Below are 72,089 nucleotides of genomic sequence, written 5' to 3'. Positions count from 1 at the left end.
CAGCTACGGCCTCCTAAAGTCCCCTCGTGTCTTGGTAGTCGCGGCAGCATCCAAAAGTCAGTGCCTCGGGGCTCAGCATGGCCGGCCATGGTGATGGCGGGTGCAGTGGGCTCAGCGGTGCTACGGTTGGCTCAACCAAGGTCCATGGATGGCTTCTAGCATCTTCCTTTGTTCGTTGGTGCTCCAGGGTACTCAAGTGAGGACGGTACAGGGTCAAGGCGGGGCCTTTTGGCTTGTCGACGCTGGCCATGGCGGCGGCTGATAGGGCGCACATGATGGCAAGGTGGCTTGGGTAAACGAAACCCAAATTGGCTCCCTTTCTTCACAATTGAGGTCATAGAGCAGCTAACGAGGGCGGCGATGGTGACCAAAAGCCATGGTGGGGTCAGCACTGCGACAGGGTGCTTGGCCGAACGCCGGTGGGGCTCCGACGATAGAAATCTACGGGCAAAGGCTAGCTAGTGGGCGAACCAGTTAGATGGAGGGGTCTGTCGGGTCACGGCGGACGCGCTCGGCCGATGCTCGTCTTGCAAGGCGGCCAACTTCGACGGGAATGGCCTCAGCACAACAGCGACAAGGCGTGTGGCCAGGCAGTTCTAGGGGGCTTCTAAGGCCAAGGTGGGTGCATTATGTGTTCCGTGGTGAGGCAAAGCCCATCACGGAGTCAGGGTTACCTCTCCCAGCTTAGTGCGAGCAGTGCTGCGCATTGCCATGGCCAAGCTCTGGCCATGGCGGGCGTGCACGGGCGTGGTGTAGAGCACCGGCGTCGCCAAGCCGTGGTGGCTTAGCAAGGCCATGCAGTGGCTTGCGTAGGTGTGCGTGTGCATGGTGTTGCGTGATGGCTAGAAGGCTTGGCCTTTGGTCCTCCCAAGAGGGGAGACCACGACGGGTGGCATGGGGATGGCGGGCAACGGTGAGCAGAGGGGTCGGCTGTCACAGAACCGACCAATTTATAAGAGCACAAGTACAATGGCAGCCTGCAAGCGGTCGCACTGTCATACTTGAGCCCATATAAACCCAGTAGTCTGTCGAGTACCACGACGGGTTTTGATAAACGATCCACATAAAACCAAGATCGTACATGATTCAACATACATGTCATATATTACATAAAGTTCACAGATATAGTTCCTTCATCAGAGTACGAAATAAAGTTATTACAAACCAAGTTTGATAGATAGTAGCGGAAGCAAATTAAAGATCGAAATTAGTAGTTGCCAACTTAGTTCAAATATAGTGCCAACACATGATCACCATCCACAAAAGCATATAGAAGGATTATTAAAGATGCCTGCCCAAGGCTCACTCCTCATCCACGGTGGGATAGAAACAATTCTTGCAATAGCTGTGATAGACGGTACCATCTGCAACAATGAGAATAAAACCCTGAGTATGAGAAGGTACTTAGTTAGACTTACCCGTCATAAACCAGAAATAAATTGACTCTAAAGATTATGCAAGGCTTTATAAGTGGAGGTAGCTTGACAACATTTTTGCATAAAAAGCGATTAACTCAGTTACACAATTTTAGTTCTATCATCAAGTTAATTATAGCTATTCATCTTTAGATTAGCAACTATCCTGTGCCAAACATGTGGTATATCATTTTAAGAGCATACAATAGTAACCATAGCGGGTGTAGTAATTCCATGTTTATCCGAACCATCACATTCCATAATACAATTACTACGATGTTGGGGCTAGCCAAGTTTCTCACTATCCGGGAGAGATGGTGATTCGAATCGATTTCATCCAGCTGGGAATTTATTCCTAACACAAACCTAGGCAGACCAGATTAACGGTCACCTTAGGTCACCTTTGGTATAACTCTAGTCCACATTTCGTGGGTTCACCCAGTGCCGCACAATCAGGGACAACCAGCTGTTAGGACGATCAGGCCCGGCCTGCCCTTGGGCTCAGTCTGGCTCCCCACACATCCTTACTACCATCCAGAGTGCGCACTCTTATAGAGTAGGGCCTAGCCTGAGTTGAGCTACTCAGCTTCACGGTTGGAACAAGTTAGTTCCATGCATCAAGTGTTTCCAGTCAACTCTTATAACCTAATGCATCAATCATACAGGACACAAGTAGTATTTTGTAAAACACTGGGAGACATAGAATGCTCCAGGGCTTGCCTTTGAGAAAAGAGGTGGGGCAGTGATCTGGGCACTCAGGGAGCTCTTCTGGAGTCTGCTCCTTTGCTTCAGGAGCTATGGCTTGAGGAGTCTCCTGTTGATTCCCTTCCTCTTCTTCGTTGAATTCCAGCAACGTTATCTCCTCGGTTGATCCTATATGCATGATCATGGAATAAGATATCGCAAATGCATATATGCTGACACATATAGTATGATAAAACATGATGAATGCATCCTCACGAGTATTTTCCACAGCATGGTATTAAAGTAATAGCAAGTGCATCATATTCTACCGAGTAGGTGCATATCTCTTCTCTATTACTTAAGCAAACACTTCTGCAATTTATTTACCGTACTACAAACAGCAGCTACTTGTTTTAACCATAACTGGAGTTATGTACATCGAAATAATATGATTGTGGACATTATGGAAATATTATGAAATTGTCTGCAACTTTATTTTAATACTCTCAAGTTGATTCAAAGTTATCTAGGTCAAACAAACCAGTCAATCAAATCTGTTCAGAAAGTAAACATTTCAGACAGCAAACTTGTAATAGCAAAAACTCATAAACCCTAAGGCCTATGACTATGAAAATTTAGCACAAGGTAGATTAGTAAGTTATCTACAACTTTGTTATTAACAAGGTTTACAGAAAAGGCCATTATCAACAAGAAATCATCCATTCAACCGAAACTATACATGCAACCATTTATTTGAATTATAAAGCAATAATTAATTAGTTGCATACAACAAGATTATATATTTTTTCTAGCAACAGATTATATATTTTTTCTAGCTTCCTATTAGTGCTATACCACTGTACAAAAATTTGCAAAGCAATATGTTACATATTTTTATCCCTATAATTTTCTTCAGAAAACACCATTTATTAATAGATAAATAGAAAGATCATATTTCAATCAAGTTTACTGCAAGCTTAATATTTTTCCTAGCTAGAGCTTGTCAACACAAGACCAACAAAATTGGAATCACAATTTTATTCCTTTTCTAGCTCAAGATATATAATTTACAAGATTGTAAACATTCAAAAAGTATTTATCTAAATACATTTTTATCACCATGAAAAATACCAAAACTGTACATATCATATTTTTATAAAATACTACACTTCCTAAGGAACACAACAAAATTTACTTCACCAAAAATCGACATCTACAACTCAACTTATGATTTTTCAAAGTTAGCACAAAAATCTATGAAAGAATTAACAAAAACCCTAACTAGCAGTCGCTGACAGAGGGGACCCACGGGTCAGTCGTCCCCACACGCCAGAGAAACAGAGACAGGGGAGAGGTTCGGTCGACGATTTCTCACCGATGGCAGGCTCACCGGCGGTAGTGTCTACACCAACATGATCTACTCATCCGCCCGTACCCGGTGATGCTTGCATGGCCAAAAGAAGCACGGAAACTCCTCACCGACGACCATGGCAGACGGCGGCGATTGCACGGTGGTACGCCGATCAACTCCAGCCAAGGCTTGGCAAATCGATGGCTTCTTATGCTTTGGGGAGGTCCAACGGAGCTTCTGGAGGTATCTAGGACTCGATGGAAGCTACGGGTGAGCTCAGCCACATGCACCGCTGCACGGCGGCACACAGAGCTCAACGGCGAGGTCACCATTCCGACTAAATGGCGGTGACCCAAGGGTCTCCATCATGCCAACAACTAGACCTAGGGTTGCTCTGTTCGGTGCACTCGAAAGGAGGACAAGAGGGTGGAAAAGCTGCGCTGCGGCAAACTCGCATGCCACGACGGGCATGGCGACTACGGCGGCGCCGGTGGCGTGTTCCAACGGAACCGAACGGTAGCATGGGATCAGCGCGGTACTTGAGTACTATGGCTTAGAGGTGGTTCTAGGATAGGGAAGAGAGAAGCATGAGGTGCAGTGAGGAAACGTGGCCACGGCGGCGGCCATGGTAGAACTCTGGCGGGGACGCACGCACGGTGGCGCAACAAGAAATGCGGCTTACCAAGGGCATGACTGTGAGCACGGCTAGATGGGAATGGTAGACCAGAGTGAGGCGAAGCTGTGACTATAGCGGATTTGAGAATGGGGTGGTGGTGAGCAAGCGTGAGCTCAGCGGAGCGACTGTGACGGCGATGGCGAGCGTGGTGAGCAGCTAAGAGCGAGGAGGCGAGAGAGAGAATGACCGGCGCTGTGGTGGGCTTATACGCATCGCTGGAGTCTTGCTGGCGGTCGTTGCTAGATGAGCGGTCCCTGTGCCGGTGTAAGGTTGCCAAATGGTGTGCGCAGACAGAGCTCTGTCGGCCACGACGGTGTGAGCTCGGCGACCATCAGAGCCAGCAGCAGCGCCTCACAGCCCGATTTGATGACGTTCAAACTCCTAAGCCACAGCACATTAGTGAAAACTATCTTAACAAAAATTGTAGCCCTATGTACCATCTCCAATTTCTCTTAAAGGATCAAGGCCTAATTCTCAACAGATAAGTAGTAAAATCATCACAAAGTCGGGTACGTCAGCACTATCGGTGCAAAAAGACTTAGCAAAATTTTTCAAGTGTGAAAACAGTGAAATGTGATTCTTGTGAGCTAAATTTAAGCATGTTAGGAGCTGAACTAGCCTATGACCTAAAAATAAAAGTTGTTGCTCTCATCAAATACTACAACTTTGCTTTAGTGCACTCATCCATGCAAAGCCTCTATGACATAGTTCAAACTAGGTCAAACATACCACTTTCAAATGATGACTTACACTTAAACTACGACTTAGAGACCAAACTAGCCCTAGTCATGAATACCAAAGTTGTTCCTAGTGACATTCTAAACATGTTTAGAGTATTCCTAAGGTCACACAAGCATTGCATACATTGGTTACATAAAATACTTCCTAGGTCAACAAGCATATCATCACTTAGGAGCTTAATTTTGTAAAGTGATCTACATGAACAATGTTCCATTAGTCATCGTAAGTGTAGCTAGGGTGTTTTAGTGACTAACATCAACCACTTACACTTATTCACACATGATCACATGCATGCACATAAGGAAACATAAAATAACAAAGCATGTTTCATATGTTTCAATTATACGTTTCATATGTAAAAGCTTGTATATGAATGCTCAATGAGTATGCTCATGCAATGCAAGTCAATTTGTGGAAGCTTAACACCTAGGGTGTTACAGCCCCTCCCCCTTATACAAATCTCGTCCTACGATTTGCAAGACCTACCATTCTTTGAAAAAGATAGGATAAACGTCACGTAAGTAATCATTCCGTTCCCACGTGGCATCTTGTTCACTGTGGTTATTCCACACCACCTTATAGAACTTAATGACCTTACTTTGTGTTACTCTTTCCTTCTCTTCTAACACTCGAATTGGTTTCTCTTCATAGGTCAAATCCGATTGGAGCTCAATGTTGGTGGGTGCAATGGCTTCCTCAGGTATACGAAGACATCTCTTCAACTGAGAAACATGGAAAACATCGAATATTGCACTCATCTTTGGAGGAAGTTGTAACTTATAAGCGACATTCCCTTTCCATTCAGTAATCTTGTATGGCCCTACATATCTAGGCACAAGCTTTCTTTTCACCTGAAATCTTTGTACTCCTTTCATGGGTGACACTTTTAAGTATACATAGTCTCCCACTTCAAAAGTTAGTGGTTTTCTTCTTTTATTAGCATAACTCTTTTATCTTGACTGGGTTGCTTTCATATGCTGCTGGATAATGCGCACTTGCTCTTCAGCTTCAGTGACAAAGTCAATGCCAAAGTATCTTCTTTCATCGGGCTCAATCCAATTCAATGGAGTTCTACATTTCCTACCGTACAAAACTTCAAAAGGAGCCATCTTGATGCTTGCTTGATAACTGTTGTTGTAGGAGAACTCAACCAAAGGTAGCCATTTCTCCCATGAACCCTTGGAAGATATAACACAAGCTCTCAGCAAATCTTCTAAGATCTGGTTCACTCGCTCAATCTGTCCGAAAGTTTGTGGATGGTATGCTGAACTTCTGATTAGCTTAGTCCCCAAAGCCTGGTGCAAGTGTTCCCATAAATGAGCTATAAACTATGATCCTCAATCTGAGATTATAGTCCTGGGTATTCTATGTAGTCTCACAATCTGAGAAACATACAGCTCAACATACTTCCCTATGTGATACCTGGTGTTAACCGGGATAAAATGAGCTAACTTGGTGAGACGATCTATAATGACCCATATTGAATCGTGACCTTGCTGTGTCATTTGAAGGCCTGTGATAAAGTCCATACTTATTTCTTCCCATTTCTAGCCTAGAATAGGCAATGGCTGAAGTAATCCAGCAGATTTCAAATGAACGGCCATTACTCTACTGCAGTTATCACACCTAGCGACATAGGCGGCTATCTCTTTCTTCATCTTAGTCCACCAAAAATGGGTTTTCAAATCTTGATACATCTTGCTACTACCCGGGTGGATAGACAATTTGGACGAATGAGCTTCATCTAAAATTTGATTTCTAAGCTCGCAGTCTTTTGGTACCACAAGTCGGTCCCCAAACCATAGCACACCTCTTTCATCTAATCTGAAATGCTTGGTTTCTTGCTCTTGCATCTTTCTCTTGATGTGAAATATACCTACATCTGTCTTCTGTAGTTCTATGATTTTGCTCTCAAGTGAACAACTGATAGTGATATTGTGCAGCACAATAGGATATAACAAATTAAACCCATCTTCCAACAATGCTTCTAAAGTGTTGCCATGAGATTTCCGACTAAGTGCATCTGCTACAACATTGGCTTTCCCTAGATGGTAGTGCACTTCTAAATTGTAGTCCTTAATCAGCTCTAACCATCTTTGCTGTCTCATGTTCAACTTAGGATGAGTGAAGATGTACTTGAGACTTTTGTGGTCAGTGTATATGACATACGTTGCCCAACAAATAATGTCTCCATATCTTTAATGCATGAACTACTACTGCAAGCTCTAAATCATGCATAGGGTAATTGACTTCATGTTTTCTCAACTACCGAGAAGCATAGGCAATAACTCTTCCTTCTTGCATGAGCACACACCCCAAACCTATACCCAATGCAACACAAAACACCTCGAAAGGCTTTTCAATGTCGAGTTGTGCTAAAACAGGAGCTGTAGTTAATAGAGTCCTTAGGGTGTGAAAAGCCACTTCACACTCTGGTGTCCATCTAAACTTTTTATCTTTCTGAAGAAGTCTAGTCATGGGCTTAGCTATCTTAGAGAAATCCGGAATGAAACGACGATAATAACCTGCTAACCCTAGAAAACTCCGAACTTCATGAACCGAAGTTGGGGCCTTCCAATCCATGACCTCTTGTACTTTAGATGGGTCTATAGAAATTCCATCCCTTGATAAGATGTGACCCAAGAATGGTACTTTACTCAACCAAAATTCACATTTGCTAAATTTTGCATATAACTTATGTTCCCTCAATCTGGACAGAATAATTCTCAGATGCTCTGCATGATCTGCCTCATTCTCCAAATAAATCAAGACATCATCAATAAACACAACCATGAACTTGTCGAGCTCGGGCATGAATACCGAATTCATCAAGTACATAAAGTAGATAGGAGCATTCGTTAGTCCGAAAGACATGACCAAATACTTGTATAAGCCGTACCTAGTGGAGAAAGCAGTTTTAGGTATGTCCTCTGGCCTGATCTTTATATGATGATAGCCTGACCTCAAGTTAATCTTGGAGAATACCTTTTCTTTTGCCAACTGATCGAACAAGATGTCGATACAGGGCAAAGGATACTTGTTTTTTATGGTTAGGGCATTAAGTGGCCTATAATCCACACACATCCTCAAGGACTTGTCCTTCTTCATTACAAACAATGCTAGACATCCCCATGGAGATGAACTAGGTTGAATGAGACCTTTGTCCAATAGTTCTTGTAACTAAATTTTAAGTTCAGCTAACTCATTTGGTGGCATCCTATAGGGTCTTCTTGACATAGGTGTCGTGCCTGGCACTAACTCAATCTTAAATTCCACATCCCTATTAGGTGGTAAACCTGGTAACTCATCTAGGAATACATCAGGAAACTCACAAACCACTGGAATATCACAAAGGGTAGTGGCTTGGATAGCACAAGACAAGTTCTAGAGTTCCAAATTTTAGGAAAGTGGTACTAGAAAAGCATTACCTCCCTTTGGTTCTCTCAACATAATTGTACGAGTACTAGTATCAATGAGAACACCATGATCTCTCATCCAATTCATGCCTAAGATCACATTTATAGATAACTCTGGCAATATTATTAGATCCGTTGTGTACTCCCTCCCTTGTATAGAGATGAGCACATTTCTAACCATCTTATTTGTAGAGATAGTAGCCCCAGCTAAATTTATACTATAACCACCCTTGCTTACCTCAATTACTTTCTAATCATGTCTAGATGCAAATGATTGGCTCATAAATGAATGAGAAGCTCCCGAATCAAATAAAATAATGGCGGGATGCTTGTTAACAAGAAACTTACCAGCGGTGACAACCTCTCCTGCAGGAACCTCTTCAACAATAGTGTAATGCACGTATCCAGGATGTGCCTTAGGGTTCACCTACCTCTGATTGTTCTGGTTCTGATTGTTGTTCTTCTTAGGATGGGGGCATTCCTTGGCCCAATGACCCACTTGATTATAGTTGAAGCACGGTTGATTGCTCTTGGATCTTGCAGAGCTTCCTTGCCCTCCATTCCCTTTGGGTAAGGCAATGGTGAACGCCTTATGAAATACTTTCTAGGGTCAGTTGTTCTGAGCCTTTGGTGGAGGAGGCTTGAACTTGGGCGCTGGTGGTTGAAACTGTGGCCTAGCTGCCATTGGAGCTCTGGACTATGAAGACCCTAAGGCGCCTGCCTCAGCTGCCCTCTTGCGGCCCTTTGCTACCACATGCAGATTGTTGTGGTTCTCCTGAGTCAATGCATCACTGATGAACTCATTGTATGTGGCGCACCATAGTCTTCATCAGCTTCATGCCAAGACCTCTCTTGATGCTTTCTATCTTCTTTTCTTTAGTGTCAACAAAACCTGGGGCATACCGAGACAGGTTGTTGAAAGCATGCATATACTCAGTAAGGGTCTTAGTCCCTTGTGTGAGCTGCATGAACTCAGTTGCCTTCATGCGCATTAGCCCTGGGGGAATGTGATGTCCCCTAAAGGCTAACTTGAACTGCTCCCATGTGACCTATGCATTGGTCGGTCCCTATAGCTAATGGGACGCATATTCTGCCTTCTGGTGTTCAGTGACCCTCAGTAGATGAAACTTTTGCTTGATAGTGTTGAGCCACTCATCCTCCTGGAGTAGTTCCTTGGCCACCTTGAAGATAGGAGGCTTGGTATCTAGAAAATCCTTGAAGGTGCTATACTGATTTGGCTCAGCCCCTGTTGTTGCTGGTGGGCGCGAGCCGTGTTCTGTGCAATGAAGCATAGGGTTTCCTCCATAGTCCTCTGGCTTCCCAAGAATTGGGCAAAGAACTCATTATTAGACGGTGGTGGCGGTGGTGGTAAGTCACCATCATTGCCCTCTTGACTGCTGGTTGCTCTGGCATGAGTGCGAGTCATCTACAAAGTTACAATAATAAATGATTATTGGATGATGTCAAGAGATTGCGGATGAATTATATAATCATGCCAAACTGAAATTACTGGAGAGAATCTTAAATTCATACAATAAAACAGAGGCATAATAATTCACTCTCGCAACATGACATCACCAATTTGACCACTTATCGGGCTCGCAGCGTGTTAACATACAAGTCATAATCACCAGTAAGACGAAACTAGAATTTCATTAATGTTCAACCAAACGTGAGACCATGCAAAGTACCAATATTACATGAAAGTCCAGATACAAATACCAAACTTAAACTACAGGTCCATTACATAAATAGTAGGGATACATCTAGCGCTTTAACTAGTCACTAGGCAATTATAATCCTCATTATGATCGCTGTTGAGGTCGGAGATAGGATCATCCTCATTCTCTGGCTCTACTTCTTCCTTGTCCCAGCCGTCATCTTCTACTAACATGTCTAGATCTTTGTCTTCCTCATCAAGGATCGGGTGCAATTTGTTGTTCAGATAATGCACCTCATGCTGAAGATCCATCACTACATGCTAGGCATGTGCAAGCTACTAGCGCAAGTCCCTCTCAACACGGTCCTGCATGGCGCTCATGGCATGGGTCCTATCTCGTTCCACCTCGGCTGTAGCGGCATGATTGTTTGCTAGGATTCGCTGGCGCGTAGCTATGGACGCCTTAGCACGGGTGGCCTCCAGCTGCTCCCGCAGCCCTGCTAGCATTGCTTGATCATCTACTCTTGCTTCTTGGGCTACAGCTCTCTGTTGATCCACTTGCTCCATTTGAGTGTGGAGATTTCCCAAAGCTTCATAGGCTTGATCAGTTTCCCATCGAGCCTCACTTGCTGCCTTTTTGTGCTTGCGCACTCGCTTCTTGAACTTACGTTGTGCGGCTTTGGCTCTCATGAGCTTATCCATGCAAGTGGTATAGGATTCCTGCCAGAAGTCCCTGGTGTCCTGACGTGTGTAGAACATCTTCATTACAGCAAACATGGCACTCATAGCGGGACTAGAACTATCTGCCCACTCATCCTAATCTCGGATCAATGCATTGCGGTTGCGTTGTGCCCATATTGCTGTGGACGGATCCACCCGAGGAAAAACACCAGCGGCACTGCCAGTAAGTTCATCTCTGTGCTGCTGATAGATCTGACTTAGTACCTCGAAGGTTACTACTTGGGTAGCCTCCCAAGGAGTTCTTCCTTTAGATTCTGCCTTCCATTCCTGCCAGAAGGGTGCTTGAGTATGAGCTGGTATGGTTAGCTGCACTTCATACCATGGCTGTCCCTCTAGGTATACTTCATTCCAGTGATAGAGGGGCCATTCATAATACCCCACAAAGTGCAAAACCCTCCAAAGCAAAGCAGGAGTTCCGAACATCATCAGGAAACTCTCACTTCCAACCGGTGCTGCCATTTGTACCAACAACATGTGCAACACTCATGAGACAAGGTCATAATGGATAAGAGTTACATAACCGAGTAAGAAATCTATAATGGGGGAAAACAATGCAAGTATTGAATAATGATTTATCATGATGCATGCACGTTCCGTACGTCCTCACAAACTTAGGAAAAATGATTTCTAACGACATACGCGGTGGCATACATACGTTCTCTCATATATAGCGTAACTAGTCGGGCTACACGTTTTGTTTTTAGTGTACCTACACAAAAGTTTCATTTCAGCCCAACCCTCAATTATATATGCAGAATGTAAATCTGGGCTCTAAGTTGTAATCTAAATACTTTCATATATGTATACCCATACATATACTTCTGTATCAAAGTTACCCAATGACAAGTTATTACCCACAATTAAATACGCACCATACACACATGCAAGCATGCATACACGGTCGTATCAAGGCTAGCTCTCCCCGACCGCACGCTCACATCTTGTGGTCATGCCACTCATCAACTTACCTTCTTACCTTGGCGTAGAGGCATTTGATCCATACATTACCACTCAAGTGAATGACATCCATACAATAGCATGTTGTATGGACGACGAAAGTAAAAACCCCCATGTTAGTACTTAAATAGCCACCTAAGAGTCCTTAACTGGGCATAAAGAAAGTGATCACTGGTACACTTTAGATTTCAACTCTAGGTTTCAAATACCAATTTATATAGCTTTTAGTTGCTAGAAACTGGTTTTGGAAAACAAAAACCTTTGTTTTAAATACACATGTGGCAATTAATGTTGAATCTTGCTCTAATGCCAGCTATCGTAGAACCGACCAATTTATAAGAGCATAAGTACAATGGCAGCCCACAAGCGGTCGTACTGTCATACTTGAGCCCATATAAACCCAGTAGTCTGTCGAGTACCACGATGGGTCTCGATAAATGATCCACATGCAACCAAGATCGTACATGATTCAACATACATGTCACATATTACATAAAGTTCACAGATACAGTTCCTTCATCAGAGTATGAAATAAAGTTATTACAAACCAAGTTTGATAGATAGTAGCGGAAGCAAATTAAAGTTTGAAACTAGCAGTTGCCAATTTAGTTCAAATACAGTGCCAACACATGATCACCATCCACAAAAGCATATAGAAGGATTATTAAAGATGCCCGCCCAAGGCTCACTCCTCATCCACGGTGGGATAGAAGCAATTCTTGGAATAGCCGTGATAGACGGTACCATTTGCAACAATGGGAACAAAACCTTGAGTACGAGAAGGTACTCAGCTAGACTTACCCATCATAAACCAGAAATAAATTGACTCCAAGGATTATGCAAGGCTTTATAAGTGGAGGTAGCTTCACAACATTTTTGCATAAAAAGCGATTAACTCAGTTACACAATTATAGTTCCATCATCAGGTTAATTATAGCTATTCATCTTTAGATTAGCAACTGTCCTGTGCCAAACATGTGGTATATCATTTTAAGAGCATACAATAGTAACCATAGCAGGTGTAGTAATTCCATGTTTATCCGAACCATCACATTCCATAATACAATTACTACGATGTTGGGGCTTCCTAAGTTTCTCACTATCCAGGAGAGACGACGATTTGAATCGATTTCAACCAGCTGGGAATTTATTCCTAACACAAACCCAGGCAGACCAGATCAACTGTCACCTTAGGTCACCTTTGGTACAACTCAAGTCCACATTTCGTGGGTTCGCCCAGCGCTGCACAATCAGGGACAACCAGCTGCCAGGACATTCAGGCCCGGCCTACCCTTGGGCTCATGTCTAGCTCCCCGCACATCCTTACTACCATCCAAAGTGTGCACTCTTTCAAAGTGGGGCCCGGCCTGAGTTGAGCTACTCAGCTTCGTGGTCAGAATGAGTTATCCGGCCAGCTAAGTGAAAGGCATGCGTTCAATCTTGTCAGAAGTGCCAACAATGGTACGGTCCTTAATCGACACAGACGGAATCACATGAGTCAACCTACACATAGACTCCGCTCGGCCTCAATTTACATTACCTCATGGTTCTTTTTCATGATAGCAAATATAGCTAACCGTGCTTTGGTATCCACCTATATCTCGCTGGTGACAGGAAATCACCCGACTTCTACCGGTCTAAGCATGGCTAAGCATATATTCGATCCTGGACCTATACAGAGTTAAAGGTGTATATATCTGGGGTAGTTCCATGCATAGTGTTTCCGGTCAACTCTTATAACCTAATGCATCAATCATAAAGTACGCAAGTAGTATTTTGTAAAACACTAGGAGACTTAGAATGCTCCGGGGCTTGCCTTTGAGAAAAGAGGTGGGGTGGTGATCTAGGCACCCAGGGAGGTCTTCTGGAGTCTGTTACTTTGCTTCGGGAGCTATAGCTTGAGGAGTCTCCTGCTGATCCCCTTCCTCATCTTCGTTGAATTCCAGCAACGTTATCTCCTTGGTTGATCCTATATGGATGATCATGGAATAAGATATCGCAAATGCATATATGCTGACACATATAGTATGATAAAACATGATGAATGCATCCTCACAAGTATTTTCCATAGCATGGTATTAAAGTAATAACAAGTGCATCATATTCTACCGAGTAGGTGCATATCTCTTCTCTATTACTTAAGCAAACACTTCTGCAATTTATTTACCGAACTACAAATAATAGCTACTTGTTTTAACCATAACTGGAGTTATATACATTGAAATAATATGATTGTGGACATTCTGGAAAGCTTATAAAAATTTCTACAACTTTCTTTTAATACTCTCAAGGTGATTCAACAGTTATCTAGGTCAAACAAATTAGTCAATCAAATCTGTTCGGAAAGTAAACATTTCGGACAGTAAACTTGTAATAGCTAAAACTCTTAAACCCTAAGGCCTATGACTATGAAAATTTAACACAAGTTATATTAGTAAGTTATCTACATCTTTGTTATTAACAAGTTTTATAAAAAAAAGGCCATTGTCAACATGAAATCATCCATTCAACCAAAACTATACATGCAACCATTTATTGGAATTATAAAGCATTAATTAATTAGTTGCATACAACCAATTGCTTCTAAGCCTTAATATTAACACCAACAGTTCATATGCTTTGTAAGTACCATAGAAAACATCATGGTCAGTCACAATTTATTTATTTAAATGCTTTTATTAATTTAATTAGATAATTAGGGGAATTAACAAACATATACCAAATATGCACAAAAAATTCTTATAACATTACAGTGGCTTCCAAGTGCTCCCAGTAGACTACTGTAAAATTTTCATACCATTTGGACATGTATAACATCTTATACCAAAATGACAAGCTAACAATGTCTATTTTACTGAAAATAGTTAACTCTATAGAAAAGTGTCAAACAACAGATTATATATTTTTCCTAGCTTCCTATTAGTGCTATACCACTGTACAAAAATTTGCATAGCAATATGTTACATATTTTTATTCCTATAATTTTCTTTAGAAAACACCATTTATTAATAGATAAATAGAAATATCATATTTCCATCAAGTTTAATGCAAGCTTAATATTTTTCCTAGCTAGACAATGTCAACACAAGACCAACAAAATTGGAATCACAATTTTATCCCTTTTCTTGCTCAAGATAAATAATTTACAAGATTGTAAACATTCAAAAGGCATTTATCTAAATAAATTTTAATCACCATGAAAAATACCAGAAACTATACATCTCATATTTTTTATAAAATACTAAACTTCCTAAGGAACACAACAAAATTTGGTTCACCAAAAATGGACATCCACAACTCAACTTATTGTTTTTCAAAGTTAGCACAAAAATCTGTGAAAGAATTAACAAAAACCCTAACTAGAAGTCACTGATAGAGGGGACCCATGGGTCAGTCGACCCCACACACCAGAGAGACAGAGATAGGGGAGAGGTCCGGTCGATGGTCTCTCACCGACGGTAGTGTCTACACCAACGTGATCTACTCATCCGCCCGCACCTGGTGATGGTCTTGCATGGCCGAAAGAAGCATGGAAACTCCTCACCGATGACCATGGCGGACGGCGGCGATGGCGCGGCGGTATGTCGGCCAACTCCAGCCAAGGCTTAGCAAAGCGATGGCTTCCTAGACTTCAGGGAGGTCCAACGGAGCTTCTGGAGGTATCTAGGACTCGGTGGAAGCTACGGGTGAGCTCGGCCACATGCACCGCTGCACGGCGGCGCACAGAGCTCAACGGCGAGGTCGCCATTCCGACTAAATGGTGGTGATCCAAGGGACTCCATCATGCCAACAACCAGACCTAGGGTTGCTCTATTCGGTGAGCTGGAAAGGAGGACAAGAGGGTGGAAAAGCTACGTTGCGGCAAACTCGCATGCCACGGTGGGCATGGCGACTACGGCGATGCCGGTGGCGTGTTCCAGCGGAACCGAACGGTAGCTTGGGATCAGCATGGTACTTGAGTATTATGGCTTAGAGGTGGTTCTAGAATAGGGAAGAGAGAAGCACAAGGTGTAGCGAGGAAACGTGGCCACGGCGGCGGCCATGGTGGAACTCCGGCGGGGACGCACCCACGGTGGCGCAACAAGAAATGCTGCTTACCATGGGCACGACTATGAGCGTGGCTAGATGGGAATGGTAGACTAGAGTGAGGCGAAGCTATGAGTGCAGCGGATTTGAGAATGGGGCAGCGGTGAGCACGCACGAGCTCGGCGGAGCAACTGTGTTGGTGATGGCGAGCGCGGTGAGCAGCTGAGAGCAAGGAGATGGGAGAGAGAATGACCGGCGCTGTGGTGGCTTATATGCATCACTGTATTCTTGCTGGCGGTCGCTGCCTGATGAGCGGGCCCTGCCTCAGCTTACGGTCACCAAATGGTGCGCGTGGCTAGAGCTCTATTGGCCACGACGGTGTGAGCTCGGCGGCCATCGGAGCCAGCAGCAGCGCGTGATAGCCCAATTTGATGACGTTTAAACTCCTAATCCATAGCACATTAGCGAAAACTATCTTAACAAAAATTGTAGCCCTATGTACCATCTCCAATTTCTCTTAAAGGATCAAGGCCTAATTCTCAATGGATAAGTTTCATGTTTCATATGTTTCAATTATACGTTTCATATGTAAAAGCTTGTATATGAATGCTCGATGAGTATGCTCATGCAATGCAAGTCAATTTATGAAAGCTTAACACCTAGGGTGTTACATCGGCAAAGCTCATAGTGGGGATTGGGGTGGTGGGCTAGCGGTGCAGGGGCGAGTCATGGCCATGACGAGGTGAAGTAGTGCCGGTAGACCCACGACAGCGACGAAGGTGATCGGCATCGTCCTCGGCTCCAGTGGCCTCGGGCAGCTCCGGTGACTTCGGTGCTCCACCTCCTTCCTTCTTTCTGATCTCCTCTCTGGCTCTGCATGGTTCAGGTGAGGAAACTAGGTGGTGACAGGGTGTAATGGAGAGGCCTGGGTGCCGGGGCTTTGTTCTTATAGCCGGACGGTGGGGAGATGGAGAGGGGATACTGTAGGGTGGATAGGTGCCTTAGGCTAGGGTTTTTGGGGGCGTGGGCCAGCATGGAGCTTTTGCCACCTCCAATTCGAACATCGGCGGACAAGGGAAGGACAAGAGGGCGTCAGCAAAGTGGGACCACAGCGGCAACGTCAGCGGCTCACGGTGCCAGCTGGGGGAGGGCATAGATGCCGTGGATCACGGAAGTGGCACAAATATGAGCATGCGCGGCCAACAGCTCGGGTGTGGATGGTTGGGGGCGAGTGGGGCGGCCTTGGGCATAGCCATGGCGAGCGTGCTCTACTTCAGCAAAAAGCAGAGAGAAGGGGGTAAAGGTGGGGGATGATAGGTGGGGTTGGAGGGCCCACTTGTTAGTGGTGCGAGCGCGGCTGTTGCTCTGCAGGGCCGCTTCGCTAGCTGGGCCAGCTAGGGCGCTGCTGCACGCATGTGGGGGCACGAGTGAAGGCGCCTAGGCCACGGTGCTGGGCCTGCTACTGCTGTGCTAGGCTACTTTGTCCTTTTCTTTTTCCTTTTATTTCTTTTACCTTTCCTATTTTATATTTACACCTTTGAGCACCTATGCATGTATACATGTGTTGCCAAGCATATATACATCCTTATGGGGTCCACTAGGGGTCATCTAGGGTGCTAGGGGCCAAGCCAAGGGTTGGCAACACACAAACATCAAGTTTATTTTATAAAGGTTGTCAAATTTTAATTACATCACATGAAATCATGAAAAAGCAAATCACAAGTTATTAAGTGCATATGCTCATACAAGCTAATCTTAGGGTCTACTTGTGCATCTAGGGTGTTTTCCTAGCATGACAGTCACCATACAAGGGTTTTTCTGAAAAGTTTTTGAAAGTTGTGATTTTTGGGTTAAGGGATTTTCCAGGGTTGTTACAATAGGCTTGCTAAACAAAATGATCTATCCATTGTTATGTATCAAGGAGATGGAGAAAGACAAAGCTTGGGTTGCCAAAGCATACAACAAGAAAGTCAAGAGCAAATCCTTCCAAGTAGGAGAATTAGCGTGGAAAACCATACTACCACTTGGGACAAAGAGCAATAAGTTTGGCAAGTGGTCACTGAGTTGGGAAGGTCCTTATAAAATGATCAAAGTGATATTTGGCAATTCATATCTGCGGGAGACGTTGCAAGGTGATATTCTCCCAAGAGCAATTAACGGGAGGTACTTGAAGAAGTACTTTCCAAGTGTTTGGCAAGAAGCCCAAGTGCTCTCCAAGCAATGGCCGATACATGTATCGCCCTTAGAACAAGAATGGCCAATGTATGCATCACCCTCAGTCGCTAGATATATGATGAGTTGGGCATCGTTGCTATTTGGTTTTAAATTGTGTTTTTAGGTTCATGTTTCATTCACCTAAAAATAGGGGGGCATATGTTGACACTCAAAAGTGTCTCAAGGTGGATTTGGTCACCTCCAGCAAGTTCTTAACATCATACTCATACTAAGGTCAAACGGTGCAACAAAACATCAAAAGAAACATGCGGGGAAGAAAGCGAGCTAGGGCCAGTCAGCTTAGCCGACTTGCTAAGCCAGCTCAGCCGGCTCACCACCCCTAGTTGGCTTAGCTGACTACCCTAGTTGGCTAAGCTGACTGCCCCTTGATGCAGCCCGTGGCAGGGTTCCTAGGCTCGTAAAAGTTGGCTTGGTGTTGGTGTTTCTAAACGTCGCTACCAAAAATTGAAATTGAATTCCATCCCCGGCACCGGCGCCAGAAACACTTTGGTAGTTCTTTACGTTTATAGAACAAATCTGCAAGCATACGGAATTACCGTTGTAGCATTTCATCTGGAAGTATTCAGGGTATCGTTCTTTATATTTTCATGTAGGAAGGCAATGGTGTAAAAGTGTTTAGTATTGATATGATCAAGATAACATGCTTGTATATTAGACCAATGTTCATAGCAGGGGTAAACATGGTATGGTTCAAAATAGTGTGACACACACATGAGCCTACCTCAAGGATAAAAGGGAGAAATATAGGATAAAGAATAAAAGAATGTTTCCTAATAGGAGCAGGCATATTCTAATACAGCCATGCAAAGAATAGCAAGTATACATACACATACATGGTTAAGACTTAGTTCTAAGTATGAAATGGGTTAGGAGACCTCTGAGTACTGGTCTGCCAGTAGCCTCATGAGGCAATTTATGTACTCCTACACCATACCCGAACATGGGGGATTACAAAGGACGGACAGGGCTATCACCACCTACTGCCTACCCCTCAACCGTGGAGTATGAAATGCATCCGCCGGTTCCTATGCACCCGAGCACCACGCCCGTATACAAAGAAAACTACCCATACCCCCCTGAGAGTCCGACCCTATGGATCAACAAGTTAGGACATGGCCAAGCCCGAAGGCACGACGATCCACCACTTCAACTTAGCTCTAATTCTAACCATATAAGTTATATGAATGATTAAGCATAAAGTTCTATATGCTAAGTTCATAACATAAAAACTATACTCTAGTTCATAAGAATGACTATATTGATAATACGAGAACAAGACTTTGCAGAAAAGCTTCATCTTATTCATACCAAGATCCAGTCCAAGAGCCAAGCTCTCCAATACAAGCTCTTGCCTAGCTCCAAGAAGCTACAAAAAGGAAACTACAAGAGGTTCCAATACAAGCTCTTGCCTAGCTCCAATACAAGCTCTCCCCCTCTTCTTATACTAGGCTACAGGTCGGTTTGGGGGGATATACAGGGAATCTTCCCCAAACCGCCTCCTAGCATCATTATTGAACCGCCTGAAGAACGTTGGTCTAGGATGTGGCTCTAGCGATGCGGGTGCACCCAAGGTGCGGCCGCACCCTAGCTGGCTTGCCTAGCCACCGCCTTTGCCAGGTGGGCTGGTGGCTGGGCACTCGTTGCTTCTTCAGTGGTTTGGCTCCCACATATGATAGGAACATGGGCCTTCTTATTGCTTTGCGCGGATCTACTTTTACGCTTTCCTGGATTGCGCCTTTTGACTTGTTTTCCACTGTATTTGTGTATATGCCCTGCAAAACATTGTTCTTCCAAATACATGTGAAACTTGGTTAATAATAATAACATATGTGTGTAAGTTTGCTAGTTTCTCCTGGTTTTGTATCTTATTTGGTGGTCGGATTTGGTCAATAGTGACTGCCAACAAGATCCCCCAAGCTTACCCTTTGCTCATCCTCGAGCAAAAGCTAAGACGTTGGTTGTTGATTAGGAGCTGCTTCTATGCCGATTACATTTCAAAGGTACCATGTCTATAACAAAGTATTCTTCCTTAATTCAAATAAGTCGACATTTTATCCATCCTTTTACCTTGATTCCTGTGGGGCTTATTGCTTTTCCATGTCTTGGGTGGTTGCAAGATAGAACGGTTGTATAGAACCACTAGTCATTAATTCTTCGATCAACTTTCTTTTTGGAGGTTTTGAAAGTTTTGCAAAATAATTTTAAGTTCCTCGAATGATACACTCGATTGCTCAATTGTGTATGATCCTCACCAAAGGCTTTTGATGTTTTTCCTTTCTTTTCATCCTACTTCTAATGGCTTATATGGAGCTTTGGGTAGGGATGATTAGAGAGGCATACTTGCATCACATAATATTGCTAAGTCAAAAACCGGATCCAAGGAGATGCAAGTCCTACACTTTGATCAAGAAGTGCAAGTGTGTGGAATTTTAACTATTGAATTTTCAAACTCCTTTGTCATGCCTCTCTCTCTTTTGCTTTGATTTTGAAAATATGGGCTATATTTCTTTTCTTTCTCTCTTTTTTTCTTTTTTTTCTCTCATGCTCTTTAGCATGGATATTTATTCTTTATTTTTTTCGCTCATGCTCTTTGGCATGGATTTTTTTCTTTTTCTTTTTGCATAGCCCATACTTTCTTTGGGCAAAAGAAGATTTTGGAGAGAGAAGTTCATGACATAGTGATGGAGTTTTTTTATTTGGTGGATGGATGGCATGTTTTTGTGTAACTCTCAGTGTAAGAGTCAGCATAATTATATATGGAGTGTATGTGAATCTTGATCATGGGTGCATGACGAGAATCTCAATAAGGGTCACAACAATTTGACAAAGCTCAACATGATAACAAGCAGCATATGACTAAGGTTTTTGTATTGTATATTGTTAGACCACCTTGGTAGGATATATCATCATTGAGGAACTTTTGAATTTTAGTATTTTGAAAATAAAAACCCCGGATGTCAAGTTTCTCTTAGAACAAACTCATAACAAATTCTATTGCACCATATCATAACGAAGGATCATGCGTTTGCAACCCACAAGTTTCAAGTGTTTAGGATGAGACATTTTTAGCCAACAAACTTAAATCTTGGTGAATACTAAGTTATAAACTAGGTACGGTAGAAATATAAGATAGGGCAACTATTCATCATTTCAACAAAGAGAAACTAACATTCTTTCTACACATATGTGGAGTGGAATAAATATTTTTGTTCTTTTTATCATATTATATTTTTTTGAATGCAAGATAATAAAATAAAATAAATGCAAGATGCAAGTTACCTCTGTGGGGGTCCTCCCCCAAGCTAGCTCACTACCTATGGTCCTCCGGCTGCTTTTATTAATATAAGAGGTGAACTCGTGGATAGATATTATTTTATTATTATTATTTGCTTAAGGTTCACAAAATTTCATCTCCATTGTCATCTTCTAGGCTTACCCTCATGATATTGATAAATTTCTGCAGGGGTTAGTCCATATAATCAACCAAAGTCTATACTTAGCAGTTTTGGTTCAATAATCAAACTGATTTGATCAAGGTAGGTGTTGGTGTTTCGAGTCACCAACTAATAAATTTGTATTTGCGCGTCTGGCTCAGATGGTGTGCTTAGAGGACACAAGGTTTATACTGGTTCGGGCAGAAAGTCCCTACGTCTAGTTCGTCGTTGCTACTCATGTTACTAGCACTGAAGGTTTGTGGTAGGGGTTACAAACGGGCGAGAGAGGGAAAGGATCCCAAGTCTTAGGTGCGTGCGTATGCTACTAGGGCGTATCGAGCCGTGTTCAGTCGTATCTTGCTGTGCCCTCCATAGGGCATCCTGCCTCCCCTTTTATAGTCTAAGGGGATGAGGAGGTTATAGAGGGAGAGGTAGAGGGGCAAATGTTAAGGGGAAGACGGCCTCTCAGACTGCCGAGCCTTTCTTTTCCTTCATGCGGGCCCTACCAGTATTGCAGAGAGTGATAAGGATGGCTCTGTGTTGGGTGTCGAATTGCCACTGATAACACACCTTGGCATCGTCAGTGGGTCATGGCGTCCCATCCTATCCTAGCGGGCGATGCGGCAGAGCGGTGTTCTGGTCAGCGATCGTGTAGGGAGTAGGCAGCATAGTGACCACGCGTCCATCACTGTTGGTGGTGTGAGTTCTCTAGTGTGACATATCACGGGCATTGGTCTTGATGACATGCGCACGCTCCCTGCACAGTGCCAGAAGTTTGACCTTGGGTCGTACTTTCTGGCTCGTAGTTATTGGCGGTGGTGTGGGCTCACATTGGGAGCCGCGCCTGAGAGGTCGGGTGAGGTGGAGCTCTTGACCCGGTGGTCGGGTGAGGCGGAGCCCCTATCCTAGAGGTCGGGCGAGGCAGAGCCCCCGCATCACCGGTAGGGCGAGGTGGAGCCCCCGCATCAGTGGTCGGGTGAGGGGGAGCCCCTGCCTCGGTGGTCGGGTGAGGCAAAGCCCCTGACCCAGAGGTCAGGTGGGACGAAGGCCGTGCCCCAGCAGCTAGGCGAGGCGGAGCCCCCGACCTAGAGGTCGGGTGGGGCGAAGCCCGTGCCTCAGCGGTCGGGTGAGGCGGAGCCCCTATCCCAGAGGTCGGGCGAGGTGCGGCCCCTACATCAGCGGTCGGGTGAGGTGGAACCCCCGCATTAGCAGTCGGGTGAGGTGGACCCCCTGCCTCAGCGGTCGAGCGAGGTGGAGTCCCTGTCCCAGAGGTCGAGTGAGGCAGACCCTGCCCCCTAGTGATCGATTGGAGCTGCAGTCGAGTGCTTGACCGCTTGGATAAATCAATGCTGATGATCATTAGCTCCTTCTCTTCGGGTACCCTACTATTGGTCCCCGACAATAGCCCCTAGGTGAGTCGAGATGAATCGCCCAGGGGATTTTTGTCTTGTCAGTCGAGCGCACTCGGTGGGTGCAGATTCCGACCACTACGGGAGTCTAACCGACCTTCCATCATTCTATGATCGCGCATTCGGCCTCTTTGTGAGTCCAACTTGCCCAGAGCCCCTACACGTAGCGGGGTCTGGTCGGGGACCGGCTCGTCTTTGCGATCGTCTTCCCTCAAGCGTTCTTTTCGATAAAAATAGAAGGGCTGAGCCATGCCATGATTTTCCTCTATGGACGAATCATGGTGCTCGGTGAGTTGTTAACGGCTAGTCCGAGTGGGGCCCCAGTATCTCGTTTGCGGGGGTCCGACTTGGGTCAGCTGGTGACCGACTCTAGATTCTTAGTGGTCAATCCATATAGTTCTTGGGTCCGTTCGACCAGTCTCGAGGGCTCTCTGCCTTTCTTCGAGAGAAAACCATGGACTGTATCTAGCCAAGACTCGAACATGGGTCGGGATGCCCGTGGCACTCATGCACTCGGGTGCTGGCCGCTAGCAGGCCCATCCCTTTCCACCCCTCACTCTAAAGGTGCCCAGAGCGGTTGTCGAACCCATCGGTGGGCCAACCTTCGAACGCCTGGGTCTTGAAGGGCCGTAGGAGCGTTTTTAGCTCTGTATCCCTTTTACCTATGACGGGTCATGGCCCATTCAGGGAGGCGAAAAGTCCAGCGTGTTTTGCGAGGGGATGGCCAGAGGTTGCGTCCACGACGAGACGTGGTGATAGGTCATAGTAGGCATGGAGATCTAGGCAGGTGGTTGGTTTCCTCGCACCCGTCGCCCTATAAAACCAAAGGGTTAGCACCCCATGTTTCATACACACGCCTGCATCCTTATCTCTATAGCCACGCCGCTGCCGCCAATCTCCTAGGTTTCCTGCCCTCGTATCTCCACCATCGTCGCCCTCGCAATCATCTTCCCCTGCTTCCGATGGATCTATGGTGCCGCTCTGACATCACCTTCGTGCGCATGGAGGGCGTCATCTGTCGTGGTCTCCTCCATGCGCGTACCGTGGCTCAAGAGTGGCTGCTGCTGGGCAAGGAGGATGTGCCGTCGCTGCCCAACAGCTACGTGGTGTCATTCGCCCACTTCCACGAGCACAGGCTCGTGACCCCCACCCACAAATTTCTTCGGGGCTACTGCACTACTACCAGATCGAGCTACAACACCTCAATCCCAATGGGATCTAGCACATGGTGGCATTCGTTGCGCTGTGTGAAGGATTCCTAGGCACCAGCACTCACTTCGATCTATGAGGTACTTCTTCGCCGTCAGCCTCCAGAAGAAGAGGGAGAAGGGCAGTAAGCCAGATCTACACATGCTGATGGGGTGCGCCGGCATCTAGCTTCAGAACAACCGGGTCAACGAGTACCTGCCGATGCAGCTCTCGATGTCCATGTAACGCCCTAAAATTTCATTTGCAAATTAGTAATTAAATTGAGCATTTATTGGATTTTCTATGCATTTTGACCTAGGCCAAATAATAAATTTTTGGCTAATTAAAATTTACTATAAGGCTTAGAAACATGATTGATTGCATTCATGCTGAAGTACATGATTTTGGTTGAGTGTAGGGCTAAGTTGTTTGGAGTTAAAAATTCAAACTCATTTGAATTTTGGCTTGGATTTGAAAACTAGAAATGGAAAAGGATTTTTCTTTGAAAAACTCTCTCCTTCTCCTTTTAGCCCAACAGCAAAGCTGGCCTAGCCCCTTCCTCCTTTCCCCTTCCCACGCCTGGCCTGCTAGTGGCCCAGCGCCTTCTCGCGTCGAAACCGACCTTGGCCTGCTGGTGGCCCAGCCTTGTGCGCCCTCCCTTCCCACCTCCACGCACGCGCACGCTTGCATCCTACCACCATGGCCTAGCTCGGCACGCTCCTCGCCCTAGGCGGAGGCCTACCCTGCACCCATGCTGCATGCTCTCCCCCTCTCTTCTCACTATGTCACGAGACCTGCTCATCAACTGCCCGCCTTCCCCTTCCTTCCCCGCATCACCGGTGATGGCGCGTTTGCCATTAGAGGCAGCCGCACCCGCTGGGCCACCGGGCCAGGCAAGGAAGGCATCCAAATCCATCGTCATCACGCTCCCTTCCTTCTATCGTGTCCCGCTCACCTATAAAATCCACGCCAAGCGCTCTCTCCCTCTTGTTTTGTCCCCATCCACGCTAGCTCGCGGTCACCACTGCAAACCGCCGCTCCAGAGCTCGCCGGCCTTCGCAGTCGCGTCCCAGAGCTCCACGCCACCTCACCATGGCCGTAGGTGCCTTCTTCCCCTTGGATTGGTCATGGTTTATATGGATTTGAACTCTCCAGTGCTATTCTCCCTCTGTAGCCGCCACCGCATGTTGCCAGCTACCTTCGGAGCTCCTCGGACGCCGTGGCCACCTCCATCGGACTCGTGGTGAGCCACGCTACCTACCTGTCCTTCTCTTATCATGATTGATGCACCAGAGCATCGTACCAGTGAGCTCGGGCCACCGGCACCCATGGCGCCATCGTGCGGGCAAAGCATGCTGGTGAGGGAAGTACCTATGTTCACCTACGGTGTTAGATCATCAGCGAACGACTCTGATTAGAGCATACCCCTTCGGGGTCATGACCGATCCACCATGGACCCGTGGACACGGTCCATAGCTCCACGTCAGCGCGCCCACCACACACATGGTGCACTGCACCAATCCCGTGTAGCCGCGTGGCATCCAGTGAGCTGTCACGCGGGTCAACCCGCAATTAGCCTGGCTCTTTTGCAGTTTAGCCCCTCGTTTTTCAGTGAATCAACACGTGGTCCAGTATAGTTCAAAAGAATTACTTTTCAGTCCTATTTTTATTCATTTTAGTCCTGGTAGTTTTAGGAAATAGTGCGCGTCGTCCAACCAGTGTTAGAATTTAGTTTTTAATTGTTTTAATTCAAAAATGAGTTCAGTTTATTTACAGAAATGCCATTGAAACTTATTTCATGCATAACTTTTCCGTTTTAAGTCTGATTTGAGTGATTCTTTCGCTCATGTGTTTGTGGCAGTACATAGATTAGTTTTATAAGCTTTTTTAGTCTATGCTTCTACTGTTTGGTGTACTATTCTAATAGAAGTATCTTTGTATGCATGTAATAATTGGATTGGATGCTTTATTGGTGAATTGGAACACGTTTAGAGGGTGATTAGTTTCAGGCTTCTGAGGACCAGTTAGCAGATCAGTAGTACCAAGAGGGGAACTTTGAAGAAGGCAAGTGTAGCAAAGGCCCCTTTACCTATGAACTCTACAATTCATATACATGCATGTGTCTAAATTTGAATTACCTTAAGGACTTTACCTAGATTACTACTTGTACCACATATCCTTGTTACCTATGGTTTGGGATGCATTTTGGGATAGATGCTGTAGCGCTCAACATAAAATAATTGCAAAACATGACTAAAGGTATTATGCAATGTGTTAAAATAGAGCTTTTTAGCAACAATTAGGGGGCTAGAGTACGGGGTTGAGTGCTCTAGTGCCTCTCCATAAGGACTTCATCCTGAAGCGGCCACCTAGGAGGTTTCGTACAACCCCGAGTGTCATATGGCTCTGACTTTAACCTGTTACCTAGATTGTACTAGCTCGTCTGTAGCTTTTCGTAAGGGCAAGAGGGGGGTACTAGTTGGTAAGTTGCTTTTCCTACTAGGGTGTGTACCGTGCCACGACCACGAGTGCCACTCCTAGAGGAGGGCCACATACGGCTAGATGGCTAGAACCTTAGTAGCTATGACTTGTTAGTGCAACTAGTGAAGGGTTATGTAGTGAAACCCTACCACACTTCCTAGGTAGAGGTGTTGTGGGCTTTGCAAACTCTGGCATTGGGAATCATGGCTCGGTGGGTAAAGTTATACAATTTCTGCAGAAATATTTAACCTGTTATAATAGCCATGCTCATGGATATGAGCGATCTGGATCCTTCATGATTAGTAGTTACTGTGGATGGTTGGGACTTGATATAATCTTGATTATTCATTACGACCAATTAGGTTGGGTTTATTCACTAAAGTAGTGATTCAAGATGCTAAAACTTGACCAACTAAAATTGCGAACCGTAGTCAAACTGTGTCTAGCCTTTGAGCCTCATAGATTCCTTTGATATACTTGCTAAGCATGGTGAGCTTACACTTGTTTTACATTCAATGAAAATCCCGGATGGGTAACAGATAATACATATGAAGAGTTTCTAGAGGATGTCCAGGACTACTAGATTGATGTTCACCAGTTGGAGTCCCTGTGGCAGTTTAGGCTTAGATTTCTACTTTGTGTAATAATGTTGCCAATGAGCAAGACTATGTGATAACAGTATGATGAGATATGCGATGTAATAAAGTACTTTACTTTGATATTATTGCAATTTGGGATTATATGTGTGTTTGGACATCCTGGGCGCACATATATGAGTACTTGATTTTGCTATGCAAAATTGGGTGTGATAGTCCAACAAGGGGTGGCACTCACAGTGGTTCTACCTTAAGAATGACGCTGTCACCCCTTTGTTAGAGTTCACTGGGTGCCTGATCGAGGAGGCCCCAGAGCCATGGAGGAAGTGGGGCATCCTGGAGAAGGATAAGAAGAAAATCCAGGACCATATCGCCGCCATCCGCATTCTAAAGGAGAGTGGTCTAAAGGGGTCGGGCATCATCGGGGCTTACCATGCGAGGAGGGTGGTGTCGTTGATGATGCGCGCGCTCCCGCTATGTGCGATGGCGCCCAAGGCGTTGCACGATGGAACGGCGCTCACCGAGGGAGCGCTCCCCAACTTCGAGATTGTGCCACACATCAAGGAGGCGATGGAGCCTCTGTGGGACGATGCAGGTGATGCCCTGGACTACATTTACCCGATGCTGGGGCATCCTCCAATGCGGCCGAAACCAGGCTACGTCGTCTTTGTAAGTTTCCCTGTCTCTGGCTTCTTTTTCATTTGATTTCCCAACCCCATAAGACTAACTTTGGAGAGGGGCGGGACCTACCGATGGATCTCATCCTCATGGATCATCAGGCGCGGCAGCCGAGAGATCTAGTAGTGAAGGCGGTGAACCACGCTGAGGCAGAACAGCGAAAGAAGGCCAAGGAGGACAAGAAGAGGAAGCAGCAAAGGAGGCAGCGGGCGCAGGACTGAGGAGGGGACACCGACGATGATGGTGAGGATGACGTCGGTGAGGTGGTGGAAGAGAGCATCGGTAGCTGACAAAATGGAGTGGGACAACTTGGAGAGAGAGGACGCGCTGACAGGTATTGACTTGTCCACATAGGCATCGGGGCCTTTCCCGTTCCAAGGAGGGGAGGGCATGTCTAGGGAGCTAGCAAAAACATGGCGCACCACCGACCAACCCTAGGAGTTAAGAGAGGCGGGCAGCGCTGTCGTCGCGCCACAGGAGCCAGCAGATGTGGTCGGCTCTGCCATCATGCCCCAAGAGCTGAGGGGAGCGAGGCATCTCACCATTGTGCCCTAGGAGCCATTAGGGGTGAGCCCCTCTACCTAGGAGTAGGGGGCGGGCTCGAAATAGCCTTGCTCTGACGAGGTGGAGCAAGAGCTAGGAGATTCGTCCCCAAACGTGTCTGTCGCCCGATGTCGCTGAGGTGAGCGTATAAATTGCTGTGTTTTTCTTTCTGTTTCTATCAGATTTCATTGTAACATGTGTTCTTCGCCCCTTACAGAGTCGGTAGGTAGTGGAATCCTTTGGTGCTGGCACCAAAGAAGAGCCTCGCCCTTCAGTCAGGGCAGCGACCGTCGTCCGGTGTTGCGCCTGGATCGGGCGGGAGCAGCACCGGTGAGGTCACATCGCCGGCCGGTCAGGCACCACCCATGACATTGTCGGTGCCCTCGGTGGGATAGGTGGACGTGGGCATATGAGGGGTGCCTTTGGCGGTTATGGAACAGCCAGTGATGGCCGCAATACCGCTGCCGACGACGGGACGGACGGGGCTACTGACCGCGCTCGTGGTGTCGACCATGGTGGGCGTGGCGTAACCAGTTGTGACTCCACCAATGCAGGTGGAGGCGGTGATGCCCGTGGTGGAAGGGTCATAACTGGGGGTGGCCACAGCATCGGCCAAGGTATCAGCCAGACCTGAACCATTGATAGCCCAAGCGGAGGTGCCAGACGCAGGTCGGATGGAGGGGGCTGCCACCGATAGAACCCCTAAAGTCGTGGTGCTGGGGGAGAGGCTCACACCCGCACCACTGACCTCTTCCACCGCTGGCGGGGATGCTCCAGCAGAGGCATCACCCCGAGAGGGGTCAGCGGCGCTTGAGGCCAGTGGGGAGTCATCCCTAGCCTAGACCTCAACGGGCAGCGGCTCACCCGCACGGGGCGTGCCCCTTCTTCAGTGGATGGACCTGCAGGATCCGGCATCAGCATCCTTTACTCTCGATGATGCCTTGGAGAGCATGGAGCGGGAGAGTCTCGACTTGGGAGTCACGACCGTGCTCGAGGCCCTAGAACACGCCACAGGCACATTACACAAGGTCGTCATTCCCTCTGGTCGGGTATTTTCTCGATCTTGCTTCTTGTTTTCTGCTTCTTTTATTTTTTGTTTTCTGACCACCGTTTCCCTGCAGTCCCTCATGGCTCGTAGCTAGGGAAATCCTAGTTCCTCTGTCGATAGAAGGAAGCCTTGGACTGCTTCATTGAGGAGGCGTGGTTGCATGGGGAGGTGATGGCACAGCTCACCGCCACCCAGCAGAGGGTGGCCGAGCTGACTCCCCTTGCCGAGGAGGCGGCCAATCTTCGATCATGGGTGACCAAGGCCCACCGAGAAGTAGACCAGGCCGAGCAGGCATTTGAGACCTTGGCGGCAAGGTCACGGAGGGACGATGAAGAAGCCGCCAGGGTGAGGAAGGAGCGGGATGAGCTACTTCAAAAGGATGCCAAGACCCACCAATGGATCCTCGACCTCCTGGGCGATGTTGAAAGGGAGAGGGAGATGAAGCTAGGGGCCAAAGAGAAACTCACAGCCTTGGTGGAGAAGGCAAACCTAGATGCTGCAATGATCGAGCGGCTGCGCAAGGAGTGGGACGAGCTGATCCAAACCGTAGAGAGGCTTTGCTCGGAGCGTGGCATGGCTCATGAAGAGCACAATCAAGCTTTCTGAGAGGGCAACCAGGCCTGTCAAGAGCATGAGGCTACATAGCAGAAGGTCGGCTCCCTATAGTCTGAGCTCAAAAGGGAGACGAACCGAAAGCTAGAGGCCGAGAGCGTCTCTGCCGGGCTGGTGGTGGATCTCATCGAGGTGAGAAGAAACCTACAGGTGGATAGTGATAAGCTCGGTATCCTGAGCCTGGAGTGGTTTGTGATGACCTTCAAGTGGTGCAATCAGAGGGGACTAGCTCGCTCGCCGCCCCTGCTGTTGAGATCACGGCTCGGGTGCACCAGCTCGAGAGAGACGTCCTTTGCGCCGATGTCAATCAGTCCTTTGCAATTGCTCATTCTCATTATGGAGACATCATCGATCTAGAGGTGATGAGCCATGGCTATGCGCTCGGCTATGAGGCCCGCGAGCTGGAGGAGATGGAATTGGCGGTGGCTCCCCTTTCGTAGAACTTGGCGAGCAAGATTGAAGACATTGTACTCTCCTAGAGGGGCTAGTTAGTTAGATAAATTTAGGCCATGGAGACAATACTTTTGTAATTAACAATTATTTTTCATCATTCTTAAACATCTGTCCTTTTCCAGTGATGAAAAAGGAGTATGATGCGAACTTATGAAGAACAAGTTTTTATTTCGAATGTAAAATGAGTAGGTGCGACCCGACCCCTTCCATCGTTGATTCTGTTCAGCTTGAGCCGGTGAAAAAAACTTTGATTACGCTGGGGAGCAAAAGCGTCGTAGCCGCTGGGGCATAGGTCCTTTAGCAGTCCGCCTAGTTTTACTCATAGTTTATTTCCATGACTCTTATCTTTTAGGCCTTATTGTAGGAAGAGGTCGGGTGTGAGTTTCTGAGTGAGAGTATCCCCCTGTAAGCCCCCGAGTGAGGTCCAACCCTTGGTCGTTTGCAAGGGTCGGGTGTCACTAAGAAATAGGGAAGTGAATTTAAAACTGATAAGGAAGAGTACTTTTTTATTTCAGAAACATGGTTTTACACAAGTATGTCAATGACTTGGAAAAGAGCTAAGGGTAAAAGTGACGTACCTGCTCAATGTTCCACGTGTTGGTGAAGATTTGGTCGTCGATGGTTTTGAGCTTGTAGGTGCCCGGTCAGAGCACTTCCGTGATGACATATGGTCCTTCCCATGGCAATGATAGCTTGTGGCAATCCTTGTTGCTCTAGACGAGACAGAGTACCAAGTCTCTGATGTTAAAAGCCTGACCCCATACCCAACGGTAGTGGTACTGGTGTAACGCTTGCTGGTACTTAGCCGAACGGAGGAGGGCTATGTCACGCGCTTCATCAAGCTGATCCATGGCATCTTTGAGGGATGCCTTGGCTCCCTGCTCATTGGACGCCCTGACCCTCGGTGCCCCATACTCGAGGTCTATCGGGAGGATGGCCTCGGATCCATAGATCATGAAGAAGGGAGTGTAGCCGGTGGCCCGGCTGGGGGTTATCCTTTGGCTCTAGAGCACCACGGGGAGCTCCGCGACCCAGCGGCCACCAAACTTGTTCAGTTGGTTGAAAATCCTAGGCTTGAGGCCTTGTAGGACCATACCATTCGCATGCTCGACTTGCCCGTTCATATGGGGGTGCGCCATGGTGGCCCAATCGATGCAGATATGATGCTCGTCAGAGAATTGGAGAAACTTTTTCCCGATGAACTGTGTACCGTTGTCCATGATGATAGAGTTCACGACTCCAAAACGATGGACAATGTTGAGGAAAAACAGCACAGCTTGCTAGAATTTGATCATGGAGATTGGCCGAGACTCTATCCATTTCATGAACTTGTCTACGGCGACAAGTAGGTGCGTGTAGCCCCCGAGTGCTTTTTTAAGAGGTCCAACCATATCGAGCCATGTAATGGGCATGGTCTAGAGTGCCTGGGCTGGCAGGTGGGTCTACAGAGCATAGTACTAGCAGCCTTTGTAGGTATGTACAACTTGCTCAGCGTCGGCTGCTATCGTCGGCCTGTAGAAGCCTTGTTGGAACGCATTCCCGACCAGGGTTCTAGGCACGGCGTGGTGCCCGCAAACACCACCATGGATGTCTTCTAGCAGCTGCTTCCCTTATTCGATCGAGATACAACGCTGTAGGATCCCGACGTGGTTGTGTTTGTAGAGCTCTTCCTCAAAGACGACAAATGATTTGGCGCAACACACGAGCCGCTGAGCTTTCGTCTTTTCTGCTAGCAACACCTTCTGGACAAGGTAGTCAAGGTAAGGCACTCTCCAATCAGTAGGGGGTGGAGCTTCATTGCTGGGTCTGTGTCAATCTCCATAACCAAACCTTCACGGACCTCCATAGCTCCGAGGTCGCACAAGGCCAATGGAGGGCTGGCTCCCGAGCCTAAGGCGGGTAGTGTGTGGTTGGCCCCAACCCCCAAGTCGAGCCAGAAGGATCAGAAGAGGTCATCGGTTGCCTAGCCCCCGAGCGCTGGGCTGAGGGGTCAGAAGAAACTATCGGTTGCCTAGCCCCTAGGTCCGGGATGAGCGGCTTGCGACCAGCTCGCCCCGGCTCTTCGTACTAGACCAAGGGTTTGTGTTGGTCGCTGGAAAAGATGTCAGCTAGGACTAGCTCTCGGTTGGATGCCATTTTTGCCATCTCATCGGCCACCTCATTGAGCCATCGGGGGATGTGGTTGAGCTCAAGACCATCGAACCCGTCCTCCAGTTTGTGGACCTCCTAGCAGTACACGGTCATTTTGAGGTTGTGGCAGCTTGACTCCTTCATGACCTGATCGATGACAAGCTAGGAGTCGCCCTAGACATCGAGCCGTCGGATGCCCAACTCTATCAGGATACGCAGACCATTGATAAGAGCCTCGTACCCTACCATGTTGTTTGACATGGGAAAGTGGAGGCGGAGCATGTACTTCATGCGCACCCCATGGGGCAAGGAAAAAACAAGTCCAACACCGGTGCCCTTCTTCATCAACAAACCGCCAAAATACATAGTCCAGTACTCTTGATCGACGGTCGCTGGTGTCATTTGGATCTCGGTCCATTCTACTACGAAGTCGGCCAGCGCCTGGGACTTGATGGCGGTCTATGGGACATATGAGATGCCATGTCCCATCAATTTGAGAGCCCACTTGGCGATTCTTCCCGTCGCATCCCGGTTCTAGATGACCTCACCAAGAGGAAAAGATGTCACCACCATCACTGGGTGCGACTCAAACTAGTGGCACAATTTTTGCTTGGTGATGAGGATGGTGTAAAGGAGCTTTTCGATCTACGGGTACTGGATTTTGGAGTCAGACAATACCTCACTGATGAAGTACATGGGATGTTGTACCTTGAGGGCATGCCCCTCCTCTTCTTGCTCCACCACTAGCACGGCGCTGACCACCTATGTGGTGGCCATGACGTAGAGTAGGAGTGGCTCCCTGATGGTGAGGGGAACTAGGATTGGGGCCCTTGTCAGGAGCTCCTTGAGCTTGTCAAGCGCTCCTTGAGCTTGTCAAGCACCTCCTAAGCCTCGAGCGTCCACATGAAGCGGTCGACTTTCTTCAGGAGCCGATAAAGGGGGAGTTCCCATTTGCCGAGGCATGAGATGAAGTGGCTGAGTGCGGCGAGGCACCCCGTGATCTGTTGCACCCCCTTTATGTTCTGTATCGGGCCCATTCTCGTGATGGCCAAGATTTTTTCTAGGTTGGCTATGATGTCGTGTTCGGAAATGATGAACCCAAGAAGCATACCCCTTGGAACACTTAAGACACATTTTTGGGGTTGAGTTTGATGCTATTTGCTCGGAGTTTTGCGAAGGTTAACTCAAGGTTGGTTACAAGGTCGTCGGTGCGTTTGGATTTGACTACGATGTCATCCATGTAAGCCTCAACGGTTTGACCGATGAGGTTACCGAAACACCTAAGCATGCAATGCTGATATGTAGCCCTGTGTTTTCAGACCAAATGGCATCATGATGTAGTAATATGATCCAAAGGGGGTGATGAAAGAAGTTGCTAGCTGGTCGGACTCCTTCATCGTGATCTAATGGTACCTAGAGTACGCATTAAGGAAGCAGAGGGTTTTGCACCCTGAGGTTGAGTCGACTACTTGATCTATGCATGGCAAAGGAAATGGATCCTTTGGGCATGCTTTGTTGAGAGCCATGTAGTCAACACACATTCTCCATTTCTCACTCTTTTTCTTTACAAGAACGAGATTGGCAACCACTCAGGATGATACACCTCCTTGAGTAATCCGACTGCCAAGAGCTTCACAATCTCCTCGCCGATGGCTCTACGCTTCTCCTCATCGAAGCGGCGCAGTCGTTGCTTCAATGGCTTGGAGTCTAGCCTGATCTTCAAGGCATGCTCGGCGACGTCCCTCAGAATGCCCGGCATGTTCGAGGGTTTCCACGCAAAGATATCTCGGTTAATGTGGAGGAAGTCAATGAGCGTGCTTTCCTATTTGGAGGAAAGCATGGTGCTGATCTAGAGCACCTTGCCGTCAGGACTGCTGGGGCCATGGGGATCTCCTTGACGCCATCAATAGGCTCAAAGGATCTAGTCGACCGCTTGGAGTCCAAGGGCTCCCCGGTGGTCGCCTCCTGGATTGATGCAAGCTCAATGGAGGCAACGATTGCGGCAGCGTGCTCACAGCACTCCACCTCGCACTGGTATGCACATTGGAAAGAAGTGCCGATGGTGATGACCCCTCATGGGCCTAGCATCTTCAGTTTCAGGTAGGTGTAGTTGGGGACGGCCATGAACTTTTCGTAACACGACCGCCTGAGGATCGCGTGGTAGGTACAGTGGAACCCAACCACTTCGAACGTAAGGGTCTTTGTCCAATAGTTGGTCAGATTCCCAAAGGTAATAGGCAGATCGATCTACCTGAGCGGCATGGCATGCTTCCCCGGCACGATGCCGTGGAAAGGCGCCCTAGTCGGCCAGACGCGCGATCGGTCAATGCCCATAGCATCGAGTGTCTCAGCATACAGGATGTTGAGGCCACTGCCACCATCCATCAGTACCTTAGTGAGTTGCTTCTTGCCAATGATCTAGTCGATGATGAGCAGGTACCTCCCTAGCTAGGGGATGTTGTCAGGGTGGTCAGTCTGGTCGAACGTGATAGCGGACTCCAACTATCGGAGGAAGGCGGGCATGGCGGGCTCGATCATGTAAACCTCATGGCATGCCAGCTTTTGCCGGCATTTGTAGTTGTAGGCTGCTGACCCCCCAAAGATCATGAGGCATCCATTGGGGGTTGGGAAACAGTCATCCTTCCCATCGGTGTCGTCCGCCTTTGGCTTGGGGTCCTTTTTTGGCTCTCCTTTGCTGGCGCCATTGGACAAGAACCGCTTCATGAGGGCACAGTCCTTGTACAAGTTCTTGATGGGGAAGGTGTGGTTCGGGCATGGTCCTTCAAGTAGCTTCTCGAAGTGGTTGGGGGTGCCCTCGGTGGGCTTCCGACCCCCCTTATGATCGGCAGTGGCCCTGAGTGAGCTCTCGTGCAGCTGTTTGTTCTTCTTCTTGTGGGGATGGTTGGAGGCACCCTCACTGATGTTGTCATCTTGCTTTGCCTTGCCCTTGGAGCGGTCAAAAATAGCTCCAACCGCCTTTGACTGGTGGTGATGTCGAGGAGCTCCTTGGTGGTCCTCAGACCCTTACAGCCCAACTTGTGGACCACGGACTTGTAGGTGGTCCTAGACAGGAAGGCCCTGATGACGTCGGCATCGGCGATGTCGGGCAGCTCGTTGCACTACCAAGAGAAGCGCCAGATGTACTCGTGAAGAGTTTCACCAGACTTCTATCGGCAATTCTTGAGGTTCGACGCATTTCCAGGGTGCACGTAGGTGCCCTGGAAGTTGCCCACAAAAATCTCCTTTAGGTCCGCCCAACTATGGATGTGGTTGTGTGGAAGGTGCTCCAGCCATGTTCATGCCGAGTCAGCGAGGAACAGGGGGAGATTGCGGATAATGAAGCTATCATTATCTACACCACCAGCCTGGCAAGCAAGCTGATAATCCTCAAGCCATAGTCCGAGATTCGTTTCCCCAGAGTACTTTGGGATGTTGGTCGGTGGCCGGTATCGTGGTAGGAAGGGCGCGTTGAGGATGTGGCGACCAAAAGCCTGAGGCCTCGATAAGTCGGGGCTCGGGCTCCGGTCCTCAATGCTGTCATAGCACCCACCATGGCAGGGGTGGTAGCCATGGCTGGCCCCATCCCTTTCACCACCATGGGCACGCCTGCGGGCGTTCAGAGTGTCATGGGCATCACGATTGTGGCCAAGGCACTCGCGCACCAAGGCCGCAACCCTCTGTCCATTGTTGCGTGGTGCCTGGTGGACGGAGATGTCCTTGTCGTGTTGCCCCAAGGGGGCGTGGTGACCAACATTGAGCTCGCATCATTGGGAGAACGAGCTCTCCGCTTGCTGTACCATGAAGCACCCGAGTAACATGCAGATCTCTCGGTGAGCCCAATGGTCCTCTGGCATCACGAGCTCAAGAAGCCCCCGGAGCAAGGCTGCTACGGCCGCTATGTTCTGGCTTGAGCAGGTGAATCGTGGGAGGCCCTCGTCATCCATAACAATCTTCTGGTTCACCTCACAGGCCCTGGCGCGTGCATCCACCATCTCCTCATCGCGCGATCTCCTGCTCAAGCTCCGTATGCTCTTGCTCGAGCTAGAGCCACACCTCCTCAAGCTCCTGGCACCACGCACGCAATAGCTCCTCCTGTATGTGCAGCAAAGCCCCCACACCTTTGTTGTCATCGTCATCGCCACACAGTGGATCAGCCACCTTGTGGACGCTCTCAGCATGCCCTTCGGGAGTCTCCGCCATGAAGCACTCCTATGAGGGGTGGTGGCTTCCCCTACTAGAGTCGGAGTCAGAAAAAGATTCTGAGTCCCTCGCGAGAAGTTCATGGAGTGATTCCATGACATACTTCGTTGCTCCTATGAACGCATCATTCGTAGGGGATGGGTGGAAGCGCTGCGCCATGAGGTGTCCCATGGCCCATGTGGCATCGCATAGGCCAAAGGGGTATGCCATCGTGGCTCCTCCAGCGAGTTGCCCTAGGGTGAGTGGCTCACCTCCAACGAGCTACGTCACGACGCTGGTGTAGGAGAAGGCGAGGCAGCGTAGGTCCTCCCAGGATAGTCGGGATCTTAGGAAGGTGGTGAGCTAGCACTCAAGCCTTCCGTAGTCGAAGTCGAGGAGTTGGTCGCTCCCGGGGGCACGAGCCTTCGATGCGTGCAGCTGCAGCCCCACGAATGCCTCATCGATCACGTCGAGGCTGGTGGGGTGGAGAAGCCAGGTGATGGCGGGAGCCCGTGCTAGCTCTCCCTCCGCCGTGATGATGAAGTCTAGGCTCCCGAAACACACATGCATGCTGGGAATCAGCTAACACCATGGTTGGCCATCTAAAGCCTGAAGGTGGTGTTGAGACACGCAAAAGGCCCCTACCTAGCGTGCCAACTGTCGGTGTTTCGAGTCACCAACTAGTAAATTTGTATTTACGCATCTGGCTTGGATGGTGTGCTTAGAGGGCACAAGGTTTATACTGGTTTGAGCAGAAAGTCCCTACGTCCAGTTTGTCACTGCTGCTCATGTTACTAGCACTGAAGGTTTGTGGTAGGGGTTACAAATGGGCGAGAGAGAGAAAGGATCCCAAGTCTCTGGTTCATGCGTATGCTGTTGGGGCGTATCGAGCCATGTTCAATCATATCTCGCCGTGCCCTGCATAGGGTGTCCTGCCACCCCTTTTATAGTCCAAGGGGATGAGCAGGTTATAGACAGAGAGGTAGAGGGGTAAATGTTAAGGGGAAGACAGCCTCTCGGACCATTGGGCCTTTCTTTTCCATCACGCGGGCCCTGCCGATATTATAGAGAGTGACAAGGATGGCTCCAATCTGGGTGTCTGATTATCGCTGATGCCAAGCCCTGGCATCGTCAGCGGGTCATGGCATCCCATCCCGTCTCGGCAGGCGACGTGGTGGAGCGGCGTTCTGGCCAGCGACCGTGCAGGGAGTAGGCTACATAGTGATCACACGTCCATCGCTGTTGGTGGTGTGAGTTCTCTAGTGTGACATATCGTGGGCATGGGCCATGATGAGATGCGCACGCTCCCTACACGGTGCTAGAAGTTTGACCCTGGGTCGTACTTTTCTGGCTCGTAGTGGTTGGCGGTGGTGTGGGCTCACATTGGAAGCCATGCCTGAGAGGTCAGGCGAGGTAGAGCCCCTGACCCAGTGGTCGAGCTAGGCGGAGCCCCTATCCTAGAGGTCGGGCGAGGTAGAGCCCCCGCATCAGCGATCGGGTGAGGCGGAGCCCCCACATCAGCGGTCGGGTGAGGCGGAGCCATTACCTCGATGGTTGGGTGAGGCAGAGCCCCCGACCCAGAGGTCGGGCGAGGCGGAGCCCGTGCCTTGGTGGTCGGAAGAGGCGGAGCCCCTGTCCCAGAGGTCGATTGAGGTAGAGCCCCCACATCAGCGGTCGGGCGAGGCAGAACCCCCGCATCAGCGGTCGGGTGAGGCGGAGCCCCTGCCCCGACGGTCGGGCGAAGTGGAGTCTCCGACCCAGAGGTCAGGTGGGGAGGAGCCCGTGCCCCGATGGTCGAGCGAGGTGGAGCCCCTGCCCTAGAGGTCGGGCGAGGCGGAGCCTACCCCCCAGTGGACGGTTGGAGCTACAGTCGAGAGCTTGACCACTTGGATAAATCAATGCTGATGATCATTAGCTCCTCCTCTTTGGGTACCCTGCTATTGGTCCCCGATAGTAGGCTAAATAACCTAAGCACCATGCTTAATTTAAAGAGCATATGGAAGTATGATGGCACAATTATCATACCCACACCAAAACATACTTCTATAGAAAAAAGGAAGCATAGAGGGATAACCAAGATTCATCCAACGGAGGTGAAGGCATTTGAAAAGTGTACCAAAGAACCATAGTTTTTTTAGAAAGGATTTTAAATAACCAGAAAGTAGGTATTTTGAATTTTGAAAATTTTGATGCACGTGCAAGATATTAAACATGCAGTGTGAAAATTTAAAATGCATTTGAAAATCAAACATGAGATAACTATCGATTTACCTTGGGCAAGGGCTCAACGTTTATAGTCCATTGGGCAAGACTCTCCTCCCTTTAATCTATAGCTGCATGAACATTTTTAAGGGAATTTTTGGGTTGCGCTGTAATTTTCCCCAAATGATTGATAGGAATAGCAGTAGCTATTTGAGCAAGTTGTGTTTCTATTATTTTATTAAAGCTCAATTGATTCTTAACTAAGGAGGTTAAACCTTCAATTTTTGAATTTATATTTTTAGGAATTTTATCATTAGAGACAAGCTTTTTAGTAAGATTTTCATTGATTTTAGCTTGCCCTAACACTAAGTCATTTAAAGATGGTTGGTTTGAATTGTAATTTGAATTGAAGTTCGAATTATTACCTTCAAAGCATAACTGATTATTATTACCTTGTGGACAGAACCCGTTGTTGATGTATGCAGCGTCTTCACGGGTCTAGGGTAGTCGTTCCCTGAGTGTCCAACTTCTCCACAGACCTCGCATGTCATATGTGAGTCCAAGGCCTTGACAATGCCTTGTATTTATTTTTCGTTGTCACGTTCGTCAAGTCTTTTCATAAGTAGATCCAATTTTGCAGCAAGCATATCCGTCTCCTTCACGGTATGCATGCCTTTTTGTTGTTTATTTTGGAGCCTCTCGTCGCTCCACCCTTGATTTGAGACCATCTTTTCGATGAGAACCGTAGCTCCATCGACTGTGAGTGAGAGGAAAGCGCCACCAGTAGCGGCATCGGCATGGGCTTTTGACATGGGTGTTAACCCATTGTAGAAGTTTTAGAGCACGAGCCAATTCTCCATCTCGTGGTGTGGGCAGGTAAGTATGTATTCTTGCAGCCTCTCCCACACCTCGGGGATGGACTCCATGGGATTCCGCTGGAAATTGGAGATTCTTCCCCTCAGGGCATTGGTTTTGCCTATGGGGAAGAACCTCGCAAGGAACGTCATGGAGCATTTGCCCACGTGTTAATAGCTTCCTGGTCATTATAGAACCATTGCTTCGCCTTCCCCATAAGGGAGAAGGGAAATAGACGGAGCCTGATGGTCTCTGGTGTGACATTCTTCATGACGATGGTGTCACATAGCTCCAGGAAGTGCTGAAGGTGTGCATTTGTGTCCTCGCTAGGAAAACCATAGAATGGGTTTGCCTGCACCATCGTGATCAACCCGGTATGAAGTTAGAAGTTCACGTTACCCATGTTGACAGCAGACCCAATGGGCACGTTGGCAATAGTAGGAATGGAGAATTCACAAAGGGTCTTCTGGGCCATAGCATCAGATGCGGATGGTGCGGAAGTGACTGGTTCGTCTACCGGTGGGATGTCAGAAGGAAGGACGAGTCGGCGTATGGTCTTCCTTAGGAGCGACTTCGGATTCTCAATGTAGTTGTTCGGCAGAGCGAAACTAGTCATACAATATCCTATTTTCATCCACAACAGGAGAAAACAAGCAAGATTAGCCTGCATGAGCAATGGCTACTACACATGCATATCATCATGAACATGTCCTACTAAATTCCTTTAACCAATGCCTTCCCCAGCAACGGTGCCAGAAATGCTTGTTGGCATTTCTAAACATCGCTACCAGAAATGGAAAATGAATTCCATCCTTGGCACCGGTGCCAGAAATGCTTTGGTAGTTCTTTACATTTACAGAACAAATCAACAAGTGCACATAATTACCGTTGTAGCATTTCACCCAGAAGTATTCAGGGTATCGTTATTTATATTTTCCTAAAGGAAGGCAATGGTGTAGAAGTCTTTAGTATGATATGATCAAGATAACATGCTTGTATATTAGACCAATGTTCATAGCAGGGGTAAACATGGTATGGTTCAAAATAGTGTGACACGCACACGAGCCTACCTCAAGGATAAAAGGGAGAAATAAAGAATAAAGAATAAAAGATTGTTTCCTAACAGGAGCAGGCATATTCTAATACAGCCATGCAAAGAATAGCATGTATACATACACATAAATGGTTAAGACTTAGTTCTAAGTATGAAATGGGTCAGGAGACCTTCGAGTACTGGTCTGCCAGCAACCACATGAGGCAATTTACGTACTCCTACACCATACTCGGACGTGGGGGATTACAAAGGATAGACAGGGCTGTCACCACCTGCCACCTACCCCTCAACTGTGGAGTATGAAATGCATCCACCGGTTCCTATGCACCCAAGCACCATGCCCATATACAAAGAAAACTGCCCATATCCCCCTGGGACTCTGACCCTATGGATCGACAAGTTAGGACATGGGCGAGCCCGAAGGCATGACGATCTGCCACCTCAACTTAGCTCTAATTCTAACCATATAAGTTGTATGAATGATTAAGCATAAAGTTCTATATGCTAAGTTCATAACATAAGAACTATACTCTAGTTCATAAGCATTACTATATTGATAATATGAGAACAAGACTTTGGAGAAAAGCTTCACCTTATTCATACCAAGATCCACTCCAAGAGTCAACCTCTCCAATACAAGCTCTTGCCTAGCTCCAAGAAGCTACTAAAAGGAAAATACAAGAGGTCGTAGTGAGGTAGTGGCTCCAAATGTGGTGTGTTAGAGGGGGACTCTCCCCCTCTTCTTATACTAGGCTACAGGTCAGTTTGGGGGGATATTTGGGGAATCATCCCCATACCACCTCCTGCATCATTATTGAACCGCCTGAAGAAGTTGGGCCTGGGCTATGGCTCTAGCGGTGCGGGTGCACCTAGGGTGCAGCCGTACCCTGGCTGGTTCGCCTGGCCACCGCCTTTGCCAGGTGGGCTGGTGGCTGGGCCCTGGTTGCTTCTTCAGTGGTTTGGCGTCTGGATATGATTGGTAGATGGGCCTTCTTCTTATTCCTTTGCGCCGATCTACTTTTACACTTTCCTAGATTGTGCCTTTTGACCTATTTTCCATTGTATTTGTGTATATGCCCTGCAAAACATTGTTCTTCTAAATACATGTGGAACTTGGTTAATAATAATAACATATGTGTGTAAGTTTGCTAGTTTCTCCTTGTTTTGTATCTTATTTGGTGGTCGGATTTGGTCAATAGTGACCGCCAACACTTTGCCAACTCCCCAATCGGCTAAGCTGACTCCCCCTGGATTCCGAACCGGTTTAGTTTCCAAATCTGTTTTTGGTATGTTTTTGACGTTGGAAACTTGGAGAATGCGTTTTAGACTTGCTTCATACTGGGATAAGACCACCCCCTCTATATATACGAGCAGATCATGGCGGATTGAGGATCCCAACTTCCAATCGACAAAAACACATCTACTACACCGTTTTACCCCTTTTCCTCTCTACCCTGTTGTTCATCGTGTCTCCCGGCGAGATTCGACGACATTCTAGATGACCTTGCTGGTCCTAGGACACCCTCCGCATGCTCCTCCCCGATGGGTCTTCCCGGGAGAAGTTTAGGAGTCTACCAGGTGAAGAACGGGCTCTACATCGGCCTAACCGGTCTCTAGATTGGTTTCATCGACCCCGCTGCATTCTTGCTGCGTTGAGGGTTGATTGCAACCCAATGGGCTTGCTAGCCCTTACTAATGTGTGATTCGGATCGCATCCGACGTCAACACATCCCCATTGAGGTAATGTGATGACAACGCACAAATTTGATCATAAACTTATATACATTATTGCTTTCCCTTGATGCGTACTAAATCTGAATAATGTGCCATGCATGTACAGGTTGCGGCTGAACAGGTAGTTGAGAAGGTGGTGGAGGAGAACAAAGACGAGGAGCCGGCAGTGGTGGCGGAACAAAAGCCGCCAGCCACCGCTGAGACCGTGCAGAAGGTTGATGAGGTGATCACTCCAGAGGCGGTTGTCGTCGAGCCTGAGCACAATGATGAGGAGGAAGAAGCCTTGGAGAAGACCGTCGTCGAGGAGGAGAAGCCATCAGCAGCCCATGCAGAGGAAAAGATCACCACCGGCGAGGTGATGGCCGAGCCCACGACAGAGGTGAAGAAGGATATGAACATTACAACAGCAACAAATGTTCACCCTTGCTTTGCAAATCATACACTTGTAATCTTCATATGCCCCTGCAAAGTATTTGTTTGTGATTTCAAAAATGTTCCCTGCTTTACAATTCTCATGAGTGCATCATTTATTTCAGGTCCAAATGGAAGAGAGCTTGCCCCCCCTTAGGCCTGCTATAGCCTGATCAGCTATGAACATGACTACTGCACCAACAAGTGATATCCAGCCTTACTTTGCAAATGATACACTTGTAATCTTGCCATGCTGCTACAATGTTTCTCTTTGTGATTTCAAATATGTTCCATGCTTTATAGTTCTCATAAGTGCATCATTTATTTCAAGTTGAAACGGAAGAGAGCTTGCTGCCCCCTAGGCCTGTTGCATCCCGATCAGCTATTAACATGACTACTACAACAAATGCTATCCTCCCTCGCTTTGCAAATGATACACATGTAATGTTGCAATGCTGCAGCAATGTTTCTCTATGATTTTAAATATGTTCCATGTTTTGCAACTCTCATGAGAGTATCTTTACTTCAGGCTAGAACTAATGAGAGCTTGCTCCCCACATAGACATGATGCAGCCCATTCACCTATAAACAAGACAACTACACCAACAAATGATGGCCCTCCTCGCTTTGCTCATGATAACCTTGTAATCTTCTTGTCTTCCTGCATTCTTTTGTGGTTTCATATACGTTCCTTGCTTTAAAATTCTTATGAGAGCATCATTTATTTCAGGTTGGAAAGGATGTGATATTATTTGCTATATTAAGATCTGATTTAGCTGTGGCTGGGGAAATAGTCATTTCAACTAATCCAAACACCATGGTAGGTGGCCAGCCTCTTGGGAATGAATACTATGAAGTAGTTGTTAATGTTGTGATGAAAAGGGATGCTATGCTGCCTTGGACTTATGGCGAGATGCAGACTATGGCTAGTGCTCTCAAGATGACCATTGCATGGCCATACAATAAAGTAATAAACTAGACTTGACATAATTTTCATTTTGCTTTGATTTGTGATGCATGACCAATGTTCCTAATTAAACCTATCTATGATAGATAAAGGAACACAAGAAGAATGAATGCAAGAAGGCATCTAGACCTCTCAAGGGCACTGCAGGTATGTCCCTAAATTTTCATTCATCACATAGAAATATATTTGGAAGGCAATTACTAACATTCTGTTCCATCCTCAAGTGATGATTTAACTCACTGCTGTACTACTATAGAAGTGATGATTTCAGCACATAGGAAAGCTAGGAACCAGCAACATAGGAAAGCTAGGAACCAGCAGCATAACATTTAACTCAATACTGTACTACTAGAGAAGTGATGACTTCATCTTGTTCCATCCTGACATGCTTGGGGTTGGTTGTTTATTCCCCATTGGTTGTAATAGATGACTATTTAACTAAAGTAGGAGAAAAAACCTGTAATTTGGCTTGAGTTTCTGGAAAATGGATGTCTACACTTGGCTGATTATAAACTCATACTGCACAGCAGCTTCACATATTTTCTCCACTTGCCTAATTACATGGTTGTTATATTTTTCAAGAAGTGTTGGGTAGTCTTTGGCTTGAGTTTCTGGAAAATGGTTCTCCACATAACCTGGTGGATGTGCTCTAGTGTTGGCAAGCCATTGCTTTTGGTTTTTGAGTTCCTAGAAATGGTTGTGTGCACAAACCTTAGGATGTTAAACACAAAATACTAGTATTGCTTGCTGGGATGTGCATTCATGTAATCTTTTGGTGCCTAACTTTGTTGTATGATGTACACAAACATATGGTGTGCAAGACAAGATCGTATGTTATATGTATTGACCTCCATGTGATGTATGTGTTTCTGTACCTTTATGTGATGGACATTAAGCTTGAATGTGGGTTTGATATGTGCTAAAATTTTTCTAATTGTATTTTTTTTGGTGTATTTATATTGTCCTATTGAACAATCTGTCGCTATAAATACATGGAGTATTGGATGATCTGTTGGTAAATGCTTGGAAAGAGAGCATCTATCGCTAAAAAGTAGCAATGGACTATCTGTCGCTATAAATATTCAGGGCAACTGACTATCTGTCGGTAAAAGTGTTGTCGGTAGCACTTACACCGTCTACACAAGTCTGTCGCTATAACTTTTTAGCGACAGATCGCCTATCGCTGTATCCACTTTTAGCATCAGATCGTCCATTGCCAATCTCGGTATTGTGGTGTAGTAGATGTCGAGGAGGAGGAGGAGGAGGAGAAGGAGACTGGAGATGGACAAGGAGAAGCCGATGCAAAGCTGATCGACTGTCCATGCATGCATGTCGATTGGCTGATGCCTAAAGATCAGTGTGCGAGGCAAGGGACCACTTGAATTCTCTAGAGTTGGCATATATACATGTATAGGTCAGGAGAGAGACTCGGCTACCATGTAACAGACCTTTCATGTCTCCCGTTTTTTCTCCACGGGGTTCTGATAAACAACATTCTTGGGCTTATTGAATGTCGTCTCCTTCTCTAGTTAATCGCTTGCCATGGATTTTTCATCGACCCAACATTCCTATGCTATTAACATCTACCCTACTTCTCAGTGCCACGCCTTCAAAGTTCAAACGCACCAATGAACGATTCATAGCTAGTTTGGTTCCACCCAAGGTTATTAATATCATAGATTCTAAATCAAATCGGAGATCTTTATATAAATCAAAATCATTGAATCGTAGACATAAAAATAATAGAGACGTAGATTTTGTTGACCAGTATTTTATAATTAGACTCTCTCTAACTTGTGATCGAAAACAAGTAAAATCAGACAACACAATCGAGATTTTGACAACCTTAATTCGACCCAAATGTAGATGTATGCTAATATGATCGGGTTGAGACATACTCCCTTCATTCCAAATTATCAATTTTAACTGGTTTCACATCATTTTTTGTATTCGTTAATATTACAAATATAGATACTTTCTTATTTTTATATTGTACTAGCAAACATACCGGTGCGTCATTACAATGGGACAACTACCTTGCTGCGTGGTTACCTAGATGACTTGTGGCTTGGAGATTTATTTAGCAATCACATTACATGTTTCAATTGATTAGGAATCAAATTTCGTACCGTGTTTGGATGCGTGCTGTATGCCATATGGGTATAGGAGGTCTAGAGATTTATCAATGATCTTGTTATACTTTCCAATTCGTTTTGGGATCGAACTCTGCACCATGCCTGGGCACTTGACTCGTACTAGTGTTGGAGAAAGTCACGAACCATGGAAAAACTTCATATTCCAATTCGTTTTGGAATCAGATTCTACCGTGCTTGGACACGCTACTCTAACTGATATGGGCATGGAAAAGAATTAGATTTGTCGGTTCCCATCGAACGGTTGTGAGTGACAAAGGATGAAGAAATTTTTCACTAATTAATGTTAGGAATAGAATAGATGATAAGAATAAAAAACAAAAATAGAACAAAAACAAGATCAAACGAAGAAACTTTTTGTGGATTAATATTAGGGTAAGGTATGCTTAGTTGGCTAAAACCGGTAGAAGTCGGGTGTGAGCAGGAAATCACTCCCGCATGTGTGTAACACCCTAAAATTTGCATCTTTTGAAAATAGGTTTAAAATGATTTATTTCTGAATTTTGTGCTCATGAAATATAGGAAAATAAATTTTTTCATTAAATTAAAATTCATCATAAGGTAGCAACATGTTATGCATACATGCAGATGCATTTGTTTCTTTGTATTGCGCGGATTTGATTCAAAATGAAAACATTCGAAATGCTTTTGGAAATAAATTAAAAATGGCTTTGAAGTAAAAGAAAAGAAAATTAGAAAATAAAAGAATTTAAAAAGTTGTAAAAATTATTTTTGAAAACTTACTAAAATTTGCTCACTTTTATTTGAATTGAAAAGTATATTCAAAACTTTATTTGAACTTGCATTTGGTTCATATTTGAATGTGGTTTGGAAATATGAAAACAAAATAAAAAGGAAAATCTTTTCCTCTCATTCCTGGCCGAAGGCCTCGGCCTGCTTCTCTTTTTCTTCCCACAGCCCAGCCGTGCGCGCAGGCCCAGCTCCTCCTCCTGCTCTTCCGCGCAGGCCCACTGCTTCTCCACCTCCGTTTTTTCCCGCGTGGGCCGAGTCGGCCCAAATGTTTTTTCCCCTACGCAGCCCAGCAGGCCAGCCCGAAGGCAGTAGCCGCGCGTCCCCTTCCTCTCTTGCGCTGATAGGTGGGGCCTCCCTGTCAGGTCAGTCTCCTACCTCGTCACCACATCAGACTCCGCCGCTGCCAATGGAGGTCGTGTCCGCGCTGTTTTCGACTCCTCCTTCGCCTTGCGCCCTACGCTACCCGGCCCCATATAAGTCGAGCCGCACCTTGCACCGCCTCCCTACTCTACCCTCCAGCGCCACAGCCTTCCTCACCGAGTCACCGTAGCCCTAGCTGCCGCGAGCTTGGAGAGCCGTTGGCCGCCTCATCGAGCCCCACACCCGTCCTGTTCCCTCTACGCCACTGAGGTAACCCTAGGTGAGTCCGCCTTCACCCCCTCCTACTTCCCATGTCTTCGGTTTGCTCCGCCGTGGACCGTAGGCCCCTCTCCATGCGCTCCGGCGAGGCCAAGCTCACCCGGCCATGGCGCCGCCACCAGAAGCAGCACGTTGGCGTCCCCCATCTCCCTCTCTCCGCACTCAGCCGTCCATCTAGAGATCAAGAGCTTAGATCAGAACGTACCCCTTCACTAGCGCTTTTGCAAAAATCCCCTTACAATTAATTGAATCTTAACCCGCGGTCCAAAGCGCAATCACAGATTACGTCTTCTTCTTTGGAAAGCGTAGTTTCTTCGGTTTTGATCCAAAATACGTTTTCACTTATTTATAGATTTGCCACTACTTTCTTTAGGCCATTACTTTTCCGTTTTAACTCTGATTCGACTCGTTCAACCTGCGTTAGGTTTGTAATTTTATAATCTACGTGTTCATACTACTGTTAAGTAGGTTTTCAACTTTAAAATTCAAGGTTAGATTTAATCTATTATTTTAATAAAGGAAATCTTGTTTATTTCATATCTTATACGTTTTAGCTCCGAATTGACCTATTCGAATTGCGTTAGATTCATAACAACATAAACTATGCATTAGTAACAATGTTTATCATGTCACTATTTTTGGAATTTCATGGTTTAAACTCTAATTTGATTACTATTTTTGGAATTTCATGGTTTAAACTCTAATTTGATTAATAATTATGCAATTAGATTTATAAATAAAATATGATTAATTCTTTTTTTGTCTTCTAAATTCAAATGTGAATTTTGACTTAATACAACTTAGGTATTTCTCTGAAATATTTTATACACCCTTCTTTATAGATAAAATTAATAAAGCTCTTGGTTCACTTTTATCAAGTAGATCTGTCGGTAGCTGTATCTTTTCAACCGTAGCTCCGATTAGCATGCCTCTCGCGACTGTGTGTTCATAGTGATGCGTAGAATCGTGTTTTAAACTCTTTTACTTATTTTTCTATGATTGGTGTATTGTTCTAATTTAGATCTATTGTTTGCTTCGTGTATGATTGCATGGATGCTTGTGTGGTGCTTTATGATCTTGTCCAGTCGGTGAGCTTTACGTGTTGAATCAAGAAGCAAATCTTTGAAGATTTGGATTGGAAGAAGGATCTAATTTTAAGGCAAGTATAGCATGGGATCTTCCTTGTTGTCCTATACACCTTTAATCATTTAATTCATACTGAATGTGTCTACCTTGACTACAATTAAGTATTTTCCTAGTACTTTGTACCTTGTTCCTTGACACCTTGGTTTATTGCATTGGGTAGTATGATGCTAGTGCTCAACTGCAACCATGATCTTGTAACTTGACTAATGGAATATGCAATAAACATTAAAAGATGCTTTTTAGCAACATGGAACAAGTTGGCTAGAGCATTGGGCTGTTTTTATGGTGCTCTAGATTCCTCTCCCTAAGGACTTATCTGTAAGTGATCATCTGGGACTTATAGTACAGCTGTGAGGGCTACATGGCTCTAGCTTTAGCTCAGTATGAGGACCTTTTCTAGCTTGTTAGTGGTTACCTTTATTGGCGTAAGAATGGCTTGACGAATCAGGTATAGTGCGGCCTCTGTCCCCTTATGTATAGGCTACGCGTCATTGTGCCATCGGGAAGGGGGGCTCTACATCTGTTTGCTGAGTGAATCTAATGGCCCTAACTTGTTAGACAAACCTTTGAAAGGCTTCATAGTGAACCCTGCCGACCTTCCTTGGTAGTGGGTCAAGAGGCTGATTGATACGATACGAGGTCCCGATCTTCACGACGTAGGATCAATCACCAGATAACTAGCTGAAGAATAGCCAGATCACTTGCTGCAGGCAGCGATAACTAGTGCAACCTGGCAAATAAAACTTGAAGCCAACCACTGTCTTTAACCGGCAACCTGAATCGAGGATTCACCCAACCACACTCTCAAAGAACCAACCAACACAACCTACAATCAATCAAGGCAAACCTTGAAGGGAGTAGGAGCACCAATTGGGAGCGAATGAAGCTGCCGCTTCTGTAAATCCCGCGAAGGAAATCACAAGAGCAAAGGGGTAGAGATCACTCTCAATATTTGTTAGCACACAGCTGAACAAAGGGGGTTCTGTATTTCAATTATCAAAAGTCTTATTTTGCTTAGGAGTACATGGATATTTATACTAGGAACAGCCCTCCAAGATAGGTATAAACACGAAAAGAAAACGAAAGGGTAGGCTATGTGAACAGACTTCCACGAAATGGGTTTCTAAGCAGTTTCCGCGTGGCTGTTGGTCTTCTGCGCAGTCTTCAATGTTTTGGTAATAACTCCATCTTGGAAAATCCAAAAGACGTGTGGTTGGTTGCGTTGGAAAGCTAACTTGATAAGGTTTCACACCATGTATAGCATGCACCACGAAACATTGTAGAATGGTATAGTTTAATATGAGAAGTTGTACCAATATTATGTCCTGAGAAGACTGTTAACCCTCTGAGCAGTCTTCACTAAATCTGGTCAGATCTGCATTAAACAGGTCGGATCTGGTCGGCCTTGAAGCATTAGAAACTAGATTTCAAAAGCTTTCCAAAAAGTCCTCATGGACCTCCATAGCCTTCGGGAATAAAAAGTTATGATATTTTCTTCTTGACGTTTCAAGAGGTCTGACCAGTATGTACTAAGCTGGTCGGATTTCATTAGTTAGAAGTCCAAGCTGGTCGGCATTAGCATCATTGGAAAGTAGACTCGACAAGCTTTCCAAAATGTGCTCATTCACCTTCATAGCTTCTGGAAATCAAAAGTTATGAATATTTCTTTCCGACTGTTCTGCAGGACTGGTCTGGTTCGAGTGTGGTTCTTCTCTGTGGTCATCACCTTGTGTGTTCTTGCCATACTCTTTAGTGAACCTGAGCAACAACAACGTGCACGACTTCGGCAGTATATAATTCTCATTAATATTAAATTGAACTTCATAAAGTAGCGCGTTCACCTCTTGTTGTAGCTTCTTTGCTCGACTACGTGTAATTGGACCACCAAAGGCTTGGGCTGGTGTCGATGTAGGTGATACTTGAGTTGGTGTTACTTGAATTGGAGGTTGTAACATGTTGGTTGATGATGTGGTCATATCATCCTCCCCCTCTTGAAAAGGAGTCGTCCTCGACTCTAATCCGTCTTCTCTTATGAATGGCGATAAGTCAGCAACATTGATGGTCGTACTCACACCATAGCTTGCTGGAAGATCTATCTTGTATGCATTATCATTGATCTTTGCAAGAACACGGAATGGTCCATCTCCTCTAGGAAACAATTTGGATTTGCGCTTATCAGGGAAGCGATCCTTGCGCAAATGTATCCACACCAAGTCCCCTGGTTCAAATAACACTTTCTTCCTATGTTTGTTCATACTTGTAGCCTTGCGTTTAGCACTTAGTTCAATTGCTTCCTTGGTCTTCTCATGTATCTTCTTAACATATGCAGCACGCTTGGAAGCTTCCATGTTGATTCTCTCCTGCAATGGAAGGGGCAACAAATCGATCGGAGCAATAGGTTTGAAACCATATACGATTTCAAAAGGACACAAGTTAGTGGTAGAGTGTACTGCCCTGTTATAAGCAAACTCCACATGTGGCAAGCAATCCTCCCAAATCTGCAAGTTCTTTTTCACCATGGTTCACAGCAACATTGACAATGTATGATTCACCACCTCAGTTTGTCCGTCGGTTTGAGGGTGACAAGTTGTTGAGAACAAGAGCTTGGTTCCAAGTTTAGCCCATAATGTTTTCCAAAAATAGCTCACGAACTTGACATCACAATCAGACACAATGGTTCTAGGCATCCCATGTAGCCTCACAATTTCCCTAAAAAATAAATTAGCAACATGAGAAGCATCGTCGCTCTTGTTGCAGGGGATAAAATAATCCATCTTTGAAAATCTATCAACCACAACGAATATAGAATCCTTTCCTCTCTGAGTTCTAGGTAACCCTAAAATAAAATCCATGCTTATGTCTTCCCAAGGAATGTTAGGAGCAGGTAAGGGAGTGTATAAGCCATGAGGATTTAATTTTGACTTAGCTTTGTGACAGGTGATGCATCGTTCCACAAATCTGATGGCATCTCTCCTCATCTTAGGCCAATAGAAATGATCACCTAGCAGTTCGTATGTTTTCTTCTGTCCAAAATGACCTGTTAGTCCACCTCCATGTGATTCCTGCAACAAAAACAATCTAACAGAAGAATTTGGAACACAAAGCTTGTTAGCTCTAAACAGAAATCCATCATGTATGTGATATTTTTCCCAACCTTTTCCATCTTTACAATGATTATACGGTTCTGAAAATTCAGGATCATTATTATACAAACCTTTCAAACTTTCAAGACCCAACACCTTGACTTCAAGTTGATTTAACAACACACTCTTTCGAGACAAAGCATCAGCAACCACGTTGTCCTTACCTTTCTTATATTTCACAATGTATGGAAATGTTTCGATGAACTCAACCCACTTAGCATGGCGACGGTTCAGCTTAGCTTGTCCCTTCAAGTACTTCAAAGCTTCATGATCGGAATGAATAACAAACTCCTTCGGCCATAAGTAGTGATTCGTAGGAGTTGGCCAATCCTTGATGGCTTTCACCTTTGATTCATCTACTTCTATGCCCTTTCCTGATACAACAAAACCAAGAAACACAACATGGTCTGTGCAAAAACTGCACTTCTCAAGATTAGCAAATAATTTCTCCTTTCTAAGCTCATCTAAGACTTGCCGAATGTGTTTCATATGCTCTCCAACAGACTTGCTGTAAATTAGAATATCATCAAAGTAGACAACAACAAATTTTCCAATGAAAGCTCGCAGGACATGGTTCATTAATCTCATGAAAGTACTAGGGGCATTAGTCAAACCAAAAGGCATAACTAACCATTCATACAGCCCAAATTTAGTTTTAAATGCAGTTTTCCATTCATTTCCCGCTTTCATTCTAATTTGATGGTAACCACTTCTCAAGTCAATTTTAGTAAATATTATGGAACCACTTAATTCATCAAGCAAATCATCTAACCGTAGAATAGGATGATGATAGCGAACAGTGATATTATTTATAGCTCTATAGTCAACACACATCCTCCAAGAACCATCCTTTTTAGGCACCAATATCACAGGAACAGCACAAGGACTTAAGCTTTCACGAACAAAACCTTTATCAAGAAGTTCTTGTACTTGCCTTTGTATTTCTTTTGTTTCTTTAGGATTGGTGCAGTATGGTGGACGGTTAGGGAGTGCAGCCCCTGGAATGAGATCAATTTGATGTTCAATTCCACGAATGGGAGGTAGTCCAGCCGATGTTTCTTTTGGAAAAATGTCTTCATAGTCCTGCAAAAGATGAGACACAACACTAGGAAGAGAGGTGATATCATTAGGTGAAATTAAAATGTCTTTGTACATAAGTACAAAGAGCACTTGATCTGGGTTGTTCCTCACTTCTCTCAGCTTAGATTTTGTGGCTAGCATAACTAGATTCTCTCCCTCTCCTTTCTTTTTATCTCTCAAATTTGGCTTGTGGCACTCACTCACCGAATTGTGGATGGCACTCAATTTCTTTTGCTCTTCTCTTCCTTCACTTGCCGGACTAATTTCAGTTTGCTTTTGTAAGTGCTCAGCCATGATTTGTTGAGGCGTCATAGGCTTGAGTACAAACTTCTTTCCTTTCAAATCTAGTGTGTACTGATTTGTTCTCCCACAATGCCGAGTATATCGATCATATTGCCAAGGTCTTCCAAGCAGCAAGTGGCACACAGACATCGGTGCCACATCACACTCTACTGTGTCAACATATTCACCAATTTTGAATGGAACCTTTACTCTATATCCAATCTTAATATCTCCTGAATCATTCAACCATTGGACATGATAGGGATGAGGGTGCCGCTGTAGTTTCAAACCAAGCTTGTCAACCATCTCACGACTAGCAATATTATGGCAGCTCCCGCCATCAATGATCACCTTGACTACCTTATCTTGCACTTTAGCTCTGGTTTGAAAAAGATTATGTCGCTGTCCATTTTCAGCTTCCTTCATTTGAACGCTCAAAATTTGAGCCACCACAAGAGCAGCACCTTGCTCAAATTCACATCTAGTATGTTCCTCATCTTCATGAGCCTCATCATCATACTCTTCCTCAACTTCCTCTTCACTAGCTGATTCATATTCTCCATTGTCTTTCACAATGATCACATGATTATTCGGACACTCCTTGATTACATGCTCACAACCTCCACACTTGAAGCATTGAATCCCACTACTCTTGGCTGTAGAACCCACTGAAGTAGTGGTGGATGCTGATGGTTTAGAGCTCATGCCTTGGGCAGCAGCATTCTTCCCTCTAAAAATACCCTGCACATTATAACGTAAGTCTCCACTTGAGCTTTTCGCTGATGAGGGTGTAGCAGTAAACCTCGAGATTGACTTGCCTCCTCCTAACATAGTCCTCATACCATATGACAAGGGCTTGTTGTTCTTAGCATCTTGCTGCAATTGACGTTCAGCTTTAGTTGCTTGATGTACCAAATCAATAAGATGACGGTACGGATGAAACTCAACAATGCGCTGGATATTGTGATGTAACCCAGCCATGAAACGTGCAATAGTTTGCTCTTCATCTTCACACACATCGGCTCTAATCATAGCTTTCTCCATCTCTTTATAATACTCCTCAATAGAGAGGCTTCCTTGCTTTAGATTCTGCAATTTATCAAAAAGATCACGCCGATAGTGCTTCGGCACAAAACGAATTCTCATTTCTTGCTTCATCTCATCCCATGTTGCAATAGGGTTTTCTCCATCTTCTTCTCGATCATGCAGAAGTTGTTCCCACCATATCAGAGCATATCCATCAAACTCAAGAGATGCCATGGCTAATTTCTTCTCCTCTGAATAATTATGCAAGCGAAATATCTTGTCCACCTTGAACTCCTAGGTGAAGTAAGCTTCAGGATCAGATCCTGCATCAAATTTTGGCATGGTAAATTTCAGTTTGCCAAACCTCTCCTCATGGTTGCCTCTTCTATGACGTCGGCGACCACCATGATATTGGGAATGATTATCTTCATCCACATCTTCAGATCCATCACTGTCATCATTTCTTCGACCTCATCCTCTTCCTCTACCATGTGCAGCACCTTGGTTTCTCCTTACTTGTTCTCTTGCTCTTCTAGCAGCAGCTCTTCCATCACTATCTTCTCCATCTTCACCATGGTTGCTTGCACCATCATGAGGTTGACGACGCCCTCTGATTTCAGTCAAAAGAGCCTAAAGATCTTGGGTCAACCGATCTTGCTTCTCTTCCATGCTTTGCCGGAGTTCATTAAATTGTGCCATAGTAACACAATCTTCTATCTCAACACCACCCATCTCCTGTGTAAGGTTAGCTAAATACGAACAATAGGTATTTATGGGAAAAAATAAAATTTGGTAGCTCTCACAACCTCACCTCTCGTACCAACCGAAGCTCTTATGAAGTCCCTACGGGTTACAGGAAAAAAAACAGTGTGTGGTGGTAACGAAAGTGATGGCTAGGCGAATACAAGACCAGAGAGTAACGATTACGATGGCTTGTATGTGGAGCTTGGTAGGGAGTGATACACAAGGAATGCAATCTGAAATCTAGTTGTTGTAAAGTTAAATAACAATCCAAACTAGAAGTTCTCTGCCTAGTGCTGACCACAGGATATGAATGATGTAAATAGATCAAACACACGCGCAAAGAGATTTCGGATTTGATGCAAACAAGGAGTATGATTGGGATGCAAGTGTTGCGATCAGACCCAACCAAAATTTGCACCAAACAAAGATAGCAAACTGGTTACTCACTTGATATGAAAAACTTTCAGCACTTGTGCACATAAACCAACTGATCTTCAACTTTTCTTTCACAACTTTTCTCAATTCTCTTTTTTTTGCACTTTCTTTATAGAACTAAATACGGGGACCAGATATAACACTTGCACACTTTATGATAGAAACAAAAGTAACCAGTAGCTATAATTTGACAGGATCAAAGTTTACGCGAAGGAGATGATATGGGTTTCAGATTTTTTTTGTGGGAATTTTCAGATATATGAAAGAGGCACAAAGGACACGCGAAGGGAAAAAAATTAGCAACTAAAACAAGACTCTAATGGACTGAAACTTAACAAAACTCACTAAAATAACAGATCGAAACAAAGGGCTATGGCAAATATTTTTGTGGATTTTTAGTGGATAGGACAAACACAAAATATATGTAGCTAAGGGTAAAGAATCCTACCGTGGTAACGAAAGCTTTGATACCAGATGATACGATACGAGTTCTGATCTTCACGACATAGGATCCATCACCAGATAACTAGCTGAAGAACAGCCGGATAACTTGCTGCAGGCAGCGATAACTAGTGCAACCTGGCAAATAAAACTCGAAGCCAACCACCGTCTTTAACCGGCAACCTGAATTGAGGATTCGCCCAACCACACTCTCAAAGAACCAACCAACACAACCTACAATCAATCAAGGCAAACCTTGAAGGGTGTAGGAGCACCAATTGGGAGCAGATGAAGCCGCCGCTTCTGTAAATCCCGCGAAGGAAATCACAAGAGCAAAGGGGTAGAGATCACTCTCAATATTTGTTAGCACACAGCTGAACAAAGGGGGGTTCTGTATTTCGATTATCAAAAGTCTTCTTTTGTTTAGGAGTACAATGGTTATTTATACTAGGAACAACCCTCCTAGATAGGTATAAACACGAAAACAAAACGAAAGGGTAGGCTATGTGAACAGACTTCCACGAAATGGGTTTCTGAGCAGTTTTCGCGTGGCTGTTGGTCTTCTGCGCAGTCTTCAATGTTTTGGTAATAACTCCATCTTGGAAAATCCAAAAGACGTGTGGTTGGTTGCGTTGGAAAGCGAACTTGATAAGGTTTCACACCATGTATAGCATGCACCACGATACATTGTAGAATGGTACAGTTTAATTTGAGAAGTTGTACCAATATCATGTCCTGAGAAGACTGTTAACCCTCTGAGCAGTCTTCACTGAAGCTGGTCAGATCTGCACTAAAACAGGTCGGATCTGGTCGGCCTTGAAGCATTAGAAACTAGATTTCACAAGCTTTCCAAAAAGTCCTCATGGACCTCCATAGCCTTCGGGAATAAAAAGTTATGATATTTTCTTCTTGACGTTTCAAGAGGTCTGACCAGTACGTACTAAGCTGGTCAGATTTCATTAGTTAGAAGTCCAAGATGGTCGGCATTAGCATCATTGGAAACTAGACTCGACAAGCTTTCCAAATGTGCTCATTCACCTTCATAGCTTCTGGAAATCAAAAGTTATGAATATTTCTTTCCGACTGTTCTGCAGAACTGGTCTGGTTCGAGTGTGGTTCTTCTCTGTGGTCATCACCTTATGTGTTCTTGCCATACTCTTTAGTGAACCTGAGCAACAACAACGTGCACGACTTAGGCAGTATATAATTCTCATTAATCTTAAATTGAACTTCATAAAGTAGCGAGTTCACCTCTTGTTGTAGCTTCTTTGCTCGACTACGTGTAATTGGACCACCAAAGGCTTGGGCTGGTGTCGATTTAGGTAATACTTGAGTTGGTGTTACTTGAATTGGAGGTTGTAACATGTTGGTTGATGACGTGGTCATATCACTGATCACCTTGGGCGAAAGGGTAAATCACGACTCATAGTGAAAGTCTACAACCTCTGTAGAGTGTAAAACTGGTATATCAGCCATGTTCACAGTCACGAGCGGCCTTGGAACATTTATGAAATAGATGATGAACATTGATGATACTGACGATAAAGATGCTCACTAATGATTACTGTTTATACTATTCATTATTCATGTTTACCTGATCATGTGTTTATAAGGGCTTGTGAATAAACTTGTTGCTACTCCTATGCTAAAATTGTGACCATTAAAAGCAAATCGCAGTTAACTAGTGTCAGCCTTTTGAGCCTCATGAACCCCATGTTATATGTGTTTAGTACGACATGTACTTATGCTTGCTTTATTTTTCAATTATTTGGATAAAAATCCTAGATGGGTACCAGATTGCTAGAGTTTGGAGGAATTAGGCTTGTGATCAACCAATCAGTTGTCCCTGTTGATTTGGAGTCTTCACCCGAAGATCGGAGTTATCTTTCCGTTGTTTGCTGTCTAAGGTTATATCCTTTATACTAAGTATGTTATATATTGAGCATTGTCTTTCGATATTACCCATATTTATAGCTATATGTGAGATTTGACTTTCTAGGCTCACATATGGTGTGTATTTGGTTTTGTTCTTAAAACCGGGTGCTACAATGTGTAGATGCTTCATCGGGTTTAAACAACACTAAAACCTACAATTGGGTTTAACTTGAATTAGCTTAAATAACTGACTTATTAAGGACCAACCTTTAATTGGACTTGATGCTAGAACTTGATGTAGCTTCAACTCAAAGAGGGGTCAGGTCACTATGAGTGTTGGATCTCGAGTGGCGTAGCTCGTGGAGAAGCTAAATACTGTCCTCTAGGATAATAAGTTTGAGTAACCCAGTATAGACCACACGTCATGTATGGGAGCAGTAAGCTTAGTACTTAGTGGTGATTTGACAACTGCATGGATTCGGCCTAGGATAGAGCGTGGGCTAACTTAGAAAGGAGTACTTCAGCTCATCGCCGTACCATTCATGGATTAGAAAGTCACATTAAGGAAATGTCAGAACCATGAGGCAACCCTTACTCGGGCACGAGTATGAAGGTTCGTCCTTGGTACCTGTGTGGGTACAGTTGTACACCTCTACAAAGTTTTCTTCGAATGCTTGAAGTCTTCGGACGGAACCTTTTCGTTTTTCTCTCTTCTAGATTCAGAGTAGTGAGAGTATAATGAACTTGTATATGAGATTATGGATGATCACTTGTTACAGGCATAACTCTTGATGTTATAGGAATTGCCAACCTAGCAGGTTAATGACGCATGAGCATATCATTTCCTTTAATATACGCCATGCTTTTCTCAAATCACACAAATGCCTATTAACTTCCCTCACATCCACCAAATATTTATGTTGAAATAAGTCCTCTAAGTACAATCATACTCATGGTATTGTCGTTAAGCTTTTTATAGGTGCTTCAGACTTGGTGACCACCTGAGCCAAGCTTGGTGAAGTCAAAGGTTTAGCAGGTGATAGGATGGGCGTCCCCAATCTGTAGCTACTTTGATAGTTAGCGAGTTAGGCGGAAGAGAGAAACTAGAACGTTGGGTTAGTAGGCATAGTCAGTTCAAGCTTCAAGTTGTATCTTGTAATCTCTATCTTTTAATTCATGTAAAGGTAAATATGATGTAAAGTTCTTCAATTAATCTTGTTGTATGATCTTGAGTTATGTGGATCTTGATAATTGTTTCATGGAGTGAATTTCTACAATTTGATCCTGTAAGTACAACTCACGTGAGAGGAGGTTGCCAGCAGTAACTCCGTGGACAATAGCATGACCCAGGAGTTAGCACCACATCAGTTGAGAGGACAACCCATGGTGCTAGCTTGGTGGGCTAGGGCAGAACCCTTGCGGTGGCTGACTCTCACAAAGATAAAGTGGTGAGATCCTCTATCACCACCGGTTCATGGTAATATCTGGCTGAGAAAAAGGTCGCTTTTGGACCTTTGTGCTCACATAAAGGTGTACACGTGCACCACAATGAATACCAACACATATAACAATCTCATGAGGAACACATTCAGTTAATATTTCAAGCAAAATAAGAGGTCAAATATGATTCAGTAGTCATACATACGAATAATGGCAGTACATGAAAACTTCATTAACATCAAGTATCCCAAATTCTAGAAATGTGGGATACATCAGAAATTGTTAAGGTACTCAATAGGTTGATGAGGCCCCAAAAGCTAGAGGTAGTGAACCGAAGTGAAGATGACAACATCTTCATCCATATCGCCAATAAACCTAGAAAGTGTGGACGCTTGCTGTCCAGACATGCAAAGCACAAAAAAAATCTCCACAAACATGATCTTCAACGATTCTGGTGAACTTTGTGGACCGAGAAGGTGACAGACAACAGCTTCAACAATCAACCCTCGCTCCTGATGAATACGACGTCCCCATGTAGCAAACAACAACTGCTAAGGTCCTGGTAGCACCCCTAGCCGCCAAAAGGAAAGGTTGCTCGCATAGAAAACGCTTCTTCCTTGGTAAGGCATCTGTTATAATCAAGAAATTCCTAATATGAACCAAACTGAGTTTAACATAATAGAAATGGGTATTATCATCCAATGCACTCAACATTTAATTATAGCCATGAGTACTGATGAAATCAATTGGAATCAAATGCAAAAATAGGAACGGACAATCTTGCCGGCATGCTCATCTAACCTTTGCGGGTGCTTGCCTCGGGCGACAATGTATGGTCATGGAGGCAGGGAACCGATGTAGATGCAAAGAAACAACTACTTGCACTGGGATTCAATGAAGGAAAACCATCGGGTGAGGAGAGCTAAGCATTTAGCAGTGGGGTTTTCTTGTGGGAGGAACCACCGCAGACAAGGGCCAAGGGGAGTTGGGGAAACGGTGGGGAGTAGGTCGGGCGATTCTAGGTATCAGTGACACGAACGACCGAGATTCATCGTCTGGGAGGACGGGCGACCGGTTATAAGATTAACAGTATCTGTATTAAGCGGACCATTGCCATGCTAACATAATAGTATCATACGACGTTTGTCACTGGTTAAACAATTAAGTAGCAAACACACTCAATGAAACATACTCTCTCCATTCTCTTTTATATGGCACAATTAAACATCACACGGTTCCACGTGATTCACTTTTCTGCCTATGACATTTCAAGGACAATCTAGAACAAAATTATAATTTAATTCCTCCCAACACAATGAAGCAGACAAAGAAATATATTACTTGTCGTTTGGTTCACCACAGAAGCGGAAACGCTAATGGGAACAGCTCCACCTGGTATCTGTTATGATGTAATGATTAGTAGCTTTTGGGTGGTTGCAAACTATAGAGCCGGCATGAGTAGCAAAGCATAGTAGCAATGGATCACATATAACTAGATTCGAACCACCAAACAACACCTTAATTCATTCTTAATTTAAAAAAGTTACATATAACTTGATTTGAACTATTTAAACTAAACTACTAAATCTAAGGATGATCCTTGTTGTCAGAGCTTGAATCATCCTTCCTCCGCCACTTGGCTGGAGGCTCCTCGTCCTCATCGTCATCCTCCTCCTCCTCGCCTTCCTCCTCTTCCTTGTTGTCATCATCGCCGTCATCATCGTCATCGCCCTTAGCGGCGCCGTAGAACCTCTCCTCCATGGAGTCCTAGGGAGGACTCTGATCAGGTGAACTGAAGTTGTTGGAGGCCTCTCGCTAGAGGACCAAGGCTGCTGCACTTCATCCTCGTCGGTGGAGGAGTCGTTGTCAGAAATCATGAAGTAGCCATACGAAATGGTGGATGTTAGAAGAAGGGGATAAGAAGAAAGAAGATGGGTGGTTTCAGAGACAAGGTGGCATGAAGAATCTGTAGAGGCTTCTCCCGGTGAAAGTAATGGCGATGAAATTAAAGGGTGGTAGTTGGGACACCGAACAGTCGCGAGGACTATTGATGGCCGGTCCACTATTGTCCGTTTAGGGCCGGCGGCCATAACGGCATCCCAGGCAGCATGGCGTATAATCTGGCGGTGAATACCACTACCGGATCCAACGGTCGCCTAGCGGTGATAGAACTTTTCACCGCTGGTTTAATAGGTATCCACGCCCCACTGTCCCTCCAACGGTGGTGAAACAATTTCACCGCCACTTATGTAATAACCAGGGGTGACAATAGTGCTGGGATAGCTCAATCTATAGTAGTGAAACCCCATAACTCTAATCAACATGCATGCCTCTTGTGGATCGGTGGCTCCTAACCAGTATGCCTACTATCAATTAATTATTTATCTATGATGCGATCAATAATCAATATTGATGTTATAACCCAAATCAGTATGTATATAGATTGCTATAAGTTGTATACACTACTACAGGAAGAGTATCCCAGGCGGTCAATTTCGCTTTTCGCAGGCGGGCATCATGACCACCTCGTTCAAAAGGTCAGTCTTAATCATTCTTTTCGGAGGCAGTCAAATGCCCACCTGCAAAAATCAAATAAAAAAAGAAAAAAAGGAAAAAGCTCACAGCCCAAACCAGGCCTAGATCTGGGCCACGCGCTGCCGCCGTCGATCCGCTCGATCCGAGCGCGCCACCGCCGTCAGTCCGCTCGATCTGACGCACCTGCTCCAGCCCCACGCGGTTGCCGTCATGGAGCCAAATTGCCTAGCCTGCCACCGCCGCACCGGATCTACAGGGGCCATCGCTGGATCTGCGTGGGGGAGGAGCTGCTACTACCGTCGTCGGATGGAGCCCGCTGCTGCTGCTGCTGCTGCGGAGGAGGAGGCTGGATGGAGCCCGCTGCTGCTGCTGCTACTGTCGCCAGATCCGCCGCCAGATGGAGCCCCCGCGCGTATGCATCGCTGGAGGAGGCCCGCACGTGCCCTGCACGTCTGTGCCGCCGAAGGGAGCCCATGCGCGCCCCCACGCGTCTGCCACAAGCCCCGCCGCCGTCGCACTCGCCGGATCAGCCGTAGCCCTCCACCGCCGCATCAGGCCATGTGGGGGAGAGAGGGGCGCCGCGCCAAGGAGAGAGAGGGGTGCACTACGCGGGGAGAGAGAGGGGCGCCACACCGGGGAGCGAGAGTGCCGCCGCGTAGATTGAAATGAGAGAGAGGGCCGCCGGGGAGCTAAGAGAGAGAGCTGAGATTGAAATGGGAAGAAACCCTAAGTCCTCTTATTTATATGAGCCCGGTAGAAGGATAGATATGGGCTTTGCCTAGGCCTTTGGCACATTAACACAGGCGGCCCTTTTAGGAGGTCCGCCTCAATTTTCGGAGGCAGACATCTTAAGTGGCCCGCCTCCATAAATCGATTTTTGGTTGATCGCCTCCATAAATCGATTTTAGGAGGTGGGCAATTGTCAATCGCATGCGTAAATAAAATGCCCGCCTCCGTAAAAATCCATTTTGCGAGTCGGGCAATTGTAAATGCATCCGTAAATAAAATGACCGCCTCCAAAAATCCTCACATATTTTAGGAGACGGTTGCATTTTGTGACCGCCTCCGTTAATGTTTGGGTAGTGTCTCACAAAATCATTTTTGTAGTAGTGATATTGACTATGTATCAAAATATATAACAAGTTGTGAACTTATATGTAGTTGAACTATCAACATAAATTGCAACACACTTCATACCTAAGTTGTTGCTACACATACAACATAAATTATCAGTGCATGAAAATGATTCCAAAACATGCATCATGGGTTTACTTTTATAGGTATCATCATAAGGAATGCAATGGTGCTTACAGAATTCAAAATTGACATTACATACGGAAGCTATCCAATTTTAAAGAGATGAAAACAAATTAGAAGAAAAGCCCAAATTTCATTGGCAGAGGGTCACATACTATACTACATCACAGGAGAAATAATTGCCAGGCCCACATGTGCATGGTCACTACCTGTCTTATCCAAATTTGATTGGAAAAGAGTTGCAAGGAGTATGTGAACGGAACAGGGGTACCCGATCTTCTATTAGGTGAAGATGACTCTCAATTTTGTAGAGACTTGACACACATGATCCAGCTTCCAATCACAAAATTCAGAACCTACAATCCCTACAGCACCATGTCTTCTCTGGTTATCAATTGTGTACTGGTCGATTGACCTCGCCTTGAAGGCTAATCACTGCCTACGAATTAAAGAACACAAGAAGAACAAAAAAGAACACAATATGAAATATTGCTAAAATAGATTAGCTCAAAAGTTGAGGTTCCACGAACTGTAAACAATGTTTGTTCAATGATAGAGTAATCTAATAAAATCCCAATCCCTAATTTGGGCGATGACTGCTGAATATACAGTGTTAGGGGTAGCGCCAAGGCCCCTAGACGTATCCCTAATGGACATCTATATGATACATAGCCCAACGGCCCAAAGGACGGTGATGCGACACCTTGACAGATTCTGTATGTCCACTTATTTTATTGATTAACATGGACTCATAACAAATTTTGACGTGAGACCGTGCCATTGAAAAGCCTATCTCCTTAGTGTTGGCGGTTCTTAACTCATGTAATTTAACCACCAAATTACTCTAAAACCACAACATTCCATGCTACATTATAGCAAAATATTATTTTATCTAATAAGTTCCACAAGTTTTGGTGCTCTATAGTTGTTTTGCAGGAATTACTCAAAATGCGCTTCAAAAGATAATATATAATGCATATACAGCTTGGTGAAAATCGGCCTTGAAAAGGAATTCGAAATTTTACTGTTGCAAAAGCAGACTCAAATAAATATGTGGAGTAGACCATTGCGAAGAGCTCGTTGAGCTGATCGAAACGGATATATTATTTATTATATTTGAAGCTCGGAATGAAAAGATATAAATTTCGTAAATAAAAGGAGAAGTCCACATCATCAAGCAGCGTGGCCAGTTGGGCCCACCACCTGCGGTAGGTGCTTGCACACGCACAGGGAGCAGGCCGGACACGTGGCAGCGCAGGATTGGCTCGGGTGACCTTCCCCTTTTGCTCCACCGCCTTAAGCATATTTCCATACAAGTTCAAGTGATCATAGCCCTTGTTGTTAAGACGGCTTGATCCAACGGTGGCCGAGGGAAGTGACACAGATCGATGACGTGGCACTTACTTGCCCCCTGCTCCATCTCCCCCTATAAAAGGACCACCAGACCCCCTCCAGGAGGCCATCTCATTCGGGATCAATTCTATCTCATTCAGATCAAAACGTACCACAAGAGAGAAATCTCCACAACACTCTCAAGATGTAGAAGTAGAATAGTTGAGTTGAGAGTTAGGGAGAGTTGAGCTATGATCAGGTTCTTGAGGAGTCCTCTGAGGTCTGGTATATCTTTGTATCTTACGTTTGCAAGACTCGTGCTTTAATATACTTATCTTCTCTATTTACTTCTATGCCTTTCCAGTGTATGGTTAGTATAGTTGTCACACATTGGCATGGGATCTCTGCTCGCATCAAGTGCTTTAGTTATTATATGTGACTAGAGTAGTAATCAATAGTGTAGATGTGGTGTCTAGACTATGGGTTACCTGAGTTTGCGCCCAATGCCATGGTTAGTTGTGGTAGACCCAGGGATGACAGCTCTGTCATGCCTTTGTAATCCACCACGTTTAGATTGGTGTTCGTAGAGCTTTTGGCAGACTTCCCCCGACCACGTTTTCTCACCCCCCTCGAGGGTCGAAAAGGTACTGCTAGTCCAAAGTGTTATTGTGTGTGATCGCTATATCTGCCCATGCTTTAGTTATACCCTATGGTCTAAACTAGAATATAACCAAAGTAATAGAGAAGTATTTAGAAACCTTGAACTCACCCATTGTCCTCTCAATTTAGCTAGACTGCTCTTTTATTTTACCATGGAATTCTCCTATGTGTGTGTCATTACCATAACTCTTATCATTTATCACTTACCCCCACTTTAGTCTAGTTGGTATACTAGTTAGTAGATACATGATGGTAAACTATCAACTTCTTTAACCATTGTTTCCCTGTGGATAAATATGATACCTTGGAATACACCCGGGTGAAAGCTACAGCGGTATCTGTGCGCCTGCGGATTTATCTGTTTGCGTGTAAAAATACCAACAAGCTTTCTGGCGCCATTGCCGGTGAACGGTAGCTGTGCTAGTATAGAACCAAGTTTGTCCATGTATCCCTTTACCTTTTGCAACCACCCTTACCACATGGATTCCACACCTATTATTCAGTTTTTGGCTCCGAAGGGCAAATTATTGGAGCCTCCACCATCTTCGCACCCCATTCTTATAGATGGCTATGAGCTTCGTCCTGCTTTTCGTAGCCATGGTTCGGGAGCAATCCTTCCCCGAGCAAGAGTATGAAAATCCTTACCCCCACCTTAGGGAATTTGAGCAATTGTGTTCTTGCCTGACTATTGCTGGCATGACACAAGAGACCATTAAATGGAAATTGTTTCCGTTCTCCCTTTTTGGAAGAGCGAAACAATGGTATGCTCAAACCGTAGGAGGCATAAATGGAAATTGGGATGAACTTCGAGACAAATTTTGTCTTGCTTTCTTCCCTCTTTCATGAATTACCGCTCTGTGAATAGAAGTTCTTACCTTTCAACAAAAAGAGAAGGAGACATTAGAAGCAGCCTAGGCTAGGTCATAAGCCTAATAAATTCTGGCCCAAACCTTTCCTTGCCCGACCATGTCCTACTTTATCACTTCCAACTTGGCCTTAGCAAGGAAGCTGCTCTCCACCTTGATATATCTTCTGGAGGCTTGTTCACACACAAAACCATTAGTGAGGGGAAGGCCATTCTTGAGAAAATCCTTGAAAACACCCCTTACACTGGTGTTTTTGACGAGTTTCCTAAAGACAAAGTGAAGCCAAGCCCCGACCAACAAGAGGAGGCACACGCAACCAAATTTGAAATTCCTTTAAATCCTTCTCATGATTTGGTTGCCAAAGAACCTTCCATTGAGGGAACACACTTTTGAGGATAATGAACCTCATCCTTCTATGTTCCCCTTTCAAATCAAGGAAGATCTCTTTGAAGATTTTGGTAATGCCTCGAATTTACCAGTTCAACTGAAGCCTCTAGCACATTCTATGTCATTTGAGGATGACGATGGTCCACACAATGATTCCTTCCTTTTGGAACACATCAAAGGACTCTCGGCCATCATGAGCCATGAGTGGTTGGCAGAAACAGAGTTATCCACTAAGGTAGCCCGAATCATTGCCCCCTCAGATGTTCTAACTTGCATCCTTAAGGGAACCACCATGAAGGCTCACTATAGTCCTACCATTGGGATGAATCTCATTTTAAAGACCTTGGCCGAAAAACTTTGCCCTAACGAGTCCTTGATCCCATCTCATAAGCTTTTGAGAATTCCTTCGGGAGTTACTCTTGAAAGTTATGGGGTCATGAGGTCTATTCCTTTGTGCATAAGAGGCTCCGAGTATCACTTAGATTTTCATATCTATGATATATCAGACACGTCCCTCTTGATTGGTGTACCTTTAGGGACACTCTTTCGAGAGCGACCAAAACAAGGTCTCTTGAATTTAAAGCTAGGAAATTCTCCTATCGTTGTCTCGCTTGCTCGCTCAAATAACGCGATAGTAGAACCCAAGCCCGAACAAGACCCTGTTGAGGATGTCTTAATGGCATCTCTAGAAGCCATGGCCCAACCAGCTCTCGACGATGAACACTTCATTCAAAAAGAGGAGGAGCTGACAGAACCTATTGAGCTAGACCGAATGGAGGTGTCATCACAAACCTCAATTGAGCTAAAACCTCTTCCTTCTGGCGTGAAATATGTCTTTCTCAACAACAACTGAGAAACTTCTATCATCATAAGCGAAAAGCTTTCCCAAGAAGAAACCCGTAAACTAGTCGTTGTCCTAGAAAGACATAAATCGGCAATAGGCTACTCACTCCAAGACTTCAAAAGGATTAGTCCCACTCTTTGCACTCGTCGTATCCCTATCGATCCTAATTCTTCGCCATCGAGGGAACCACAATGGAGTCTTAACAATGCCATGCGAGAGGTTGTTAAGAAAGAGGTCCTCAAGCTTTTGCACACCAGGATTATCTATCACATGCCTTCTAGTGAGTGGGTTAGCCCTATCCAAGTTATGCCAAAGAAAGGAGGAATGATGGTTGTAAGGAATGAGAAGAATGAACTCATTCCTCAATGAACTGTCACCGGGTGGTGGATGTGTATAGATTATCGAAAACTCAGCAAGGCTACAAAGAAAGATCACTTCCCATTACCCTTCATTGATGAAATGTTGGAACGGCTTGCAGAGCACTCTTTCTTTTGTTTCCTTGATGGGTATTCCGGGTATCACCAAATCCTAATCCACCCTAATGACCAAAGTAAGACCACTTTCACATGCCCGTATGGAACTTATGCATACCGATGAATGTCGTTCGGGTTATGCAATGCTCTAGCTTCTTTCCAATGGTGCATGATATCTATTTTCTCTGACATGATTGAGAAAATCATGGAGGTGTTCATGGATGACTTTGCCATCTATGGCAAAACCTTCATTGATTATCTGGAGAATTTAGACAGAGTCTTACAACGGTGTGAAGAAAAGCACTTCGTCCTAAACTAGGAGAAATGCCATTTTATGGTTCAGGAAGGAATAGTGCTAGGACATAAGGTGTCATTGAACTCGTGGTATAGAAGTGGCTAAAGCAAAGATCAAAGTCATTGAACAACTTCCACCTCCCACGAATGTGAAAGGAATCCGCAACTTTCTATGCCACGCAGGGTTCTACAGGCGTTTCATCAAAGACTTTTCTCAAATCGCTAAACCCCTGACTAGCCGCCTAGCTAAAGATGCACCTTTTGTCTTTTGTAATGACTGCCATGAAGCCTTTCCAATCTTAAAGAAGGCACTCATTTCAGCTCCAATCATCCAACCACCTGATTGGAAGTTGCCTTTCGAGATCTTGTGTGATGCTAGCGACTTTGCTGTGGGGGCCGTTTTAGGCCAAACAAAGGATAAAAAACACTATGTGTCGACGAAATATGGTCGGCAGTCTACCTAGGGGTATGCCCAAGGTAGTAGATTGTCAGTAGACGGATGTGCAAGCCACAAACAAGATGGTGACGCAAGACAGACACAAGGTTTTATCCAGGTTCGGCCACCAAGAAGGCGTAATACCTACATCCTGCGTCTGATTGTATTGCTGTATGTCAATGAGAGATGTTTTTTAGAGGGGTCCCCTGCCCGCCTTATATAGTCCGGGGGGTAGGGTTATAGATCTGGAAACTAATCCTAGCCAATTACAATTGCCATATGTGGCCGAATAAGGATTCCTATTCTAACCGACCAGGATCTTGCTTGATCACCAAATCTGCCTTGACTCCTTGCGCGGGACTCCAAATAGGTTGGCCGGGCCGTGCGTCGTCTTTTGATGGACCGGACCCTCTGATCTGGGCTGGCCCAAGCCTAGCCGTAAGAGTATAGGGGTTAATCCCCCCACAGCTAGTCCCCAAGCACCATGTATTATGCTACGACACGCCATTTTAACCTTCTCCGACAAGTAAGGCTTGAGTCCTTGACATCTCTGACCTCCGTTGTCACCGGAGAAGTAGGTTGTCCAAAGAATGTATGGTGCTCTTAAGAAAAAAGAAAAAGATTTCCATCCTGTGAAGTGTGCCCACTTGTATTTCTGAAAAGAAATATAAGTGAACCTTGAAGCATAGCATCCTTGATTATCAAAGGCGTAGGGGTCGAAAAACAAACACGTTCACTGCAAGGTGAAGTGTGCCCACTTAGTCCCCGAGCCTGGTAGTAGGTGACGTAGGCACGTGGTGCCAGGGTCTAAAAAGAATTCCCAGTTAAGTTGAGAAACCAATCGTCGTACAGGCGATACGAGATGCACCGGCAGGTGCATCGTACCGATGTAGTCCCCGGGCTTGCTGGAAGGCGAAGTATGAGCCTTGTAGCAAGGTCTAAATAAATGTCTCTCAACTGTATGTGAGTACAAATCACATGTAGCCGAGGAGAACGATCTCCGAGCAGTGGTTGGGACAGTTCCTGAGCACGATAGTAATCCTTACAATCAGTCAAAGCACAGAGGTCGATTAAACAAACACATTCGCCACAAGGTGAAGTGTGCCCACTTAGTCCCCAAGCCTAGTAGTAGGTGACACAGGCACGTGGTGCTAGGGTCTAAAAAAGAATTTCCACTGAAGTTAAGAATGCAATCATCATATAGGCGATACGAGATGCACTGGTAGGTGCATCGTACCGATGTAGTCCCCGAGCTTGCTGGAAGGCGAAGTATGAGCCTTGTAGCAAGGTCTAAATAAATGTCTCTCAACTATATGTGAGTACAAATCACATGTAGCCGAGGAGAGCGATCTCCGAGTAGTGGTTGGGACAGTCCCCGAGCACATTAGTGGTCGAAGATGTCCCCGAGCACGGCAGTGGTCGGAGCAGTCCCCGAGCACAACAGTGGTCTGGGCAGTCCCCGAGCATTATAGTTGTTGGAGCAGTCCCCGAGCACTGCAGTGTCTGGTCCATCCTTGAGCACAAGTCATGCAGCGAAGAAACGAACACCGCTAGTACTATTACTTGGTGTATTTATTTATCTCCTTACTCTGTCAAGTCCAATCTGACACGTCTGGTCAAAAAAGCAGACGGGTATAGCACGTCACACTGTCTTCTTGCTCTTTCTGGCAAACAGCCGCTTGGCACCTATAAGGAGGTGCGTCAGTGTGGGCCCTCTCACACTATCATCGAAGAGGCACGTACACTAGTAACAAAGGGGCGCGTTTATTGGCATAGATCTCGAGGTTGTGAAAACAACCGTCTGCGGCGCGTGCGCACGTCTCCCAAGAATCTCGGGCGGACAAAATGACGAAGCTCTTGGTTATTTATAATATAGAACTGGTAAGTTACTTTTTACCGATCCCCATTATCATTCGCCGCCACAGCCTTCTTCTTCCTCTTGCCGAACCCTATTCCTCCGAAATCATCACCAATCCCCCCTCCGCCGCATCCACCCCTTTAGCAAGGATGGATTAATGGTGAAGAGAGACACCCAGAAGAAAGCCGGAGTCATGGCGAAGGAGTGGTGGAAGTCAAGGAGCAACGAGCAGACCATCGAAGACCTCGTCACCATGGGAGTGCTCCACAACAAAGCACTCGCGGGATGGCGCACGCCGGAAGGAGAAAGCTACCCCGATCCACAACTAGGTGAAATTGTGGTTTTCGAGGATTTCTTCAAGCGGGGTTTTGGGGTTCCAGTGCACCCTTTCCTTCAGGGGCTCTGTTTGTACTACGAGATTGGGATTTGCAATCTGCATCCCAACTCGATTCTTCTTGTCTCCACCTTCATCCATCTTTGCGAAGCCTATGGTGGCTTCCAGCCCCATTTGGACCTCTTTCGCCATCTGTTTTGTCTACGGAAGAAAGGGAGCGGCGGCTCAAAGATAGCCGAAGGTGTATACCTCAATCTTCGTGATGGGATGAAGGCCCAGTACTTGCACTGCCCTTGGAACACATCGCTGGACGAATGGTACAAGAAGTGGTTCTACATCCGTGAAGAGCCAAACACGATCACCCTGTGCGACGTGGGGTTCATTTCGGAGAAGAAGAACAGCTGGTCGGAGAAGCCCAAGAACTTGGAATAGATCACAGAACTGCTCGGGATGATCCCGTGGGGGAAGCTAGATGGTCCAAGCGTGGTCAGGAACTTCATCAGCCAGAGGATCCAGCCCTGCCAGAGGAGGGTACATCTTGGCTACGAATACCAGGGGAGCACAGATCCAACGAGGACCAGAAAAGAGGCGCTTGACAAGATCGAAATCAAGGCCAGAATTGGGGAGCAATTCAACTTAGCCGATCCCAATTATGTCAGGTTAAGCGACATCGAGCACGCCTTCAAGCTGGCCCGACCTCCCCCAAAGGTAAATTATGCTTCCTTGTGCCTGTAGAATTATGTTGTAACAAAAATTGACTGTGTTTTCGCCCTTATGTTTCCCAGAGTAATGGTCATGACAGGGCAGCAGTGTTCGTGTCTCCACCCCCTCGTGTGGATTGGTCGCAAGTTGCCGGCCCAACCGCCCAGACCAGTGCCAGGGCCGAAGACTTCGACTGGGCCGTACTTGGGATTGGAGAGGAGGCAACAGCCAAGGTTGCTGGCAAGCGGCCGGCGGCCAACAAACGTCGTCAGGCCATCTTCCCACTTTCAGAAGATGAAACAGAGGATGCGGACATCTTCCGACTCGTCCCTCGAAAGAGGAGGAGACAAATGGAGTCGACGGAGTAGGGTGGCTCCTCTATGCCAGCAGGGATCGCATCACTGACCACTGCAACACAGGGGACAAGTGGAGAAGGGGTTGAGCACCAAACCCCAGTGCCGGTACTGGTCGTGGAAAAAGACCCGGTGGAACACACCGAGCACGTGGAGCAAGCGCGGTCGAAGAGACGCTCCTTCGCCACGTCATTCCGGGCTTCCAAGCTATAAGTATTTGTAACCTCGATGTAAGCTTACAATTTGTATTGAATACTATTGTCTTCTGAACTTATCTCTGATATATTAGGTCGGCGTCCATCGAAAATCCCGACCAGCTAGCTGGGTGCAGCACGACTTCGCCAGCAATGGCGGAAAAGACTGCCCAGCAGCCAGCTGTGAAGGAACCTGTGGAAGAAAATCCACCGGAACCTCAGCAGACGAGCGGCCAGACGACAGTCCCCGAGCAGCTGGTCGAGAAGAGAGCCGAGCCAAGTACAAGTGCTCCAAGCACTAACCCTGCTGAGGGGGATACTTTGGCTCCAAGGGGACCAGACCAAGCCGAGGAGCAGCAGCCGGAGGTGGCACAGAGCACGCTTGCCAATGCTACGACTCGTGGGAAAACCATAGTGGTCGCAGAGACTACAAACTCCAGACCAGCGCCACCTCCTAAACAAGAGGCCAAAGAGGACGAAGTAGAAGAGATCTTGGGCCATCCCCAAGACAAACGACAACATGTATATGTG

This window comes from Miscanthus floridulus, chromosome 18 (genome assembly GCF_019320115.1).
Source record: "Miscanthus floridulus cultivar M001 chromosome 18, ASM1932011v1, whole genome shotgun sequence".
Taxonomy (NCBI): Eukaryota; Viridiplantae; Streptophyta; class Magnoliopsida; order Poales; family Poaceae; genus Miscanthus; species Miscanthus floridulus.
Note: the sequence above shows the minus strand (reverse complement) of the source record.